General features: G+C 42.5%; 8 protein-coding genes, 1 long non-coding RNA gene and 1 other non-coding gene across 14 annotated transcripts; 5 read left to right on the top strand and 5 right to left on the bottom strand.

Annotated features, from left to right (window-relative positions):
• Positions 1-4,002: 4,002 nt before the first annotated feature.
• Positions 4,003-6,681, bottom strand: LOC127763780 (uncharacterized). Its single transcript, XM_052288575.1, has 5 exons — positions 6,424-6,681; positions 6,191-6,240; positions 5,874-5,997; positions 5,618-5,725; positions 4,003-4,917 (listed from the first exon to the last, which is right to left on the bottom strand). Exons 1-5 carry the CDS (start codon positions 6,620-6,622, stop codon positions 4,262-4,264), a joined length of 1,137 nt encoding a protein of 378 aa, XP_052144535.1. The 5' UTR covers positions 6,623-6,681; the 3' UTR covers positions 4,003-4,261.
• Positions 6,682-8,402: 1,721 nt separating this feature from the next.
• LOC127761016 (uncharacterized) lies at positions 8,403-13,182 on the bottom strand. 3 transcript variants are annotated; one of them, XM_052285222.1, is made up of 3 exons: positions 13,087-13,182; positions 10,783-11,001; positions 8,403-10,660 (listed from the first exon to the last, which is right to left on the bottom strand). In XM_052285222.1, the coding sequence occupies exon 3, from the start codon at positions 10,643-10,645 to the stop codon at positions 8,663-8,665; it is 1,983 nt and encodes a 660-aa protein (XP_052141182.1). In that variant the 5' UTR covers positions 10,646-10,660; positions 10,783-11,001; positions 13,087-13,182; the 3' UTR covers positions 8,403-8,662. The 3 variants fall into 3 exon arrangements, with proteins under 3 accessions (XP_052141182.1, XP_052141181.1, XP_052141183.1); XM_052285221.1 differs by having other exon boundaries at positions 8,403-11,001; XM_052285223.1 differs by having other exon boundaries at positions 8,403-11,001; positions 12,963-13,093.
• A 4,414-nt stretch (positions 13,183-17,596) lies between these two features.
• On the top strand, positions 17,597-21,298 carry LOC127764700 (uncharacterized). Of its 3 annotated transcripts, XR_008015937.1 has the most exons (5): positions 17,597-17,910; positions 18,094-18,152; positions 18,262-18,361; positions 18,605-18,667; positions 21,212-21,298. It is a non-coding gene; the product is annotated as an uncharacterized LOC127764700 (long non-coding RNA). The 3 variants fall into 3 exon arrangements; XR_008015936.1 differs by lacking the exon at positions 21,212-21,298 and having other exon boundaries at positions 18,614-18,769; XR_008015935.1 differs by lacking the exon at positions 21,212-21,298 and having other exon boundaries at positions 18,605-18,769.
• Positions 21,299-24,089: 2,791 nt separating this feature from the next.
• LOC127762590 (protein ACTIVITY OF BC1 COMPLEX KINASE 8, chloroplastic) lies at positions 24,090-31,802 on the bottom strand. The gene is made up of 20 exons (XM_052287080.1): positions 31,074-31,802; positions 29,875-30,010; positions 29,193-29,359; positions 28,951-29,071; positions 28,758-28,858; positions 28,512-28,610; positions 27,896-28,006; positions 27,730-27,809; positions 27,569-27,638; positions 26,552-26,625; positions 26,351-26,420; positions 26,179-26,267; positions 25,945-26,069; positions 25,751-25,831; positions 25,609-25,669; positions 25,461-25,515; positions 25,244-25,342; positions 25,035-25,124; positions 24,539-24,598; positions 24,090-24,443 (listed from the first exon to the last, which is right to left on the bottom strand). The coding sequence occupies exons 1-20, from the start codon at positions 31,800-31,802 to the stop codon at positions 24,327-24,329; spliced, it is 2,535 nt and encodes an 844-aa protein (XP_052143040.1). The 3' UTR covers positions 24,090-24,326.
• A 643-nt stretch (positions 31,803-32,445) lies between these two features.
• Positions 32,446-32,517, top strand: TRNAW-CCA (transfer RNA tryptophan (anticodon CCA)). Its single transcript has one exon. It is a non-coding gene; the product is annotated as a tRNA-Trp (tRNA).
• A 5,897-nt stretch (positions 32,518-38,414) lies between these two features.
• On the top strand, positions 38,415-41,145 carry LOC127763177 (phosphopantothenate--cysteine ligase 1). The gene is made up of 9 exons (XM_052287807.1): positions 38,415-38,898; positions 39,003-39,132; positions 39,463-39,507; positions 39,692-39,777; positions 39,857-39,909; positions 39,984-40,043; positions 40,127-40,228; positions 40,387-40,506; positions 40,620-41,145. Exons 1-9 carry the CDS (start codon positions 38,721-38,723, stop codon positions 40,872-40,874), a joined length of 1,029 nt encoding a protein of 342 aa, XP_052143767.1. The 5' UTR covers positions 38,415-38,720; the 3' UTR covers positions 40,875-41,145.
• Positions 41,146-43,465: 2,320 nt separating this feature from the next.
• On the top strand, positions 43,466-44,108 carry LOC127763179 (uncharacterized). Its single transcript, XM_052287808.1, has one exon. The coding sequence runs from the start codon at positions 43,570-43,572 to the stop codon at positions 43,834-43,836; it is 267 nt and encodes an 88-aa protein (XP_052143768.1). The 5' UTR covers positions 43,466-43,569; the 3' UTR covers positions 43,837-44,108.
• A 1,651-nt stretch (positions 44,109-45,759) lies between these two features.
• On the bottom strand, positions 45,760-48,287 carry LOC127763176 (F-box/kelch-repeat protein At1g22040-like). The gene is made up of 2 exons (XM_052287806.1): positions 48,072-48,287; positions 45,760-47,489 (listed from the first exon to the last, which is right to left on the bottom strand). The coding sequence occupies exon 2, from the start codon at positions 47,412-47,414 to the stop codon at positions 46,032-46,034; it is 1,383 nt and encodes a 460-aa protein (XP_052143766.1). The 5' UTR covers positions 47,415-47,489; positions 48,072-48,287; the 3' UTR covers positions 45,760-46,031.
• Positions 48,288-50,204: 1,917 nt separating this feature from the next.
• LOC127762589 (putative ETHYLENE INSENSITIVE 3-like 4 protein) lies at positions 50,205-53,089 on the bottom strand. Its single transcript, XM_052287078.1, has 2 exons — positions 53,075-53,089; positions 50,205-52,132 (listed from the first exon to the last, which is right to left on the bottom strand). Exons 1-2 carry the CDS (start codon positions 53,087-53,089, stop codon positions 50,588-50,590), a joined length of 1,560 nt encoding a protein of 519 aa, XP_052143038.1. The 3' UTR covers positions 50,205-50,587.
• A 12,031-nt stretch (positions 53,090-65,120) lies between these two features.
• LOC127761301 (uncharacterized) lies at positions 65,121-68,206 on the top strand. Its single transcript, XM_052285573.1, has 5 exons — positions 65,121-65,319; positions 65,429-65,502; positions 66,544-66,679; positions 66,999-67,310; positions 67,678-68,206. Exons 1-5 carry the CDS (start codon positions 65,182-65,184, stop codon positions 67,948-67,950), a joined length of 933 nt encoding a protein of 310 aa, XP_052141533.1. The 5' UTR covers positions 65,121-65,181; the 3' UTR covers positions 67,951-68,206.
• Positions 68,207-69,313: the final 1,107 nt, after the last annotated feature.

The following is a 69,313-nucleotide window of genomic DNA, read 5'->3' as shown; positions in this document are numbered from 1 at the left end:
AAGAAATTGTTAGAAATTCTAAACAAAAAGATTTCGTTAGATCTATCTTCGAAAAAAGTAGTCCGAAACCTTCATCTCTGTTCGGTGTGCGCACGCATGTTAGCCATCCCTCCCTCCCTTCTGTTGATTTTTTCTCTCTCCTATGGTAGTTAAGTTAGTTAAGGTAAAAGACATCCAATGTTTTTATGGCCATGCATGCATATTAATTTATTGGTTTCGGTAGTTCTATAAATAGATAAACAATCTTTTAAATAGTTGTAACTTTTATATTATATTTCAATTTATGACCTATTTGTACCATTGTATTTTTTAATTAAATCAATAATTAAGATCCAAATAGACTATGATGTAACGCTACAAAATTATTACTGCTGAACTCACATTCATCTTGAGGCCTCTAAGAAAATATGCCACCCTAATTTTTTACTCATACACTGTTAGATATCTAACAACTTTGTGCAGACTTAAGTAACTTCTGTCAACATCTACATGAATTGGTCGATAAATAAGATGATCGATCATAGCATCTAACTTATAGATATGATCTAATAAATTAAGAAATTCGACCATCAATTTTCATTAAATCAGTGGACCCATTGTTTTAGACTGTTAGACCTATTTTATCAAAACAAAAAAGAACACATTCAGATCAATTTTTATCTAAGTTGGTGGACCCAGTAATTGCTTTATATCATTAGATCTCTGTAAAATAACCACATCCGGAACCTCCACGTCCAGTGCGAACATACGTACGTAAATCAAAATTATCTTTACAGGTTAAAAGAACACACAATAGACCTCCACGTACTAGGCTAGCGGCTCTCAAACTGTCACTTAGAATATCCTACGGTGCTATTAAATTAGAGAAAATACTATTAAATTAGGGAAAATAATAGAAAAACAGACAAAGAAAAGAAAGCATCTGAATATAGGTTTCTATTTAAATTAATGGGTACATTGTTTCTGGTTGCAGAATTTTTTCATAAAAAACATTTCAAACCTCTCTCCTCCCTACCCTCCCTGTGCGGTGTTAATGCCCATTAACATCGCATAAACGCTTCTAAGCCATTCTTAAATTAGAGAAAATCATAGGAATTTTGAAAAAAGGACACATCTAACCATTGGTTTTGACTTAAATCGTTGGACACATTATTTTGAATCGATTGACACACTATTTTTGGTCATTGGATCTATTTTTATAAAAGAAACACCCCAAACATCCTTCCCTCCCTCCCGCTCCTTTGCGGCATGCGGTGCTAAAAGTCCATTATACATCTTATAAACACTCTTTAAGCTGTTACATTGCTCTTTTAAGTGAGACAATATCCTCCAAATTCTGACAAGAAAAGAAAACTTCCAACCATCGATTTCGACTTAAACATATGACAAATCATTTAGGTCGTTAGATTAATCATTTAGAAAAACATACCAAACCTTCCTCCCTCCCTGCCCGTGTGTGGCATGCACCATTCCTTTACTCTCTGTTTTTTTTATCTCCCTGACAATTAAAATTGAAATTATCTATATGGCAAAGAAAAACCACAAATGGATCTCCACCTATTACTTATATCCTGTTAGACATCTAACGACTTTCTACCAACTTAATTAATTTCTCTTAACATTGTCCATGTTTTTCTTTTTGGTAAAACTTGCTATAGTATATTGTAAATTCTTGACATTTAACGTAGAACAATCTAGAAATCTCTATTTGTTATAAGAGACTTCAGTTTAGTGACGTAGAACAATCTAGAAATCTTTATAACAAGACTTCAGTTTAGTGAGAATTCGCTAAAAATACTATGAATCTATGATCATTACTTCAATACACGAGAGAAAATTTAAACATATGCCTTTACCCTGTGCAAGGTTATATGCACTTCTATTTTCATCCCAATTTGCAAGATCAAAGCATATCAAGGATGATTCATAAAACATAAATCTCAAAAAAAAAGGACATGAAATAAATTGAAAAATGTTGTTGGATTTAAAACTCATTCTAAATAGAAAAATTCAAACATTTTAGGAGGATTGTTAGAATGAAAATAGATATAAAAATTAACTACAGCAATAAATGACATTATTGGACTATTTTGGGGGGTGTGGGCGGGAGGGGGTGCAAGATATCTTTCAGGGCAGTCAAAATATATAAAAAATTTTCTCATGGGAACCACATACATTGTTTCGACACAACTGCACGATCTCAAGTAATTTTATTTTAGAATTTATATATAGTGATGGTGCCAACGTTCAAAGCAAAATAAGTAAGTTTAATTTAGTTTAGAATATAATAAAAGCATTATTATTAAAAGTCACCCATACATAAATATTCATAAGAAAATTTCACCACATTAAGTAAGGTGCCCGCGCATGTGCGCGGGCTACCTTCCTAGTTTGACTAAAGGCTAAAGGGAAAAATATGGTCCATAATTAATGGATGCGACTACACAGCACGTGGTCGCGCGATAGTCTAAATGAGTGACCTATTTCTTTCCGTAATTAGTATCGTTCGGCCGCGCATCTCTTTCTAAAAATAACACACCGCTGTCTAGCGCGTCTTTCGGATAAGAAACAACATGTGTTTACGTGCTTCCCGTTGAGTCAACTTGCGGCCCAAAACAAATCCAACGACTCCTTTGCTTGGGCCCGCCTGCAGGTCTAAAATAATCCCCAATCTATCAATCTCGGTGGATATGGTGCCCCCAATCTATCCATCCCGCGCGCTTCGCATCGCCGCCGTGACCGAAGAGGCGCCAGGCCGTCGGGCTCGCCGCGAGTGGGGAGGGCACCGGGCGGCCACCACACAAGGCGCCCGCGCTCGCCTCGCCCGCGTCCAGCCATCGCCGTGGGCCAGCTAGGAGGCTCGCCGCCGCCGTGACCGAAGGGGACTGGGTGACCGCCGCGCGAGGCCGGGGCCGAGGCCCTGCCATGCGTCGACGTCGTTGTCATACATGGTCATCAACTGGGTGAGGCATCTCTGGCCGTCGACGGGGAGGTTAAAGTCGAAGCCACTGATGAGAATGCTAGGTCCCGATCTTCCAATAGATATTAATAACTCTTGATTTGATGGAAACTTGACACACACGATCCGGCTTCCGATCAACATGATCCGAACCCAGCAATCGTAGCAGCACGTCTCCTCTGGTTATCAACCGTGCACTGCCCGGTTGACCTCGTTGAGAAGGCTAATCCCTGCATGCGAATCGAAGAACACAAGCAAGAACAAGATATATTGCAACACAGTTGCATATGAATAATTAAACACTCGAATTTGGGGTTCCACAAACCGATCTAGCAGCGAAATTGCATGGCAAAAATAATATAAGCAAAACCGGACTCAAAACAATGACGACTATTGAATAAATATGACTAGGGTCTAGAGACGTCATAGGGTTTCCCTAGGATGTACACCCCCTTGGTTGACCTTGGAAGATTAGATAGAGAGGCCATTGTTGTTGCGAAGAAGATGATTGTGATCCGATAATAATGTGCCATATGTAAAGCTTAATCTATTTTCTGTGGTTTGGCGCCTTAATTTTTATTTGGTACCTTCTATTTAGCGCTTTTGTTTCCTTGGAGGTCCACGCTAATTAGGAGTAATCGCTAACTATGTAATTTGGCGACAGATGGAGAGAATAATCTTATAAGTTGTAATCTCCGTTTATAGTGGGGCCCCACAAAAAAGAATTGACAAACCGATGGCCTCTACGGAACACAGAAGGAAACACATCAACGAAACAGTGAAGCCGTAGCCTTGCAGACAAGCTGAGATTCTTTTGAGACTACTTTTTTTTTTTTGGAACTTTCGAGACAACTAATTGTACTTAATTATTGTATCGTATAATTTTAGTGAAACAATATGTTGGTGAATATAAGATTTTTGAGGAATCTTAAAATTCTAAGAAGCAATTGGTTGATAACCAGCTTATAAAAATTTAAAGATATTTTTTAGTTTTTAGTCTAACTACATTTTCTCAGTTGTCACGATGTGAACGAAAATCTGGGTTATTTGGAAGAGGTTGTGATTAAAGAACTGCAACAAACTCCCCACACAGCTAGCAGTTCCGACTTCCGACTTCCGATACTGAAGTCACCGTCGACCCTTCACTGGTTGACCAAAGTCAAGGATGGAGCAAAGAAACAAGCGCACGCCATTATTCCTTTTCAGTACAGGACTACAGGTCTCAACGTGACAGTACACATCCGACCAGCCGCACGCATGCACGGATCGGATGCTGCTACGTACGGTCCGCCCAAGTGCGCACTAGAAGGTGAACTTGAACACCATGTTGTGCTCGTACACCTGCCCCGGCCGGACGATCTGCGACGGGAAGCTCGGGTGGTTCACGGCGTCGGGGAACCCCTGCGTCTCCAAGCACAGCGCGCCGTACCGGCCGTACACCTTCCCGCCCTTGCCGCGCACGCCGGCGAGCCCGTTGCTCGTGTAGAACTGCACCCCCGGCTGGTCCGCCCACACCTCCATCGCCCGCCCCGTCGCGCCGTCGCGGACCTCCGCCACCGGCCGGAGCCGCCGCCGCTCGCCGTCGGCTGCGGCGCCGTCCACGGCGTAGTTGGTGTCGTAACCGGAGACGGCGCCGCGGGGAACGGCGGCGCCGACGATGCGCGCGCCCACCGGGGCGCCGGCGAGGAAGTCGTAGGGCGTGCCGGCCACGGGCGCGACCCGCCCCGTCGGGATGAGCGTCGCGGCGTCCACGGGCGTGTACCGCGACGCGTGGATCCGCACCGTCTCGGCGAGGACGCTGGCGGCGCCGCTGCCCTCGCCGGCGAGGTTCCAGTAGGCGTGGTGGGCGAGGTTCACCGGCGTGGCCTTGCCCCGCGCCGTCGCGTTCATGCGCACGGCCAGCACGTAGGGGCGGGGCAGCTCGTACGTCACGTACACGTCCAGGTCGCCCGGAAAACCTGGTTAACCAAAAAAGGTACTAAAAAAGGGAGACGATGTTGGATAACATTTCATAGCAGCAGTTCATCGCAATCTTGGACAAATTTCAGCATATGCTTTTGGCCTTTTGGGTTTATAGATTAATTCTCTCGCATTCGTACTGCTATGGTTCGAGTTAAAATGTGCAGAATGTTTGATGACATTGTGCTCTACACTGCTAGTACTAATATTTCAAGATTTTTGTCGATAGAGCACTTGATAGGTTCTCTCAATAAAAATGAGTTGCATGCATATGCACTATATGCAAATTGCAGTAGTGCTCTGCTGCCTTTTTGCCTTCCCTTTTCTTTTTTATCCTCCTGAAATGTTTGCCATAATGTCTTTAGTAGTATAGTGTGCGCATGAGGCTCGCTGTGCTGCAACACATCGTGGAAGTACAGCAAGCTTTTCCATGATGAGAAAGGATGAGAAAAGCACATTGCATATGCAGGAAAAACGCCCACTTCCCCCTCAAAATGTGAATATATATGTGATAGAAGTGGACCGCAGGATGCCGTTGGCAGTGCTTGCTACTTTGCTAGTGCCAAAGTTAAATATGCATCCAGTTTGCTCAGGTGTTTCTTAAAGCAAAAAATGTTATCGCAGGAAGAAACAGAACATAATATATGCAATTCATCATTAGCCAATTAGGCTAGCACGAGATCATCGATCAGTTACTACCTTGCTCCCCGTCGAAGCTGTGGTAGTACAGCGTGATGCGCGGCGAGTCGCCGCCGGCGACGTGCTCCTTCACCGTCCATATGACCTTGCTGAATCCACGGTGACCACCTAAGCAAAGCAAGAGCAAGAGCAAAGACGATGAAGCATGAACAATGAGTTAGTGACAGCTAGACTGACAGATCACTGAAAGAGTTTAGCCAGCCGGCGATCCGGCACAGGGGATGAGATCACACTGTACACATGCGGCCTGTGTTACCGTGGAGCGAGTTGTTGCCGTCGTTGCGGAACAGCCGGTAGGTCTTCCCGTCCAGCGTGAACCGCGCGTTGGCGATCCTGTTGGCTACGCGGCCGATCAGTCCTCCGAAGTAGGCCGTCCCGTTCTGAATTAATGTGCACGCCACATTCATTCACAAGCCAACTTTGATTCAGAAAAGAAAATTTATTTGGGCCACTTAATTTGAGAGTGAACAATTTGTTTGAGATCTGTTTATCTATATATACTGTAGTAATACATCAGTGATCAGCAAGAAGGGAAGAGGATGAAGAAACAGAGGGGATTATGTATGATCTTACAACGTATTCAGCAACTGTATCGTAGCCAAGGACTACATCAGCCAAATTCCCTACAGGGAAAAGAAAACCAAAACGTATGAATTCACAAATGCTCTGAAGGTACAAAAAACAAGGATTATGCACCACAAAACGTATGAAGTCGCAATGTGCTAAATAAAAGCACCTATAAAAATAAAGAGGATATGCACCACAATTCCACAAACTCAACTGCAAAATTCAGAAGAACCATATACCTTTGGAATCGGGAAGAATCACAGACATGAGAGTAGCTCCCCAGTTGGTGACCCTGATGGAGAAATCCCCCTTCTTCAGCTCATACACCCCAACCATCTTCCTCCCCGCCGTTGCATTGGCATTGGCTCTGCCGGACAAGCCGAGGGCCACAAGGCACAAGAAGGCAAGAACAGTCAGTGTAAGCACAGCTTTTGCCATGTTGACAACAAAGCCTAGCTTCTTCTCGCTATGCAGCCTGCACAGTGGCCACCTGCTACTTTATATGCAGATGCAAAGGCAATGGCGATGTCTAGTGGATTTAAAGTGATCTCCATCTTGGTTTGTGTGAGACCTTCCGTTCTCGAGGTTTTCAGTGAGAGGATACGGTGGTCCAGCGCCTCATGCTGTGCCGCAGTTTCGCCGTCTGCTTTGCTTCCATCTCCTGTGCATAATCAGCTAAAATGGCTGCACATTTGCCTGATCTGCTGTAGTGCTTTGCGCTGTTGCGCATCTGTGTAGTTGTGTCGTGAAGATTTCTGGCTACGGCTTGTGCACTTATTGCTACCAACCAACACCTGTTGCTAGTTGCTACTACTACGTGCAACAGAGTTGGATGCTGCATTGCTGCAATTGCAATGTATGGGCGTAGTTGTTTCAACATTACAACGCAATTCGGCTGTGCAAAAATAGTGATTCGACGAACATTATATTGCAACTCTGATCAGCGACAAAGCCACCGTCGTAGAGAAGCATAGGGAAAGCTATTTAAGCTCTCAAGGGCATGCAAACTACCCTACGTCCCACTCATTTATTACGGGTGTGTTTGGTTACCGGCCATACTGTGCTACAACTAACGTTAGGTAAGTTGTGACAGCCACAAAAGTATGGTGGACAAATTGCTAGCCACAAAGTGTGGTAAAGTTGACAAAAAAATTGAGCCTATAACATATAGAACATGCTATTGAAAAAGTGTGGCAAGCCACAACTGTGGCAGTGAACCAAACACATGTCTAACAAACTGTGGCAGCCAAAAGTGTGGTGTGACAAAGTGTGGCCATGAACCAAACACCCCCTACATGTCAATCAAATTATTATATTTAAAATAACTGATAAAAAAGATTAATATGTAATAGATCACTCTACAAACATACGAGTTTAAATTTAACTTCTACAAATTATAACAAAATTAACAAATTAAACTTTTACTTGTATGCTTATATTCACAACCAAATTTGTAGTTGTAACAAAAATAGCAAATTAAACTCTATATATTCACAGATAAATTTGTTTTTTACAACTTGTAAAATTCGTATGTTTGCAGAGTGATATATTATGTATTAATCTATCTTATTATTATTTTGAAAAAAAATCATAATCATTTCGTTAATATGTGGTAATAAACGAGTGGACATATATCCACACGAGTGATTAAAAGAGTTTCTCATTTTCACCGTGCGGTTAGATCAAATGTAGCTTTGTATGTTTATATAAGGATATGTAATACAACAACATGTGTTGTCTAATTGTTTAAGAATTTTTCACAACTATTCAGGCAGCGTTTAAGAAACGATAACACATTTAGGGCTTGTTTGGTCCGTGACAAATTTACCCAAGCCAAAAAATGGTAATGTCAATATATTTGTCATGCATTTGGCGTTTGTAGCTTAAAAAAAAAGCATGCTAAATTATTTGGTTTAGTTGAATTGGGCCAAAATACAACTTTGGTAGCAAACCGAACAAAATGCCAGCCAATTTTTGCCAAAATATTTGGCAGTGATCAATTTTGTCATTGGCAAAATGGTGGCAAGGTTGGCAAGGTCAGAAATGTCAAAGAACCAAATATTCGTCTTGAATTTCTGAGAATCATCGACTAGATGATTCTATATTGTAGCAGAAAGAAATGTCTGATTATTACATATACATTTCATTCACAAGAACCGCAGCTTAATGCCTTTTCCACCCGAAAAACCCCCTGACAAGTTCATGTCGACGTCGAAACTTATGAAATCCCCTGACAAGTTCATGTCTACTACATTTTATTCACAACGAACTCAAAACATTTGAAATCCCCTGACAAGTTCATGCCCTGAGACTTGAATCTTGACACGATAATAACATCAAAACAATCTATGAAGTTTCATACCAGCCTAACATCTATATGAGCTATAGAATCTCTTTCTTTTTTTCTCTTCGTTTTTTTTCCTCCGTTTTTTGAGATGCAGAAACTGACACTGATTTTCTCACACGAGCGCTGCTGCTTCAGAGCTCGTCGACGTCGACGTTCCTGAAGCTCCCGCCGAGCAACGACAGGAGGCCGCCACCGTGCACCCTCCCCTCGGGGACGACGAGCCCTCCTCCCTCTCTGCCCCTGCCCATCGACGACGGCGGCGGCAGCGGCGGCGGCGCCGACGAGCACGACGACTTCATGGAGTTCGGGACCAGCACCTGAGGAGGTATCAGCTCTTGCCTCCTCGCCGCGCCGTCGCAGGCGTCGGAGTACTCCGACGCCGTGCTGACGCCGGAGGACGAGTAGCCGTTGTTCATGGCGCCGATGAGGCCGTGGAAGAGCCCTGGACCGATCATGCTCCCGCCGCCGCCGGCGCGACGCTGCTGTGAGGCCATGAGCGTGCCGTGCGCGGCGCAGAGGCCGCTCCGCCCGCGGGCGAACTTCTCGCAGCCGGTGGCCCAGGTGCAGCGCTTGCCGCCGCCGTGGGCCTTGCAGAACTCCGTGCTCCCCTGCGCGCTCTTGGCGCAGCCGTCGACCCTGCACCGCTTGCCGCCGCCGTGCTTGACGCAGCAGTCCGTGCGGCCGCGGGCGCTCTTGCCGCACCCGGGCACCGTGCACCGCTTCCCGCCGCCGTGCGCCACGCAGAAGCTGGTGCCGCCGTGGACGCTCTTGGGGCAGAGCCCGCCGCCCTCGAACATGCACCGCTTCCCGCCGCCGTGCGCCTTGCACAGCGGCGTGCTCCCCTCCGCGCCCTTGAGGCACCCGTCGAACACGCACCGCTTGCCGCCGCCGTGCGCCTTGCAGTACAGCGTGCTCCCCTGCGCGCCCTTGCGGCAGTCCGGGTACTGGCACCGCCGCCCGCCGCCGTGGGAGATGCAGAGCCCGACCCTCCCCTCCGCGCTCCGGATGCAGCCCTCGACCGAACACCTCTTCCCTCCGCCATGCTTGATGCACCGCCCGGACTTCCCCCGCGCGGCCTTCGGGCAGCCCTGGTGCCCGCACCGGCGACCGCCGCCGTGGGCGATGCAGTGATCCGTCTTCCCCTCGGCGCTCTTGGTGCAGCCGAGCTGCATGCACCGGCGGCCACCGCCATGCGCCTTGCAGTAGGCCGTGCGGCTCTCGGCGCCCTTGTGGCACCCGGGCTTCTGGCACCTCTGCCCGCCGCCATGGGCGATGCACAGCCCCGACGCGCCTCGCGCTCCTTTGGAGCACCCCTTGAACCTGCACTTCTTCGGATGCCGGCGTTGCGACTGCGCCGCCGCCGCCGCCGGCTGCGTCGTCACAGGATTGGTCACCTCCGTGACCACGTCGGAGCTCACACCGAACGAGGTCTCCGTCATGGTCGCCGAAGGCTCAGGCTCAGGCTCAGGGCTGAGCTGACGAACGACGCGACGCCGCGCATGGCCATGGCGCGCGCCACCACCACTCACGGTGTTGTCCGTGTGATCCGCCACGACATCATGACGAGCCTCTTCAGGAGCCGACGCGTTGGGCCGAGGCGCGAAGAGCAGCGACGGCATGTACCCACCGGAGCTCCTCCTCGCCGACGTCGAGCCCTCATCGACGGCGGCGGCGAAGGAGATGATGTTCCCAGCAGGCGCTTCTTCCAGATGCTGAATCGTCGCGCCACCATGATCTCCCCGATGAAGCCCAAGGCTGAGCACCCCTGGCTCGGTGAAGGAGAAGCTCCTCTGGCTGAACAATGTCGCCGGCGCCGGCGCTTTCGACCTGCGCGCCGCGGAGGAGCCCATCTCCGGCGATGGACCCAATCCAAGAACCAACCCGCAGCCGTCATCTTGCGCAGACACACCATGACCCGACCTCCGGTTGTTACCTCTCTTGTAATGGATACTACTGTTCTCCATTGATGAACCCAGGTGGTCTAGGCAAGAAGAGCTCCGTCCATGGCTGTCCATGGTGTAGCTTGCCACAGAGTGTCCCATTATCACAACTGCGGAATTATCCATCAGATGTGGGTTTCCGCGGCGAATGATTTCCGCAAAACCGTTATTCATCTAGGCTAAGTAATCCTGCAATGTACAGAAGGTGGAAGAAACAACGAGACAAAGATAGATCAGGTGCTTCTTGATCTTGTTCTATATGTGCACTGGAGAGTAGACGAAGTGGAAGAAAATCAGCAGCAGCGAAGTACCGATGAGTCCACCACTGACAAAACCCGATGTGTCCGCCCTGTCCATGAACTTACTGTCTGGATTTCAGGAAAATTTTGATCCAGACTGTACTTCAACTCTGACGGGCTAGACCATCTGAGATAGTGATGTTAATTCTCTGGTAGTTGAGCATCAAGAAGCAGCAGGTTGTAGCCAGATAATTTCTGTCTGATGGAAAAAATTTACCAGACTGAAAAGTCCTGCAATAGGATGGAAATGGTAAGTCAGCTCAAGATCATGCCACAAACGACTGTAGGATTGGTAGCATCATCAAATGCATAATTAGAAAAGGACAGTCTAGACTTCTTTGCACAGGGATCTTCAGGAAGAACAAACAATCAAGTCTTGGGAATGACTTTGAATTGCTGAAACTGAAGACTTTTAGGAGCTACAGGTTTTTTGTGCTTCTAATTTCATTTTCTGTAACAGTGCTCGTACAATCTCTGTTTCTCTGACTGATTACATGGTTCCACTAAAATTTTAATTGCTGTCTTCCCAACAGGAGTTCAAGATCAAGCTTAATTGCAGTGAGGAAGTCAGCTACTCCTGACCATTAATTCATTGATCACAACAGCTACAACACACCACGAAACTATCATCGAAGGAAACTTTATCTCGGTAGAATGACTAATGTTTCGGTAGAGTGAATGTTTACAAGAAATACATTTTAATATTTTGCACGTTATAAAATTTTAAACTTTGTTTTCGTAGGCAAACTAGTTATTCCATTTATCAAGAGGGGAGTTAAACAGAATTAGTCAGATACAGGAATTCAAGCTAAACCCAAGGTCTCACCTAATAAATAATCACGAAATGTTTATTAGACCAAATTTTAGTTTGAACTCATAATTACATATACCTTCTAAATATTTAAGAAATATAAAGGCGTGTCCAGTACATAATAAAAGTCAAAACTTCCGCACATCCACATATCAACAGAGTCCCCCCATCATTTTTTCTTGACAAAAATGGGTTGGCTAGCAACTTGACTGAAATTTTTAGCAATTCTAATTAGAACCCCAGCACGTCATGCTAACTATGTTGACAATTAAGCAGATGAACTGAATCACATAAATCTCATGCTGCATAACTAAGAACGGATCAGTGCAATTAATCGCCACTTTCTCATAGAATTACTGCTTAATTTAGCATGTTCATGTCGTACCTAACAGAGCAAACATGCCAGATCGTTTCTTCACCGTACAAACCGCATATTCAGCTTAATAACCATGAACATACACATATTTTTTTAGGACAATTGGAATCTCTGATTCAGTTGACTACACGATCGGTAACCGACGAAAAGAGAACATCACTAGCATGAGATGCTACCTGTGCATGTGATGTTCTATTGGATTCAAAACAAGATTCATACGTATGACCAAGCGAACAGCTAACTAAACAACCCTGACCACAAACGTAGGTGTCACCTTGAGCCTTGGCTTGCATGAGACAAGCTGAATAGCTTGGTGGTATTCTAGTAGGACCCATGGCTGTGAAAACCATTTCAGATTTACGTGGGAAAAATACCTGAAACTACCTAAACCGCAGCAACTCCGATACAAATCCGTACCATACTAAGAGAGTATATTCATGTCCTGGACTAAAAGAATTAACTACGTTTATAGGGTGTGGCTGTTTGCTAAGGTGTTCTATGAGGAACAAATCAAGCGAAATTCTTCCGTTTTTTATATGGAAAACTGTTTCAGTTTATGCAGCAAGCTTCAAGGTGGAAGAGAAAATAATCACATATATGAGCTTCCCTACAACTTTGTCCAATATCTGTCACAATTTGTAAACAGTACCTCGATATCTGGTTTTGAAGAGAGAAAAGCTAAATCTAAAGAGAAAATATCAGCAAATTCGCTCACACTTCCTACCGCACAAGCTTCGAGAAACCCAGCAAAACAAACAAAAAATCTTGTGAATTCCCACAAACCAACCAAACAAACAAAGCAGGGCACACGCGACAGATCTAACTAAAATCGCGCAAACAATTCCCTAACCGAAGCCCATCCATGGACATCAACCTGAAGAGAGAGACTCGAATCGCTACAGGGAAATCAAGAACTCACCCGCAGAAGAAATTTTTTTAAAAAAAATAACTAACACACATGCAGACCTAACCGAATATTCTTGCGACTCTACTACCCATACATACCAGGAAGCAGACATAGATCGATCAGAGCAAAGGTAGAAACAACCAAAAGATTAATTTCGCCCAGGGAATTGAACAAGAGGGCGTGGATTTGGGAGGAGAGGAAAAAACCAGAGGAGGGAATCACCTATAGCTAGTAGAATCTCGGAATCTCAAACGGAGGAGACGAGACGAGACGAAACGACTCCGGTGGCTGGCTGAGAGAGAGAGAGAGAGAGAGAGAGAGAGAGATTTGATTAGAGTGAGAAGAGAGCGTATTTATGGCCGTCAAGCTGATGGTGGCGTCTTCCGGTGGCTCGGCTCGTTGGCGGCTCGCTGCCGCGCCGACGTCAAGATGACGCGGCTGCTGCCGCTGCGCGCACGAGCACTGTATCGGCTCGGCTCAAGCCGACGAGAGCCGCGGCGTGTGTGGTGCAGGTTTGGTTTTCCTCTCGCTCTCGTTTGGTTGTGGTGGTCTACATTTTCGGATGGTGGACTTTTCTTCCTCTGCTGCGAGTGGTCACCTTGGTTACTTTTGTTCAACCGTGACAGCATTATTTCCGAACGGAATTTCGATGGTGATGTTTTCAGCACCTCGCTGTTGTCACAAATTTGCAGAGTAAAAAAAGGATTAGTCTTACTTTCTGTATCATCTATCGACGATGTAAATGTGGTATATATAGAAAGAATCGTGTGGGTTAAGAGGTTTGTGGTATGAAACTTACGTGTGTACGTAAAAGAAAAAGGACAAAAAAAGTGGTTCCGCGAGAAAAGTATTAATGCTATTTGGTTGCTTGAGATATCAATTCTTCATGACAACAATGGAGTATTGCACTAACTCGAAAGAGTTCGATCGCCATGTCTCTTAGAGCTTTAAAACAACAGTTATTCGAGACACGGCTCCTGTCAAACAAATGTGCTGAATGTGTAAGGAGGACAAATACTAGTATGATCTTAATTTTTTTCCTTCTACATACCACATATCAAAGCAAGTACAATAATGGGCTAATAGCTTGCGTGCATAAGATTTTAACATATTTGGCAGAGAGATAAAAGCTGAGAGAGAAAAGCGAACGACTAAATTGTCACCGGCTCAAGCGTCGATGCCTAGATACTTTTTCTGACACAGCCTTGTGCAAGTGAGGAGGCAGCCGTGAAAAGTCAATAGAAAAATAGAACATGAGCTTACTCTCTCTATTCTTTAAAAAAAAAGACAACCTAGTACTATGACAACGAATCTGGATATAAAGTATATATATTTGTTGTACTATGATGTGTCACATCCTAATACTAGTTTGCTTTTTTTTAAGGACAGAGGGAGTAAAACACAGCCAAGGTCCTGAAATGAATGCATTAGGTAAAGCAAGACTATAGCCAGTTACTGTATTTAGTGTGATTTAGTACTATTAGATGATGTGGTAGATTTTAGAACTAACAGTTGATGGTACTATTAAACTTGCTCTCAATGGTACATGTTTGAATAAACAGCCAAAGGAAGATAAACGGCACAAGCTATGCAGGGCAAATTCAGGTGAGAATGCTGGGAAAAAGAACCCCACATGAGGTCTCTGGACCTCAGGCACAGGCAGTCACTCGTTCGTGCCGTCTCTTTCAGCAAAAAGTAGATCGGGGCCACGGCGAAAAGTCCTCTGCAGCGACGCGACGATGCGCGATTGGCCGTGCCATTACGTGCACAGGCTGCATCTCCCAGGGCCTCTCATTGGGTTTTGGATCTTTTCTACAACAGACCAAGGAGAGAGGAGCCGATCGATCAGTGAATTGGTCCGGTTGGTAGCCCGGATTCTTGCTTGAGTAGTGGACCATCCCCAATTATTGTTGCCCGGTGTGTGTGACCACTTGCATTTATATTGTTGGTGTTTAGATGTGTTCGAGTCTCTTCGTTGCAAAATATAAGGAGTTTTAGTTAGATGGGATACATCCTGTTGTGAAACAAATCTTTAGGAGATAAGTTTCTTGTGGGCCAATCCGAACCAGAGTAGAGATGAGGTCTATCTCCTCCGAAGACCCCTATATATACAGGGCAGGGTGTGACATCTATGGCTAATGGCTAGCTTGTATTCCAGATGAGATCTATAATGAAGAGAGAGAGCTCCACCCTATATTTGTGTTCATTGTCTACTTCTGCAATGTTCTTGAGGGCAAAGGGAAGGGTGCGGTTGTTCTACATCATCTCACGCCTCTACTGCTGTGGGAGGGACAGGGAACGGATCCGGTGATCCGCTAATAGGCGCGTTGGTTTACAACACATCCTAATTCTACGAATCTAGATGGATGTGTCCCATCCAACCAAAACTCCTTATATTTTGGGACGAAAGGAGTAGGAGTTATACTACTACTATTGTGTTATGTTATGTGACTGCTACTAATTTTATGTATACACCCCCGCAAAAGAAAATTATGTATTCACATTTGGACCATTGTATGCTTATTATAGTTGAATGTTGATTTTAAATGGGATGTGAATTGCAGTTGGCTTGGGTCAATCTGCTATATATGATATGTGAATGAGCTAGGTTGGTGGATGCATCATGGATGTGAATTTTAGTACATGCATGATTTGGATTCACTAGGTTGCTGGATGGTATGTGATCATATATATTCTTCCATGACCACGACATCTAGCGAAATTTGTTAACTAGTGGGTTAAATTTTAAAGTTATTTTAATGACAACAAATCTATCCAATCGTATCAAAGGCAAAGTCCAACTAAACAACGAGAACATTGGCCTTTGTGATTTCCCATGATGTTCCCTTTCCTCAGTGCTTTTAATAGTTTATTTGTATTAGCTAGGGTAGCCATTTGTTTTAAGAGAGTCGAGTACGAGGGACTAGATTGTCCTCTCTTAAAATAGAGAAGAGAAGGAAAGTATCGTGTGCAAACCCTGTTAATAAGACTAGCCATCAACCCATATGTTACATGGATTATTAATATTGATATTATAAATATTAAAGTCTAATCATATGCTAGATATATCGGTTAGTCCTCGAACTATAGAATCTTAGATATAAAGAAGAGTACACACTAGATACAACTTTCTATAGTTAATTTTAAGTTTAAATAAATGAAAATACTGTTTTTGAAACCAAGATAGTTACAACTTCATATTTATTACTAGCTCCCCAAAATAACTTCAATTTTCATTGAGCCCACATACACCAATACAAAAGCACAAATAATACAATATCCTACACTTTATCAAATTCCACTACAGATTTCCCCACTTTATCTTTTCTATATCTCTCACTTTCATATACTCCAGTGCGATGATTGCTGAAACATTAAGTTATTTTGGGATAATAAGATGCTGCAAAATGAAATTATCTTGCGAAGGAGGAGTATTTCTAAATTTCACAATTACTAAATCTTGGAAAAGCTAAAACTAAAGTCTATGGTATTTCCAATTGTAGGTTTAATCTAATATGAAATATTGTTATAATCTATGGTCACGATAATACGATCTACGTAAGTAGCAAATATTTTTTTTTCCTAGTTAACACGGAGCTTCCTTAGAATGGCCAATTAGTATAGTTATATATATATATATATATATTCTTTTGCAAGGTTACAAATAAGAACTTAAAGCTTTGTTTGGTAATATGGTGAATTATGATAATATTTTTTAGTGACATTTCTATTTCTTTTTTCCTAATCATAGTTTGATTCCTCAAAGCCAAAATTTTATCATTCATGTGTTTCCAAAGCAATTTAAAGTGACTAAGTGAGAATAGCTCAACTATTTATGTTCTTTTTAGTGAAACATGTTCACTTGGTTTAAGTTCTAATCTTGATACGGGTGTTTGGATATACGGCTAACTATTATTTTAGTGATAAGCATCTATAATGACTTTATCAATATCAACATATACTGATGGTGCTCATAGAAGTATGGTGTATATGCGTGCACGTTTGTAGGGATAATTACGTGTTCAGAGCGTATCCGTTTGTACTGTGCGTGTTTTGAAAAAAGAACTGCTAAGGTGAGTTGAGCATAATAATTCCAAATTTGTATTGGATGATTGCAGGAAGATAAAATATCCATCCAAACTAAATAAAAAGGAGCATAATAGATTCTCTTCATGCCATGATCCCTTAGGACCCTTACAAAAGCTACTTTTCCTAGGATTAACTCCATTTATGTCCAAACATGCACCCTTTCTCTCAAAGATGTCTAAGACATTTCAACACAAAAATTTGTTTATGCTTCCATCCCATTTATATATCGAATAGAATCCTGATTGGTGACTACTGACATAGTGTCGCCCACTGCCCCCCATAATTTCTCCCAAATCATGGTGGTGCCGCAAATAATTGCCTTGCGTCGCTTCTTCTTTCCACTGATGGATTGATGTGCTCCTGGCAGGATGAGCCGCGGCTCATCGGCTGTACAGCTCGGCTCAGTGTGGGGGAGCGGCTCGGCTCGGCTCCGGCCCCACCGGCTCTGGACGTGCCGTTCACGCGCCCGAGGCGCGCGCCCCGTTAAAAAGAAAAACATAGGGCCTCCCCACCCACCGGAGCACCCCTACCACCACACGCGCGGCCCACCGACAGGGGTGGCCCACGCCGTGCCATGCCCCACTTGTCAGTGACCGTATAGGAATCTCTTGCACTAGGATTCCAAGGTGACGCCCCTGTGGGCCCCACGCCCACCACAACTGGGCGGAAGGCGACGAAAGCGGGCCTCTCGCCGGCCGCCGCGTGGAGCGCCGCCACTCGCCGCCGGTGGGGCCCACCCACGGCGGCCTCTCGCGCGCTCTTGACTTGATCGACCGATGGATCCCGGCCATGCCGGGCAGTACGGCCGTGGAGAGGGGGGTGGGGTTGGTGGTGGAGGTGACGTTAGCGGTGGCGGGACTCGTCGTCGTCGTCGCCGGCGGCCGGTGGGACGGGCGGAGACGCGGCCGCCGCCGGTCGCTTTCGGGGGCTCTCTCCCTCCCTCGCCGGAAAATGCAAGTAAGATAGGTTTTCTTTTTCCCTTCCCTTTTCACCACCAAATTAAAATGTTTTTGGAATGTTTTTTTCTAAAATTTTTTGCCCTTAATTTCAAGGGTTAGCAGTTCTTGCCATCTACTCCTTTGGTCCCAAAAAGAACTAATTTTTTGCTATGAATATGGACATGCAAAATTGATTTTTTAGGGACGGAGGGAGTAGCTTGATGCTCTTCTCGATCTGACCGTACGTCCAATCGGAGCGAGGTAAGTTGCTCGGGTCAACACGTAATTAGGCCCGGAAAAAAAATGAAAAATACAAGGGCTAAATGCTGCTAAATTAAACCGGCGCTAATGATTGGTTCTTGCTTGTCAGGGTTCAGCGAGGTTTGGTGATCGATAACGAAGCCGTTTACTTGTGCGAGAGAGCAGCAACGAATTCAAAGGTCACCGATCGAAGCTGCATTGCACATCAGGTGAAAATTAATCTTTTAATTTCACGTGTTTTTGTGGTTTTTACCAGCGTGAAAAGTGGAATACCCTCGGCCAATGAGATCAAGATCCGGTACGCATACGGAAGGTTGACGGAGTATTGTTCTTTCTTTACGATAGTTATTATTGACATCATCTATTTTGCTATAATGTTTGTCACGTAATCACGTTTGACGTTTCATGTTAAAAAAAATTCACCAGGATTTTCACTCTGTTTGTAATGAAAGCTCCTGTAGGCGAGAAGGCGAGAGCTCGAATGGATGAAGAAAGAAGCATAATCGTCTTGTGAGGTAAAATGTTTGAATACAGCACATCTGTGAATTGTCACTGCCTTTATATATAATCTTAAAAACACCTACTCCCTCCATCCCCAAAAAGTAAATCTAGAACTAGATGTGACATATTCTAGTACAACTAATATAGACAAATGTATGTCTAAATTCGTTGTAATAGGTTGTGTCACACCCAGTACTATGTTGGTTTTTTATGGGACAGAAAAAATATCTTCTATTTCACATTTGAGTACACCACTTAACTATCTATGACAGGAGCCGTTTTGCGTTAGCATGAGCATCCGTTTTCTTACTCATTGCGCATTAGCACATCATTCAACAGTAAAAAGGAGCTGAGAGCTGAACTATTCGGCAAAAAAAATACAAAAGTTAGCAGCATCTCTTTTTCTGACGTAACATAGTATCATTGAGAGAAGAAGAGGTGAATAAGGAAATATAAGAGGTAGAAAGAATTTACCAAATAGGGCACTACTAGCAATTTCACTAGCAGCCATGAAAATAGTGTGGTAGCCTGTTAGGTATTGGTTGCTGATTGTAGCCACTAATCCAGATTAAAATGCTGGTGCTTTACCAATAAATACCTGTAACTGACGTGATGCCACTAGGCCACAGGGTGCAAAAGCCAAAAGGTATGCCATTTTCTGATGCACTGAACCCTGATCTAGACCCTGCCGGACTTCCATCATCCTAGATCCTTTCCTTAATTTACTACTAGTAGTGTTGGCTGTACGCCTACCAGATGTCTGCACCAAAAGAAACCCGCTTGTGCAAAGTGGACACTTGATTCAGAGTATTATTGTTTACACCTGCTTGATCTGCTTGTTTCACAGTTGTATAGATGCAGAGCTACCCTGTTGATTTTCTATAATGCCAAGTGTTCAACTTGAGTTGCCAATAACTGAAAATGCCAAATTTTGAATTAAGTTCTTGACAAACAAAGAAATTTGAGTTCAGGAAAACATACTAACTCCGTCAAAAAAAGACTTTATTTCTGGATACTTACATCTAGATAAGTACTTGTTGATGTACATAACTATAGATCAAACCATAATAGAATTGTGCAATTTCCTCCATATTTTCTACAGTACAAAAGCTCAGTGCCAGACACTCAATCAGGGGGTACCATTTTTCCTCGAAGCTTCAATAGAAGCTAGAGACATGATGCTAAATGGGTTGTTAAGGCGACGACAATATGTAATAAATTAATTAGTTACTGTAATTAATTAGTTAGTGCTACTCCGATTAAGAAACGGATGCAGTGTCATCATGATCTTTTGGACTGCACCATTGGGAGCTAGGAAGGATTCTTCCATCCAGATTCAAAAGGACAAGTTTGCTTCTCCACATATGCCTTTTAAAAAAACCCCGGGAGCAATTAAGAATAAACCACCCTACTTGCGAGTCTGTGACGCAAGCAACAGCAAATTGGCCCGGCACAAAGGTTTCTCTGAATATATAAGCTCCTTGCTCAACTATCAACGCCTGCAACTGCATCTCTAATAATTAAGCATCCAAAATGCTCCACGTACATCAAGCACAAGCTCATACAAGTTAGCTAGCTGCCAAAGTTAATTAGCATCACCGGCATAGTGACATGTTAGGTGTAACAGATTCCGTATATCCCTGTGGCCCACATGTCAGAAGGGTACTTAAGTTCTTGTTCGGAAGGCTTGAGATTCTGGGGTGGGTAGCCACTGGTAAGCATCAGGAAAAAAAATAGATTTTCAGCTTCCGGCTTTAATTTATTTTCTAAACTTTATAACTTCAATTCTTAGGATCTTCATAAAAATCTAAACTGTTAAGGAGGGCTGAAAATTCTTTAGAAAAAAGTTGCAGTTGTCAAAAGCTTCTAAACAGGACCTAAGATTGATTAGATGACACATGACAACTTAACTTGTAAGCATGGCAATTAGCATGGAGCTACTACAATATAATGTACTACTTCCTCTATCTACTTTTGATAGCATATTTCATCTTGACACACAGACAAAGGATAAGTAATTCTACTTATCATTCTATTAAACATACTACTAGTCATTCCTCGTAAACAAGCGATTCATTAATATTTACATTTATCAATGCCCACGTAGCCAATCATGTGTGGAAGAATAGAGAGTCATGCATTAAATCCGAGAAAATCATTAAGATAATAGGTTGTTGAATTAAAATATGCCTATCAAAAATGAATTTTTCAGATTTAAAAATATAAGTATCAAAAGTAGATGGAGGGATTAGTATATAACAACATTAGCTACGGTCCAAGATGTTTGCATTGGTGGGGGGGGGGGGGGGGGGGGGTTGCAGCGAGATGTGCGATTACACGCACACCTAGATTAATTAGCTGCCTAAATCCTAATCATACATGGGGCATGTTACCCAGCGGGAAACCATCGGAATCGGCGGTTTCGGTGGCGAGAGATAAACAATTCATCGGCGAGTGATGGAGTGACGTAGGGTTGGTAGTACTAGTACATATTGTGACTAATTAATCGCCATTGTAATTTGTACAACTAAACAAGTTGCCGTCCACGTAATTAACAGGTCATGCATGCATTGCTCGAGGAAAACGGGAGACGATTAAAGCTCCAGCTAGACTGCACGTAATGAAGCTATTTAATTAAGTTGGCGATTAATTAATTAGTATGTAATCTCTCCTTTCGGATGAACGATTAGTGTATAATTAATCTCTCATTACGTAAGTTTGATTAAACCAGTAAGGTTTATTTTGTGTGTACATCGCCGGGGACAGCGGAAAGGCGCGGCGAGCGCCAGATTTTTTGCCTTTTGGTGATAAGCAAAAGGGTAGAAACGGTGCGCTGCGTATGAGAGCTTTTGCTTGGATTTGGTCTGGTTTGATTAGCCCAATTTTTATTTTGGGAGAGAGTGGCTTATCACAGTGCTTATGAGACAACACGTTATATTTTCCTAGTCGATTAAATCGTGCAACAGCAGGGTGCTATAGCGACATCCAATCATGGAGATTAATTTAGGATTTTTGTGTGTCCTTTCTTAACTTATTTAGGCGAAACTTTGCGAGCTGACGGTGACAAATTTCTCATCTGGCCATTACTTCGATAGGGTGAGCAAATTGTTATTTACGATTCTGTGGGCAAAATAACTCTTCAAGTTTCGGAAAGAGTAGTTTCGCCCGGTTGTTTTTCTGCGGAGAGTTGGTTCGAAAGCTCTGTATAATTTTTGGTGCGTAGCGTGTGCATTGTTCAACTAATTGTTTTATTATTATCTTGAAAACGAGAGATTAGTTTCTGTTTGGCATAGGTTGAACTTCTCGTCGGAAACAAAAAAAAATAAACAAAGGTAGGTGAAGTAATCAATCTCGTCCTAATTAAAGAAAACAATACAGGCATTGTATTTTTTTTTCACACCGGTGAAACTCTATATCACCGTATCCTATCTTAATGTAAAGTTACTGAATACTAAACCTTAACATGCAAAAATATCATATCATCATTCACTAACAATTGCTATATCTTAAAGATCATGCAAACATGCTATATTATATATAAGTCTCTAATTTATCAAATTTTAAAGCTTTAAAATACAAGTATGTTAAATCATCATCCCACATAATTCACATTATAAAGTTACAACCCACTAAATTTTAAAGCTCAACATGCAAAGATGCCACATAATTATCTACTAACAATTATGACATCTTAAAACATCATGCAAGCACGCTATATTATCTATAATCTATAATTTATTAAACTTTACAGCTTTAGAATACAAGTATGTTATAAATCATCATCCCATATAATTTACATAATATTTCAATATCCCTCCCCATCATTTTTTATGATATCCTATATACCTATATAATTTATCCTCACTTAGGGAATGTTATTTCTCTCTTAAATCATTAAACCATATCACATCAATTATTTGTAACCCTTAGATGATTAATCTATTGTTCAAATTATCTCCCTTCTTCTCTTCTCTCATTAAGTCATATCATCTTAATTATTTTTAACCCTTACATAATTAATCTATGGTCTAAATTATCTCACTCATTTTCTTCTCTCATAAAGCCACATCACTTTACTTTTACATTTGAATCATCAATATATATACTATTTAAATTATTGTAGACCACATCAACTTATGCTGTCTAGCTATCTTACACATTATTTTTACTTATTGTTATCACATGAAACTCTTGGAGCAATACGTGGGAAAACTGGGGGTTTCACCTAAGTATATAGCAGGTTCATGACCTTGATATATTTTTTAAAGAGTTAATGATCTTGCATGGCACATAAATATTTACCAGAAATTTTGGTGGTTTTTACTCATAATATTTTATGACCCGAATTATTACTAGAAACGTTCTTTACCAATATTTTCTGAGTTTTACTATTAATAGAAAAATGATTCTACTATGGTTGTTGATGCAGTAATATAGATATAGATATGATAGATGAGAAAAAAAGTCAATATTGATTTTACCACTAGTAGAATTGAAGCCACTATAGAATTTGTCTTACCCAAAAAAGTTCATTTGCCTCGTACAGTACGAAGACAGGTCATTACCCAAAAATGTTGATCTGGTTGTGTAATAATCTAGATTGGCTTCTTTTGTTTTGTTGGTTGTGATCTCTGGGCTCCAATAGTTGAAGATACATGTTGACTTGCCGTTAAAACGATAAGATCAACAGCTACACAAAACTTGCTCTAGATGTGCAGCACACAGAAGAGCATGGTACAAGTAACCATGAAACACGGTGCATGGCCAGGAAACAAACCTACTACGTCACCTGCCGTAGTTTGCTGCAATAAAAAATATGTCCAAGATCACAGGTGCATGTATCGGTATGAATTGATTAATATTGGAAGTAGCCAATAATAGTGAACACCGGGTCAAATCTAGTTTAGTATAGAGCTGAAGATTCCTCCCCGTCGACTAGAATCCAGCTCCTCTAATTAACTATTCTTGCAACCGAGACTCCTCCCTTTTTTTTTCAGGACATCACATCATTAACTCAGGAAATGTGATTAAAGCTAGCTAGCTAAGCTAGCATTTTTAGTTCAGGTTGCAGCATCTGATTATGAGAGCAGAAACAAATGACTTTGGGCCGGAACGAACGTGCCTCATTTGGGCTTGGGCCACAAATTTGATGTGTGAAATTCAATAGAGGACATGTACGGGTCAATTTTGTTTGAAGTCGATCAAATTGTGCCCTTATTACTGACACTTTGAATAGTACTTTTGATAATGTTTGATTTGCTATCGGAATATACCGATAACATACACAATCAGACAAGATGTTGGCACTACAAAAACTTGTTTAGGTTTTGACATCACTAACATTTTGACATGGTAGCAAACCAAACAAACCCGTATTGCATCGCATCTATTACTTCCTCTAGTCCATTCATCTCATTTCATCTGAGAGATTTAAGATTGAATTGCAACCACAAAAGCACCTTAACACCTCAGTGAATGTCTATTGTACACTATGTACATTTTCATCTATTCACCGCATCTACATATACAGTTATCGTACACCGATGGCTATGCTACAACGTGTAGGGGATCTAAAATTTGGACAGAAAGAAACAAAAAACGGGGAAGATATATAGCCGCTGTGGATGACACCAAAAAAATCACGGGTCAGCTCTCACCAGTTTATGCCCGGACTCAAGCAGTGCCGGTTATCAGTCTCTCCTGTTGATCCAACTTCTTGACCTTCAAAAGGCCGACAAGGACTTGTAGGCCGAAGAACGCGCAGAGAGAGTATGCTATGGTCGCTGGCAACTGCAGTGGATGATTGAAGGTGCAGTGAAACAGCTGTGCAAGAGTAATCTGATGAAAAAGATGAACATGGCTTGTTTGGAAACTTGGTAACTTACCCGGATTGAATTGAGGTAGAGAACGGTGGCGAGGTTTACCAAACTACCTGCGGCAACTCCCTGCGTGATGCGCAAGCAGATTTCACCATTTCAAAACAAACCATAAGACGGTGATGTGCATTACTCAAAACACTTAAGACGGTTTTATTCAAGAAACTAGGATCCTCTTAATAGAGAAGGCAGAGCTCATGACAACTTTTTTGAGTTTTTTTATACGAAAAACGAAACAAGGATTGACACTCATTTATTGGAAGTGAGTACTTGTAAATGGTATTTCTTGGATTTTCTCATAATTTAAAGGCTGTTCTACCCAACCAAACATTTTTCCCCTTTAAACAGAAGCACCCTAGGTTAATCTCTAAAGATGTTTCGGCACAAAATTTATTATCTGCACCAGTTCCAACTAACTCGGTCCAAGAAAAACCTTGCATTTTTTTCCTGTACTAGCATAGTGAAATACAAAAAGTAAACCATTCATCAACAATTCTGAACTCACATATCCAATTGTTTTCTGTGCAGCTGCAACTCTTTGGAATGCTCTTTCTGACTCCAATGTTCTGACACGAAGCTTGAGATCACCTTGCTCCTGCAAAAGCCAAAAAAAAAAAAGAGAAAAAAAGAAAAAGAAAGAGGCAATTATCTACGACAGTTCTACAAACAAAACCAGCAAACTGCAGAAAATAATGGAGAAAACGTGTTTTTTACCAAACGCTCAATGATTTGCGCAAGCTTTTCAACTCTGTCGGGCTGGCGAAATAAATTGTAGAATGCACGGGACTGCCTTTCCCATCTCTTCCTCGCATCCTGAGGTAAAATAAAACCAAGAGCGCTTAAAACTCTCAAGTCTGAACATGCATAGTCATATTAGAAGATGTGCCATCAAATAAGGTATTAAATCTATGGACCAAAGATGAAAACTTGCCTTTACAATAACTTCAACTCCAGCTTCATTAAATCTAAGCAACTCCATAGCATATCTAGCAATTCGTTGGATGTATCAAGTCAGAACCCAAATTGCAACTTGAAACTTAAATAAGAAAACAAAACTCTTGAAGGAGAAAAATACTCACGGTTTAGCAATCTCTGTGATATCAAATCTAGGATCAAGGCCCTTCCCGATACCATCTAGTACTGCACACAGAATGGAGAATGAGGAACCATGGCATTATGTCACAACCACGTTTCTTGTACACAAATTATTGCATATCATACCGGAGAATGCTCTGACCACAAAAGTAAAGGTGGCAGGAAATCGAAATGGTTGATCAGCAGCAATTGACAAAAGATCCTCTCCTGCAAAATTTTGTTTCAAGTAAACAGAAAGCAACCGGTCGAAATACATACACCTTGACACATTTACTTTTATCATGTTCTCTAATAGGCTGCAGAATCTATTGACTCATTACCGATAGCAGCAAGCCTTTGCTTCTTCTTTTCAAACTTCTCCTCCTTAGTTAATTGCTTCTTAAATCCAAGTTCCTCAGTCGCCATCTCTCTTTCTTTCCTTTGTGCTGCTAAACGCTCTTCGAAGCTATACACACAACAAAGTGAAGCCAAGTGTTACAGTAGTTCACCTCACTCAAGAAACTCGAGGTATATAGGTAATTACGAAGAATATCCTCTCAGAACAAAATTATTACCTATCAAGGAAAAATTGAGCTGTTCTTCTGACAGCCGTCATATCTCCAGTAGGAACAAGGACACCCATTTGAATCATTGATTGAAGCACCTGCAGGAATTTATTATTGGATGTTTTGCAGAACTTAAGGTATTTAAGTTATACTTTTGAAGGTTATGCCCAGACAAACATACTTTATCAGGATCTTTTTCATAAACTCCATAGAATGCTTCGAGCAACCCTTCCCGGATATTTGGACTAATGCTGAAAGTAAGAAGAGTGAAGGTCAGATTAAACGTTCTGCAACCCTGTAACTACTCAAGGAAAAACATACTATTGCACAACTTTTAACTGAATGGAAGTTTATGGAAACAAACAAAGATATCAGATGTAACCTTCCCATCATTCCAAAGTCGTAGAAGATAAGCCTCCCACCGTTGACATCATCAACAGCAATATTTCCTGGATGCTGTAAAGAAATCTATATTAGATTTTTTAAAAGTTGTTTATTTTTAAAAAAGTAGCTTCTTAAAAGGAGCATCACAGCTGCATTGAATTGAGAAATTAAAAAGGAGGAAAAGGACAAAAGAATGATTATGTGCCATGAAATTTGTAATGCCGGAGGCAATAGCATATTGCTCATTAAGCCTATGAGATTTGCTCCGGTCCAACAAAAAGTACCTCGAGATACTGGTACCTCACGGTACCGAATTGTTTCCGATAGTTGGATCTAGCTGAGCAGGATGGGAATTGTTAGATCCAACGATTGTAAACGATTTAGTACTATGAGGTACCGGTACCTTGAGGTACTTTTTATTGGACCGGAACAAATCTCTAAGCCTATAGTTCATGCGCATGTAGCTGAAGCATGTACAGCTGAGGTTACAGACTTACAGGGTTACACAACTTTTAACAAATTAAGCATATACCACCTTGCAAAGGCCCAGTAGCAGGGATAGATCTCAGAACTACAATGATATACACCGAACTAACTCTATTCATAAATATTTGACGTTTAGGACAATATTTGGTCAAACTTTTAAAATTCCGACCATCAATTTCGTATTAGCATGAGTTTATAAAATCCAACAACTTAATCATATTATATAGTACTCTTCAAGGTAAGTCTATGTATTACCATTTCTATTTTTTAAAACTAAACATCGAATAAAATATTGCTACTCGAAAATTTGAGTTTGACCAGATCTTGTCTTAAACGCCAAATATTTACGACCGGAGAGAGTAGTTTCTCCCTACGTCAAAAGATGATATAGCTTCTCTCAGTGCAGAATCATCTTCATGATTCATTTGCACAGTCTAGTGCAAGAATAGAATAATGTAAAAGTAAGAAATAACCATAACAGGACAAACAACTACAGCATTGCTTTTGAAAAATATACAGTACAACTGACCGGATCTGCATGGAAAAATCCATGAGATAAGATCTGCTCCAGGTACGACTCAACAGCATACCGACCTAACCTGAGAGGGGTTCAAGGAGGGATAATAAGCAACCAATGTCAATTGGTAAAGCAAACTGAAGCTATGGCTCACCAGCATACAGCACACATACCTTTTCCGATCAACTCCTAACTTATCTAGCTGCTTTATCCTATTTATCTTGATTCCTGGGACGTATTCCATTGTTAAGACCTGCATAGAGGACAGAAATATATAGTGTTATATTCTATTCTATGCTACTCGATATTCTATTTTACAAGTCTCTGGATAGTAGGAACCTGAGGTGTAGTATACTCCCACAAAATCTCTGGAACCTTCACATAATCCATATTTTTGAAGTTTTCAGAAAATTTTTCAGCATTAAATGCTTCCTTTGTATAGTCTATTTCCTGAAAACCACAATTCCATGGGCTGATTAGAACATATGACTTCTTTACCAGCAGAAATACCAAAGGTCAAATGGCTGACTTACAAGAATTTATCTAACATAATCTGACATATATGACGATGTGAATAACTCAGAGTAAGAGAGAGCATGATAAAATGCATTCCCGTACAAAATAATGCCAAATTCAAGAAATCCATATTCTAAGTTCATGCCTGAGCCTCACACTAATATATTGCCAATGGCAGCGGATTAGCAATACACTTTTTTTTTGGTTTTTGAATAATTTATAATTTGCTAAAAAGAGAATCATATTGTAGAGAAAGTGGAATAGATGCCTCAGTCCAAGCGGGGAGGTGATCTCTCATATAAATAGTTGAGTTACAATCAAAGCTAGTGAGTTACACAAGACCAAAGGTCATAGGAGATTAACTATCTAGGAGGTTAAAGGTCTAGGATATAAACAACCTATAGATTAATAAAAAAATCCTAATACATATGATTAGTACCTGATACAAAACAGATGCGCACTCATCATAGATAGCAACCCAGTCTCTCTTGGCACCATCTGACTTAGGGTCCACTTTCTGAAGGTATTCTGCTATTACCTAGAACAGAACAGTTGACTCATCAACAAATGGTATTGAAATAATCATATTTTAATTAAGAATAATAGTATCCCCAGTTTTGCATGTAATTAACAGCAATAGAGTGTTACAATGTTGGAGAAATATGCACGCATTTAAATTACATACCCTTAAGTTTTTCAGATCAATATCAAATAGCTCCTTCAGACCAGGCCTTTGCACTTTGATGACAACTTCTTTGCCATTCAAGCATGCCCGATGAACCTGGCCTGCCAAAAATGGATATATTGTAGTATCAAGTCGCTTACGAAAAATGTTCTAGTTTTAGTTAAATACTCATTATATCATGTTAGCTTATTACCGAGGCTAGCAGCAGCTATTGGTTCAAAGTCAAATCGATCAAAAATCTTATTCACAGATGCCCCTAGCTCTTCCTCAATAATTGACACCGCTGTCTCTGAAGGAAATGGAGGAACTTGGTCCTGCAGAAGAGAAAACGGTTCCAGTATTCCACCAGAAAAAGAGTATAAACATAGATCTGTTGAGAGGCAGGTCTCTATCAAGAAATTGTCTAAGCACATCTACAAGGTTCAACATACAGACCTGTAATTCAGATAACTGGTCGACATATTCCTGTGGAAGAATGTCCACTCTGGTGGAGAACTGCTGCCCAATTTTGATAAATGTGGGACCTAGTCTCAAAATACTCTCCTTAAGCCACTTGGCAAGAACTTTCCTCCTAATTACCCTTTTCTCCTCCGTCATCCCTCCTGAAGAAATTATTCTAAATGTTAATGAAGATACACAATATTGTCATAAACATGTAGGTAATAATTCCATGAGATCAGAGTAATGTACCGTGCACACAATTTTACACTGCACATATAGAAGAATTCAGGACTTCACTGATCATCATTGGGTGAAAAATACATGTTCGGTGCATTGACTAATATGCAACATACACTGATTTATGGGTTGATGAATTTTACTAAACTACATTATGTCTGTGAATTTTCTGAAAATGTCTTATGCTATGATCATAGTAACTAAAGTAAATGCGATTACACTGCACCATGAAAACATTGAGTCGCCTGTTCTTTTCCACAAGTACATAAATACATTCTCTCTTTTCTTTTTCATGAGGAACAAAAACATTATAAACCTTCATCTCTTTAATTTCTTCCCCGAGCACATATTATACTAACATAGAAATCAGGAACCTCAGTTTGGTTATATATAACCATACTATAGGAGTTCATTTTTGTTGTTTTGACAAGTCACTGACCTCGATAAGTGAACTTCTGATTATTGAGCCAAGATCTGAATATAAATTTAAAAACAAAGCCCCATATTTCCAACGTCCTTTGAATCGTCGAATAGGTTTTAAACCGATTCCAGCGACCTCCAGGAGCGACTGACACCTGCACGATTTAGATGTTCAACGCCAAAAGGAAAAGCAATAATAATGACGCAGAGTAACTTTTATTTGCTAAAAAAAGGCGACCAAAGTAGGGAAACTATTTTGATCCCTCGAGGGGATGTCCTCTCGTTGTTTATGCCACTCAAATGGTTATGAAAAAATTTGAGAAGATATATTAACATGTGATATATCACTCCACAAACATGAAAGTTCAAATTCAACTTCTACATCTCGCAACGAAAAAATAAATTAAACTACAGCTAGTTAACCTACATTCGCAGTCAAATTTGTTTTTTTCGTTGCGAGATATAGAAGATGAATTTAAACTTGTATGTTTGTGGAGTGATATATCATATGTTAATACATCTTCTCAATTTTTTCCATAACTATTTGAGTGACATGCAAACAACGAGAGGACATCTCCTCGAGGGACCAAAATCCACTCCCACCAAAGTAACTGTTATTTGCTTCATCTGATTGAAATGAACAGTTGTATTTCTGTCAGAAGATGAAACAAGTACCAATACTAACACAAACAATGGGGGATAACTGGGGGAAAAACTGCAACGAAAGTCTCAAAAGCCAAAAGCAAACAAGTTCCAAAATCTTTTCAATATGGCACAATACACTACCAAGTCGCAAACACCCTTTACCTTTTCTCCCACTAAACATCAACTCTGCCACGCTGCTCAATGTTTTTTGTTTCCTGAAGAAATATAAGGCATTGCCTGCCTTGCTCGTCCCTACAGGCTACAGCTACATTTAACTACATCCAAACTTGAACAAAACCACAAACAAACGACTAAAGTCAATCTGAACTCTTGCTTTAGTCAAGGCAACATCCAACTCCAGCTAATTTTAGTAGGTACTTCACATTTGCCTTGTGCTAAAAATGGCACGAATGCGTGATCATACTCCCTCCTCTTATTCGATCAGGAGCAGCTAAACATTTGCATATCTCAAACACGGCACAGCCCTCTGATCGAACACTAGCTTGGAACTGGAGCTGGCCAACACATGTAGCTGCAGAGCTAAAAGGCAAGAAAACAATAAGAATAGTTCACCTCGGGCTTGGAATCCCCGCCGCTCTGCTTGAACCAAGCGTCCTCCCTGCCGATCTCCTCCACCCGCTCCTTCCTCCTCCTCTCATCATCCCCCGGCCCAGGCCCCGCGGACACCAAGGCGGCGCTGCTCCGTGACTCCGCGGCGGGCTTCACCACCGCCGCCGCACCGTTCCCCCTCCCGTTGCCGTTGGTCCCGAGGTAGGCCTCCACGGCGGCATCGTCGTACCCGACCCCGCTGCTCGGGGCGCTCCCGTTGAGCCCGTACCTCCTCGCCTCCTCATCCGGCGCGGAGGGGGACCGGTCCTCCTGCAGCACGGCGAGCACGAAGCGGCGGCGCTGCCGGAGGGAGCGGGACCGGAGCTGGGGATGCGGCGGCGGCGGGCGCGGGTGGAGGTGGAGGCGGAACCGGCGGAGGCGGAGGTGGTCGGGCACGGAGAGCGAGGCGGAGGAGGCGACGAGGGTGGCCGCCCCGGCCGCGGCCGACATCGCGAGGGCGGCGGCGAGGGAGGGACTAGGGTTTGGGCGCGCCGCGTGTGCGCGGCGGCGGCGGCGAGAAGCGAGACCGCGAGAGGAGGAAGCGGAGGAGGGAGGGAGTGGTGGAGAGGAGAGGCGAAGCCGACGAGGCGAGGAAGCGGGAAGAGGCCAAAGCGAGGGGGAGAGAGGTGGTGGGAGAGGAGACACGTGGGAGGGGCACGGAGGATGAGGCGATCCGACGTGGCTGGTAGGCATTGGGTGCTTAAGAGGTGGGTGGGGCCCACGTGGCGGGGAAAGCTTCTGAGAGCCTCAAGTTTTTTTTGTTTTGTTTTTGTTTGATTTATTCGGATTATTTGTTTAGGCCTTATTCGTTTTGAAGGATTCCTAAAGGAAATCTCAATTCCTTTGGAATAAGCACTATTCATGTATTCGGTTTGTAGGATTCAAAGGAAAATTTTCTATAGGAACACTATTCCAATCCTCTAAAAATCCTCCAAAATGTACTAATTCCATAGGAATGAAAACATCTACTCTATCCTCTTTTGTTTAGCTCGGTGGAGAAAAAATTCCTGTGTTCCAATTCTTTGTTTTGCATGTACATTCCTACATTATTCCTACGTTTTTCCTATTTCTGTGATTTAGAAATCCTGTGAACCGAATAAGCCCTTAGTGTTTCGTTTTCGTCGCTTTTTTGTGAGCTTTTGGTTGGGATTCGTGTTGGCGATGGATTGGGACGGCGTGTTTAGTATTTACTCGTGTGCTGCCCAAGTGCCAAGTGGGGGCTGTGTTGTATTGGCACTATTTGGGAAGTACCGGACGAGTGTCTATAAGTTGGAGTGTTCGGTTTGCACTTTCGCATATAATAAAAAATGTTGATTCGTTACCGGTTAGCACGACCGGATCCGTGGCGCAATGGTAGCGCGTCTGACTCCAGATCAGAAGGTTGCGTGTTCGATTCACGTCGGGTTCAATTCCCCGATCTCTTTTTTTTTTTCCTCTGCCATTCTTTTTTCTAAAGTCGCTTGCGATTTGATTTTTCTTTTCGCTCCTGTCTAAGATAATCAGCATTTCGTTTTGATAACGCGGACAAAATTATATTACCTTCTTTTTAAAATCTTAATGTAAGATGTTGTTAATCTTTATTTTAACTAGAGCTCGAGGCCCCCTTTTCATTAATGGAACGGAATTACGAAGTCATTATAAACAAATAGAAAAAGGAAGAAAAAATGGAGCTAAGAGAGATGTGCCCAACAAAGCTGAGCATCCTACTCTCACAAAAGCCAGTAGGAAGAGCTGGAGAGAAGACTGAGTAAAATTTTATCACTGTCCTAACAGAAACTAGAACGCAGAGAAAACGAGAGTAGTGAGACTGGGAGAGCAGCTCAAGAGGCAACAGATTTTTCAGGCAAAAGCACACAACCAGCAGCTTCATTCCAATCTTCTAGCACAAGGTCGCCAACCATATCTTGGAGCTGAAAACATGGCTTGCCACTTGCTTTACCACCCTGCCCCCAGCTCCAACTTTCTCCGGTTTGCCTCCAATTTTGCAAAATAGCCCAAGATTCGATCAGGTTATAGATCATGAAAATCACCTCAATAGATTCTTTAGGAAGGATATTATCAAAAGCTTTATTTCTAGTCTTTCAAATAGCTTAGATAATAGCCATAACTGCCACCATCAACTTTAAAATGAAGAGAATACTATTACAATAGTGATAAACCAGTGTTGTGAGAAAAAAATAGGTCCATTTTTCTTTTCGTTCCCGTGCCTATTATTTCTCCTGGCCCTGTTTTTCTTTTTCGCTGTTGTTAAGTAGCTTGTCATTTTGTTGTTATGTTAAGGAAGAGCGTACGTTGTTTCGATACGGCAGCAAGAAAGAGGAAAGGATACGCGAGGGGGCAAACACGGCAGACGTTCACTCGCTGTGCCTCCACTTTTAAGCCGAGATTGTTTGACATCCACAAATCTTTACCCCTTAAGGCCCCGTTTGGCCCAGCTCCAACTCCCAACTCCAATTTATATAGAGCTGGAGCTATACTAAACGGTACAAATTCTTTATTTTTTAAACAGAGTTGGCAGAGCAGCTCCACAAATTTGTACTGGGGGTGGAGTTTGGTTTTTCTGCTCCACAGCTCCACTCCACCCCCAAAAGACCCACTACCCTTTAAAATGTTGATGTATTTATACAAAAATACCACTAAACTACCCCTAAACTCCTCCTTCTCCCATTCTATCTCCTCCCATCCGGTGAGATCCGGCGGCAACGGCAGCGTGCGGGCTGGGTGGCAGCGCGCGGCCGGTGGCGGGTGGCGTGCACAGAGGGGCGGCGCGCGGTAGGTGGCACGGCCGGCGGCAGACGGCGCGTGTAGGGGCGGCGCACGGCCGGCAGCGGGGATTCCTTTTTCTTCTTTTTTTTCTTTTTTTTCAGATCTGAAGCTAAAAGATTGCCAAGCACTTTTGATGGGTCTGCAATTCCAATAGGAGCTAGCTCCAACTGGAGTAGGAGTTTGGAGCTGGGAGTTCAAATTTGGAGCCCTATCAAACAGGGCCTAAGTATTTACAACTGTGCAACTTAGGTCCTAAGGCAGTATAAATCCCGACAAAAAAATAAGGGCAGTATAGATCCTACTTTTTCATGTTTTGCTGAGGTGGCAGATGTCCAGGCCCACTAGTCAGTCACGGTTCCCCCTAACGTGACCCCACCTCGCCTCCACCATGGTGGCCACGCACCACCGCTGTCGGAACACCCCTTCGCCCCGCATTGCCGCCGTCACCGCTTCGCCCTTCGCACCACAGCCATCGTCGCCACTTCGCAGGAGTTGAGTAGAGGCGCGTTCATGGAGATTGTGGCGGCCGGGGTCCCAGCACAGGGTCGGGGCGGAAGTGGGAAGAGGACACCGATGAAGGGGGGCTTGGCGGCGCGCAGAGGCGGGCAGCGGAGGCGGCGTAGGCAGCCTCAAATCCCGCCGGCCGGTTCGTCACGGGAGGCCCCTGATGCCCGGCCAGACATATAGCCACATCGGCAGCCTCGGCAGGACGGGGGGCGGAAGTGGAAGGAGGACGCAGGCGAAGGTGGGCTTGGCGTCATCGGCGGTGGAGGCGGTCTCAAATTCGGCCGACCGGTTCATCCGGGTCAGACTTACAGCCGCCTTGGCAACCTCGGCGGGGCCGCTGCGGCGCGCCATCTCCGCCGCCGGTGCCACCAGCTGCGGCGGCGGGTCTCTACAAAGGGGGACGCCGGCGAAGGGGGAGCTTGGCAGGCTGCCACGGCGAAGTGGGAGCCAAGCTCCGACGGCCGTGCGTCGCCTGCGACGAACCTGGCAAGAGGACTGATGTAGATGGGGGAGAGAGTAGGAAGGAGGTGGGGCGCGTGCGAGGATGCGAAGTAGCGGATGGGAGGAGCTTGACGGCGGCGGCTCCACGTCACGTCAATAGCGGCAGCTTCCTCATCATCGCTCTGATGTCTCTTCCCGTCCACGCCTCGAGCACGACGGTGCCTTCTCACCAGCGGCGTGCATGCGAGGAGGCAAAGCGGGGGATACTCCCTGTGTCATATCCCATCCCGTCTACGTCACGAGCGCACGACCGGCCTGCTCGTTGGCGGCGCTCGTGCGAGGAGGCGCACCCGGCATCGTTCGCCTGGCACCCGGCGCCTCTGCTGTACGTCATGCCGCAGATCATCGCGCGCCCATTGCCCAGGTCGGTGTACCTCCTACGTTGCCTCCGTTACCCGTCTACGCCGCCGCCCCCTCGTGGATTCTAGGCTGCCACCTCCACAGGCGCCATTGATCCGTCGCCTTCGCGTGGTTGAGGATAAAAATTGAGAGAAGAGGAAGAAGTGGGCGCTGATATGTCAACCCCACATACTCAAAATTTCATCTCACTTGCAGTTACATGTGGGCTTGTTTGTATTTTATTTTTATTTTTGCTGACTAGGGTTCCACGTCAGCGAAACCAGTGGCTCATACTGCTCTAGGACTGAAGTTGTACGGTTTTGTAAAATTTTGGGGTAAATGTTTCTGATATTAAGGATAAGGGATGTCAACCAAACTCGGTGTAAAATTGAGGGATGGCGAGTGAACTTATTCCGAGGAAGGAGACACATAGAATTGGCCCAGCCAAGCAGAAGGGAAACCATGTTTCTATACTCGGATAAGTCTACAGTCTTACCGTGTGAAAATGGTCGGAATGGATAGCATCTCTTCGAAAATAACACTAGATCAATATATAATTGGTCATATTTATCATTTAAACTAATCGGTGTCAATATTAATACGATAAAAAAATACTTATATATAACAAAAATATAACGGTTGAAAACGGTATCCTTTGTATGAAAACTATGTTTGATCGATCAGGAATTTTCATGATCCATTTCGTCCCTTCTACCCAAGCTGATCCAGCCCGCAATCCAGGGCATCCACAAAAATCCGTACGTCCAGCCTTCCAGCATCCAGCCGAGTCTCCCGCCTCCCGGAGGTTTGGAAAGGTCGCCTGCACAGCTGCACTGCACACGTAGGTAGGCCAACGTATGCCTGCCTGGGGTAGTATTCGGTGCAATCATCTAATTCGGTGCAATAATGTAACTCTCATCCTACACCGTTGGATCGAGAAATGGACGTCCGAGATTCGTCCACGTCACTCATGGTGACCATGAGTTAAAATTTATTCGTCCACGTCACATGAGTTAAAATTTATTCGTCCACGTCACCATGAGTGTGAGTGACGTAGACGAATCTCGGATGTCCATTTCTCGATCCAACGGTGTAGGATGAAAGTTATATTATTGTACCGAATTAGGTGATTGCACCATATACTTTCCTTGCCTGGCAATCACCCAACTGATTAATTGGCGCGTACTCTACACTACACTGGACGCCATCTGAGGGCATCAACCGCAGCAGCAGGGCAGCACGCCGGCACCACACGACATTCTAGAATCTCAACAGGTATACGTACACATAACTGATCATGTTAAACTTTAATTTGCTTTCATGCGTCCTCGGCGAAAAAAAAATCCAGGTGCGATTTTGTGAGAGTTTCAACGGAGACAAAAAAAAAAAATTCCATCCCTAACCTTAGTTACTTCGTAATGCTAAGTGGAAGGGGTAACTACCCCCTATATATCCAAAAATAAATAAAATCTTAATTATAGATCAAATCATATGCTTATATAGATTTAGGTAGAATTTGATTTAATTTTTTTTAATTATTAGACGCAGGCAGTAACTAGCAGGCGCCGCGCAGCACCGGTGGTAAATAAACACCGACGTGCCGCAACGGCAGGCAAGGCAGCTGGAGACAATCCCGATTCGTATCCCGTATCCTAGTATCTTACGATACTACGATCCTAACAAACTGAAACGATACCGATTCACCTAGTATCCTAATTTTCATAGTATCTCGATCCTACTATTCATTACTACACGATCCTACGAAATATTAGGTGGTATCCCGACTCTACTATTCCTACGATACTATAAAATATTATTTAAAATAACATGGTTTAAAAATAATGTAACTAAATATGCTCAAATTTATATAAAAATCAATTAAATATATTAAAACCAACATGGTTTCTCTTGATAAATGTCTCTATTTGCATGACATATATCATTACTATATTTTTTATATAGAATGGCTATATATAATTAATATAAATATTAATTAAACTTAAAAAAAATCTCATGGTATCCCGATACTATAATACGATCTTACGATACGATATTACTTTGAGAAAAAATCAATCCTGAGTTTGAATCTAGATAAACCCAGTGTCCAGATTCAAACATAGAATTAGGTTTTTTTTTTTTTTTGGCGAAGTGAGCACTACCTAGTATCTCAATCTTGAGAAGCTCGGCCGCGTAAGCGCCTGCACGACGCGTGTGCGCCGCCTGATCGGACCCACACGGCGATTCTGGGCTACTCTTCCTCTCCTCAGCTGACGTGCCAGATTCAAGTGAGCATGCACCAAACGGCATTACCCCATGCGAGCAACCCAACTAGAAACGCAGGCGCATGATGACGGATATCATGCACATTTGCAGCCCCACTATTTAAGCTTATACTTACATTTATAAGTTCAAATTTTAACTTTTAAACTTAATTTTAAATTTTGTTTTGTAGTATTTTATTTCAAATCATTTATTTTTAGTCGTTAAAGACATGTATATTAAAGTTTTACTTACAAATTGTTTTTATTTTATAATAAGTGATATTTTTTCCAGTTTTTAATATTTAATGTCATTGACTTTTCGGTACACGTTTTGTCATTCGTCTTATTAAAAAAATTTATGCAATTATCATTAATTTTGTTGTGAGTTGTTTTATCACTTGAAATATTTTAAGCACGATTTATATCTTATATATTTGTATAAAATTTTTAAATAAGATGAATAGTGAAACGTATATCTAAAAGTCAACGACATGATTTAAAAAAAAGTTAACGACATCATCTGTTAAGAAAACAGAGGAAGTACTCCCTTCGTCAAAAATAAACACAGCCATGAGTTTCCGTGTACAACTTTGATCGTCCGTTTTATTTAAAAAAATTTTATGATTAATATTTTTATTGTTATTAGAATATAAAACATGAATGGTACTTTAAGCGTGACTTAAGTTTTTCAGTTTTTTTTTAAAAAATAAATAAGACAATGATTAAGGTTGGATACATGAACTTATGGCTGAGAGAGTACGAAATAAGTATATCCATAAGCGAAATGACGGGGCTATTAGAGTGGCAATACTAGCATAGCAATCTGGTAAATCCAAACGCAACGTACAAAAAAAGGATGCGTCGATTAAATGGCCCCTTTGACCCTACCCCTAAAAGTTCTTCCCGGTAGGGCAGGCCAGTAGCGGAAGCTATGCATGCATGCACGCACGCGATGGCGATCGACTAACCATCGACCCCCTTTCTGACCTTTTCTTCTGTTAACGAGAAATTGTGGGGGAGTTAATGGAGGAGGCATTGGAGTAGTTGAGCTCGATCGATGAGGAAGAAGACTAGAAGAGGAGGAGGGACGGCGGTGGTGAGTGACAAGCGCCAACCGCGATTAATGGCGACGAGGACGTGCGCCGTAATGGCGGCAGTGACCGATCGGAGAGGCTCCAGGTTCTTGGCGGTTGAGGCTGGAGGCGTCGAGGCCAGCCGCGTCATCCACCCCCTTTAAATGCTTCCCGCCCCTTCGTTCTGCTCAATCACTCGCATCCATCCATCCATCGATCGATCGGCGATGGTCGCCGCCGAGGATAACCCGGAGTCCTTCTTCGCGGCGGCGCCGCCGCTGCGGGACGCCGACGCCGTGGCCGCGAGGCTGGGGGAATTCATCGCCCGCAACTCCTCCGCAGGTACGGGGCTCCCCGCCTCCCCGCGCCACCTCTTATCCTGACCACGCACGTTAGGTGCTCGGCGAAATGACTACCGGCCCGCGTGTGTGCGACTGTGCATGCAGCGGGCGCGGGCGGCGGCGGCAGGCGGATCGTGTGCGTGACGTCGGGCGGGACGACGGTGCCGCTGGAGCAGCGCTGCGTGCGGTACATCGACAACTTCAGCTCCGGCCACCGTGGCGCCGCCTCCACCGAGTAATCAATCGAAACGCCCTTATACTACTGTTCTTTCACCTGTATATGCTTCTATTTTCTGCTGCGGATCGTCGCGAGGACCAGAGAGGCAGAGAACATTTCCATCCTGTACATTCCAGCCGTACAAAAGTTTTTCCCTTAGATCACAAGTGCTACATGCATTAATTTGTATAAGTACTCACTACTCAACTGGTTCCATCAAAATGTACGTACGCTAGGGCCATTCATGCAGGCATGCAGCATGTTTCGACATTGTTTAGGATCTTTTTAGAACAGTGAATAGTTGTTTCTGACCTGACATAGGACTAAGGTGCTCTTGTGATGACGCAGGTATTTTTTGAAGGCTGGCTATGCAGTTATCTTCCTCCATCGACGGTAATCGATTAGGAAAATTTCCCACAAATAAACTGAACCTGTTTTTATCCCCCTTTCAGTTTTGTCATTTGTTCTGTTCTACATAGGGTGAAAAGATTGTTAATTCTCAATAAACAGATTGGGGCTATGCCCTCACTGTGAAATAACCTGTATTTTACATTTTACTGCTTCTACATGTGTGCAGAGGAAGCTGCCAGCCTTATTGTAGGTTCCTCCCCGATGATTCATTCCTCAAATTCTTTGATGTCGATGCAGAATCGAAGGTTCAAGGTTGGTAACCCACAATCCTAGTGCACGTAGGAAAGGAAATGCTTCTTTCGTGAAATTTTAACTTTGTATGTTTATACAGTGGCAGAGTGCCACGCGCCAGTGGTCAAGAAAGCAATTGGAGATTATTGCAAGGTATGGAATGAGCTTCTCAACAGCAGTGACATGCTGCTTGTGCAAAATTTAGCTGACAAGTGACTTTCTTGCAGGCAATTGAAGGCGGCTATCTGTTGAAACTCCCATTCACTACAATATTTGAATACCTTCAGGTCTTTTTAAATTTGACGTTTTAACCAGAATTACATGTAAGTCAAAACAAATTTGAAAAGCATGACACTGTATTTGATTACAGCTATTGAAGATGGTTGCTACATCTATAAGTTCGGCTGGGCCACTCGGAATGTTCTATCTTGCTGCGGCTGTGTCTGATTTCTATGTCCCTTGGGATAGCATGGTATGATTTTAAGAGAAGCATGTTATGATTGAGAAATTCATGTGTACTCTTTGTATTAAATGTTAAACATTGGGTAAAGAAACCACTGATCACAATACTGATGCTTTGATGGAAATGCCCTACATGACAAACGGGAACTTCTTTTTACTGTTCTGCAGGCCAAACATAAGATTCAGTCAGGTGGAGGCCCTCTGGATATGAGGCTCAGTCAAGTTCCGAAAATGCTTTCAGTGTTGCGAAACCAATGGGCCCCCTTGGCGTTCTGTATATCATTTAAGGTAAGCTAATTTCCAGGACCACGGAAGAATGAAAGCATTCAACACTCAATAATGCTGCCTTTGTGCACACTCTTGTCACTTTTGTTTAACTACTTGTAAAATAATGGCGGCAGTTGGAGACGGATTCGGACATCCTTATTCAGAAAGCAGATATGGCTCTGAACAAGTACAAGATGAACATCGTTGTGGCCAATTTGCTTGCAACGTACAAAGAGGAAGTCATTATTGTAACAGACAAAGAAAGGAGTACTATCCGAAAGATGAACAAGGATGAGGATCTGGAAATGCAGATAATCAAAATCCTATCACAGAATCACTCGAAGTACATATGCGGAAGCACAAACGGGTGCGTCCAGAGCCCAGATTGAATTGCGGGAATCTGTACTGTACCGTTTCACATTAGAGGTTTTACTTAAATTACTCTACTAAAGAGTTTGATTTGCTTTCTGGGCGTTGAAATGAAAAGAAAGCCCAACTGAATCTGGAATGAGAATTCAGTATACGTGTGTAATCCGTAATGATGCTGATAGGTACACAAACAGCATCACTTTTTTTTCTCTCTTTCAGAATTACAAAAAAGAGAGTGAAGTTAACAGCGACAGCCCCAAATATAAATGGCTTATTTTATTTTAATCAAAATTAATATACCATGTTAATGTATTCATTCTTTAAGTTAAGAAGTTCTTCATGGACGTTGCTTCTATATCAGAGAAGAACTTCTCTTGGACTGTATCTCTCTCTCTCTCTCTCTCTGGGATTTATGCAGTCCAGGATAACAACGAAAAACCCAAGAAAATGGCAGAGCTCTAAGCAACTTTACATGTCTTCAGCCCAAATTCACGAAAAGTTGAACCTGGATATATGGGGGTACAAAGTAGCCAAGTGGCCAACCAAGACTAGTTCAATAGCTGCTGGATCCCGAAAATTTCACAATTTGGCCCTTTTTGAAAACTTATTTCAAATTTGGTCCCTGCCGAAAACTATCACCAGATCTGGACCCCGAGCTCAGCGCCAACCGCATCGGCACTGAGGTCCTGACGGCTGTCTCCAAACGGCGGAGCGAGACGGCCCACGTGGTAAATGTCAGCGCCAACCGCATCGGCGCTGACCTTCGCGACCTTAGCGCCAACAGGACTGGCGCTGAGGTCGCGCCTTATCCCTCGGGGCCGAGCCGGCCCCAGGCCACTCCTTCTTCCTCCTCGCTCCTCTCGGCTGAGAAGGGGCGGCACCCTCCCCTCTCTCTCCTCCCCTCCAAAAATCGAGTAAATATCCACAAAAATCTTCGTATTTTGGAGGGGAAATCGTTGGGGGACATAGTGCCAAGGTATTCTCATTATTTGTCCATTTTTTACTTGGATTTGCTCATTGAGTGATGAACCCTAGAAACACGATTTGGGGTTGATTTTCTCTAATTAGTTTGTTCTCTACGTTGTGGTTGTAGTAGTTGTTGGCAATGCAATGATTAGATGCGCATAGAACCGTTATATGTAGTACTATGGTGTACTTAACACTCTAGGCGGCGTTAGACTTATATCGAACTCTAGATGATGGTTGATGGATGTGATGAACTCTAAATACTGTGATGTGTTAAATAATGTGTGCTATATGCTGTGATGAACTCTATATGCTGTGAATTTCTGTGTGGCTGGCTGTGCTTTTCTAGCCACTGCCAGACATCAGCGCCAAATAGAGTGGCGCTGAGATGCAGCCCCCCGGGGACTCAGCATCCCATGGGAGGCAATCTCAGCGTGGCCGACCTCAGCGCCAAGGTGTTTGGCACGGAGATGCAGCCCCCCCCCACCCGCACCACTTACCATCTCTCGGGGAGGGGGGGTGCGCCAATCAAACTAGCGCTGGAATGGCCCACCTCAGCGCTAATGCATCTGGCGCTAAGGTTGCCCATGTCAGCAGACGCCGGTACATCGAAAGAAACGGCCGTCAGGACCTCAGTGCCGATGAGGCGTTTTATCTCAGCGCCATCGCACCTGGCGCTGAGCCCGGGGTCTAGATCTGGTGATAGTTTTCGGCTGGGACCAAATTTGAAATAAGTTTTCAAAAAGCGCCAAATTGTGAAATTTGGACTGCTGGATCTATCCTGCTCTACTAGTAGTACATCTGTTGGCTGTTGCCGAATGGTAGTGATCATCATCAGCAACAACGAAACTCGTTGTTTTTCCTTCTCACTTTTCAACTGCACGAACGCGCTGATGCACACATCTACTAACCGTGCTATGACCGATCGATTGATGCGGTTCATGATGCAGCAGCTTGTATGAGCTCTGCATCGGAAGCCACTCGTCGATCCATCACACACACGCACGTTTACTTCGTTTGATCACACGCTTTATCAACCTACTCCACACATCTTCCTCAGCATTTCCACCGCTCTTCCACGCACCCTACTCCAAACCCACCAGAACCACCTGCAAATCTGAAAAGCCATCGGAAGGACGCCCAGCCGCCACGTGCACAGCTCATAGCCACAGATCAACGTGTGCACCGCCTCTCCTACCGAGTCAAAACCCCCCGCAGTGGTGAAAAGGTCGTTCTACTTATAAACGATTAATTAGAAAGTTACAGTTTAACTCTTTAATGATAATTACAGTACGGCATACAAGTATTTTTTTTAAAAAAAAATTACAGCCCATGCTACTTTCGCAAAAGCGATGTTCTATCTATCGAAAATTTCCGTGACCGTTTTCACGGCCATAGCCATCGCCGTCAAAGACAGCCACCGGGCGCAAACGCAAACGCAGCAGAGTCACGTACGTCACCCGTGACGCGGTGACATGGCCAAGCTTCCGTGAGAGCCAAGTAGAGTAGTAGAGCGCTCGAGCCGAGCTTGAGCCCCATCTCCTTCCCTTGTCATCTTCCAGGACGTCACCTTCACTTCGCTTCGCCTCTGCTTGCGTGCCAAGTCTAAGACGAGCCTTATAAATAGGGGGCCAATCCTCTCAAACTAGCTTAATTACCAGCTAAAGCAAACCAAGAGACGAGGTATATATCTCGACGACGAGACGAAGCAAAGCAAGCAAGGTGCGATCTGATCCAAGTTTTTGGAGAATGGCGTCCATGATGGGAGGAGACTTCGTGGAGGCGTACGTGCTCAAGAACGCCTACAAGGAGAAGCTCAGGCGCATGGAGGCCGCGGAGGCGGCTGCGGCGGCGGCGGTGGCCGGGAAGAAGGACGTCGCCGCCGCCGCCGATGGCTCTGCGGGGCAGAAGAAGGCGGCTGCGGGCGGCGGGATGTTTGGGTTCATGAAGAAGAAGGTGCACCCCAGAGCGGCGGAGACGGCGCCGGCGCCGGCCATGGAAACCAGTAGCGCTTGATCGATCAAGAGCTGGCCTTCTTCCTCCCCTCCTCCTGTTGATTCCGCTCTTTTGCTACTAGTTGAGCTTGTTCCTGGGTTTAATTATATTATTACTAGTAGTAATCTCCAGCTGTGGCTGTTCGATAGGATGATGAAGATTGTGTAGTGTGTTCTTTACTTGTTTCTCTTCTTTTGAAGAGGTGTGTGTAACTCACTCCATGTAAATGTTGGTTCATTTGTTGCTTTCTTTACTTGAAATGGGAGTAAAAGAAAAGTAATTAAGTAAAAGAGGACTCATCTGTTCTCCATCAATTTTTGTGTCTGCTCAAATCACCATCAGTTTTACACTTTTACTCCATTCTTATGGGGACAGATGGCCTGTATGTCATTCGGTTCCTCGCATTCTTTTTTTTTTCTAAGTTACTCCTTTGGCTATAAAAATTTGATGTTTAGGATAAAATCTTGGTCAAACCCTTTTTAAAGTTTAGACTTTAATTATTAATTTATATTGGAATAAACTTAGAAAATATAAAAAGTTTATAATAGTATGGTAGTATTTTTTAAGACAAATCTAGGCATAACATTTTTTTCGCTTTTTAAATTACACATTAAGAAAATACAAATGGTCGAAGTTTTAAAAGTTTGATCAAATCATATCATAAACGTCAAAATATAGTTTATTATTTATCAGAGCTGGTATTTCACTTCAGCCAGAAGTTGGTTCACTATCTGAATTGCTATATGCGGCTATGCCCTTGCTGTTGGAATAAAGTCATATAAATGACCAAAAGCTCTACAGCAAATTTTATCAAGCAAACCAGGAAAAGTAACCATATGTACAGTTCCCATTTGGAATGAACGGATCTTTAATCTATCCATGATGAGTTGATGACAGCGGCGTTAATATAAACATAGACAAAATAATGCAGTTGTCAGTTGGGGCTTATCAGTTCTGCTCCATAAAAATATAGGACTACGTACTGTTATATCATTGTCAGATTACAACTAAAGTCTTCTCTAAATAAAAGAAGAATCACCTAAAGTCAGCTGAAGATTAAAGAAAATTAAGCATTCACAGTTATATTTTTGGGGTTTGACAAACATGCAAATGATGCCAAAGTTGTGGATTACATTGATCTTCTTTCATTTCTTATTATAAACCAAAGTCATCTCCCGCACGCATTCCATCTCGAACGATCGTCATGCATGACATTTGACACTGCGCAATCCAATAAAAAAAAAGTTGACGATTGAGAGTTTGAGACATCTGTTTCAACCCATAAAATGTGATCAATGAGGGAATATCTCCTGTTCCGCCACATCAACAAACTATGTAGTGCACCGTGTACGTGTGGACATCAATTGGAATGCAGTAGCAGTAGCAGTAGCTAATAAGTATATTGCATTTTAAGCAGGCAAGCTAACAAGTATAATTAGCACATGTCAATATATGATTCTTTCTTTGAGAGAGACGCTGATGGAGAAGAAAGAAAGCATGGGGACAAAACCCGGACCTGTACGCCATGCCTCCATGCCTGCCTACTTCCTTGACCTTTCCCTGAACATTGCATTGCCCATTGACATCACTGGAGTTTGGTAGTTGCAAACCAATTGTAAGGCCACACAGGAGGATGCTTGTCTCACATGCTTAAGATGTGGGTCCTCATATAGATTCATCACAGAAAAAAAAGGCTCAAGCAGACAGGAATAAAATCCATCACTGTTCATATCCGGCTTCGTTTATGGCAGGGCAGAGCCGCAAGGGATACGGCTCCTCTTTGCACGGCGATGACAGTCAGCATAATGGGAATGAGCTGTTCCTTTCCTTCATCACCATCTCCAGAGTTTCAGCATCAAACAACTGATGGGAGCATGAGCATCTATTTGCCACCAAATATGTGGGACAAGAGGCATCAGAATCATGCAGAGAAGATCAAAAGGATCACAACAAATTCATGGTGTACAGTTGATAGCAGAATGGATAAGGTTCAACAGCTGGAAATCTCTCCATGTGTACAAGAACACTAACTATACAGTAATCATGTATACTTATGGCCTATATAACAGTGTTTGGGCAAGAATCAACTTATACAAATCTAAATACCTGTAATCTATATATCTATCTCTCCCCTTGTCAAATTTTATAGATCCAATCAGTCAAAAAGATAGTTGAACCACGGGATGCCAACATCAGTAACTGAATTTATCCCACATTTAAACATCAAGAACTTGACAACTAACAAGCTCAGCAGACCCAAAGTTCTTTGAAGCCAGTATGTTCCATATGATGTTTTCTTCAGATGGACTGTTCTCAATGTTATTCTGCAATACAGCTTGAATAACTTGAAGATTGTTGTTTGCCTCTTTTGTAATAACGTGGACCTTTCCATGAAGGCCAGCAAGTAAAAAAGGAGCCTCTGCATCGGTGAAATCATGAACAGGAACCTGTGGTACAATAGTTTTCCAGGTGTCTTGTTCAGAATCATACCTTTTTATCTGGCCACTGTCCAAGGAGCTAGAAGGCTCCAACGTATAAAGTTCCTCGTTCACCACAATACCTAATTTTGTGCCTGCCTGCCTTGCTGGCCATCCATCACCAAGACCATCTGCCATTGTTTCCCAAGAATTCAATTCCGGGTCATAAATTTCACCTCCAATGTCAAAAAAGAATGGCCATGAGTACAAACTTTGAGGAACATACAGCTTTCCCTTGTAGGACGCCATTCCAGTGGCGATAGGCTTCAGAACATCAGCCAAGAAAGCTGTTGGTAATACCTGTGCTTTCATGAAAGGCATTTCAGGCAACTCACTCCATATACCAGTTTTGGGATCAAAAACTTCACCTGACCGTAGAGGAAGCAAGCCATTCCGACCCCTGCTAACTCCACCGACAACATATAGCTTACTCTGCAGTAATGCTGCCTTAGAAAAAGCTCGACCTGAGATCATCGGGCTCACTTCCTGCCACACATTGAGGCAAGGGTTATATCTAAATACACAGTTGAGGGCAACAGCTCTGGAAAATCCTCCAAAGACATACAAGCAACCATCAGCAACTCCAACGGAGCAACCACAAAATGGCATCTGGTCCAAACCATATCGGCGACGAAACCATCCCTTTATAAAGTCAGCAATCCTTATACTTGAGCCCACAACATTCCACATCTGGAACCAAGAAGACTGCGTCCTCCCAGTGGATTCCTCCTCACTGACAAAAGATGGCATCGGTGGCAACCTTTGCCATTTGCGGAACAATGGATCAAGAGCATAACAATCGAGTTTGTTTCGCTCAAGTTTGGTCAGTACATACAACCACTCTTCAGTTAAGCCAAGCTCTCTTCTCAGCTGGGAAAGCTCACTGCTGGTGATTGCCACCTTCCAAGCTTGGCTGACCAACTTCAACTTTAGGTAATACAACCGTGGTAACCTGGCTAGAATTTGAAACGAGAGTTCATCGGGAAGAGTTGGAATTATCCTCTGAAACGAATCGCACTCATATGTGGAGATCTTGACCCTCTTATTAGAACCAAATCCAGATTTTTCATGCCGGTCCATAGATCGGGCATTAATCTTTGCAGAACTTACAACAGAGCCCATCAGATCCTCCTTATCTTCAGACTCAACAAGAAATATACAGTTTCACGCCTCTAATTCCATCAGATGGCACCAAATCTGGTTTGAGAAATAGTAATTGTATGATATTCACACCAAGTTGAAACAGATACTCGCAGTGAAAAAATCCGACACTATGATTAACATGCCGTATGAATTTTTAATTAAACACTACCAGGATCAATCCAACTATATTATGAGTGTCTCTAAGAAGAACACAGTGGTCAATTTAATTCGAGAATCGTCGCCAAATTTTGAGCCTAGGACAACAACAATACAGTCGCATAAACCCCAAATACGACCCAAATTTCGTCTATGATCCAAAATAACAAGCACACGGGTCACACCTCGACCAAATATCATTACCCTGCAGTCAGCAGTCAGTTCTCTAGAGCCTTAAATTCCACCCAAATCCAAACAGACAGACCGAAACCTAAACCCGACGGGGGCAATCCATGAACCAATTCCCACCAGAAGCGCCCCCCCCCCCCCCCCCCAAACCCCACCCCCACCCAACCGGGGAAGCCCTCGCAGGATGAGGAGGCCCCACTGACCGCAGAGACGAGCTACCCCCCGGGATCGGGGGCGAGTTCGCGTGAATCAGGCAAAGGGAATCGGGATACCAAGGCGGTCGAGGCTTACCGCGGGAGACGACGGGGAGATCCCGTGTCCGAAGTCCGGACGAGCTCGGGGGCAGTGGCCGGCGGCGGCCGGTGGGGCTCCGGCGGAGGCGCCGCCGGGAAGGGATGGAATCAGGCGGTGGGGGTGAGGCGGGGACAGGTGTGCGCGCGCCTTTGCGTGCGAATCCGGGGACGGTGCCACGACTTTGTGCGGCCCGCACAGTTCCGGACGAGGTCTGGACGGACTCGTCTCGTGTGGTGGGCTACGGAAGCTGCCGGCGACCAAGTCCAATACTGTACAGCACCGCACTGGGCTATCCGCTAGCTCTGCTCGACTACTCTACTCTCCCAATATAATCCCTCCGTTTCAAAATATTTGACACTGTTGACTTTTTATTACGTGTTTGACCATTCATCTTATTTAAAAAATTTAAATAATTATTTATTCTTTTCATATTATTTATTCTTTTTACATATTTCACAAATTATTTTGAATAAGACGAACGGTCAAACATGTGCTAAAAAGTCAACGGTGTCAAACATTTTAAAACAGAGTAACTTTTTTCTTAAGTAGAGACACCCACAACACATGCACACACGCATCTCTATAAACGCATACCGTAAACCCTATCCTTATTAATACGTCCGAAGGATTGGATCAACATATCCTAAGATAATCAATTGAGCTACGCTCAGTTCGTTGTGATGAATATTTGGAATCTTAAACAATCTTAAATTAAAAAATATGTTAACTACAAAATTGTAAATCTTCTTGAACTCTACAATTTTGATAAAAAACAATTTTATTTCATCTAGATTAATATGATATTAACAACCTTGCCGTCCTCTGGAACGGATATTTTTTTCAAAAAATTATACTCCTACTTTTGCAAATATTCGTAGGAGGTTGTTGACCGGAATTTCTCTCAAGTATTTTTACAAGCGCGTATCCATTAAATCCAACGAAAAAAAAGTGGTTCTATGAAAAATGGTTTTTTTTTTATAGTGATATACCATAAGAGCTTCAATATGGGCACTGCTCCGCAAGTGTGAAGCAATGTGAGTGTTCCAACTTTGAGTGATCACATCGTTTTCTTCTATGCATGACTATCTGTCCATTAGTCGACAAATTTTCTATCAAATATAAATACAATATATTCGTAATGTATTTATATTGTAACTTGTGTATAGATAAATACAATTTGTATGTAAGTTTCAAAGGTCCCACGGTAACTAGTTATTTTCATGAAGTGAAGGTCGCGAGATCCCATGCGCACACTATGGATTTTTTCCCCAACTTATACAAATCTTGAAGTAAATCTAATGGTTTAAAATTATGTGGAAGTTACATGTAAGATAAAATATAATTACAATATAATTATATGTACTTATAGGGTGTGTTTGGATAATGGGAAATGGGGGTGGGATTGGGATTGGGAAATGAATGAAGGGTTAGGATTAAATGAAAGAGGGAGAATGAATGGTTAGGATTTAAAGATGCTTTTTGGTGGGTGGGAAATCATTTCTATTTCTCATTAACTAAACATTGCCATATTTGTCAAACTCTTTAAAAAAGATCGATAAATATATAGCACAATCGATTCTATTTACACAAATATCTTGTCCGCATCGATGATTGTGCCAAATTTAGAGTACAATGCCCACAGTGAGCGCGCACAGGAATGTAATCGTCTGGGTACGCGTCCATCCGGGCGAATAGCACCATCACCAGACACCAGGATAGGATGGTCCGGGCACGGGGCACCCGGGTTGGCCGTGACCACGAGGCTCTCCGGTAAGGCATTTCGTCGAACACCCTGCGCGCGGACAGGGATTCGAGAGGGAAACAGCCTCGTGTACGCGTTGAGGAAGTGGTTGGAGAGCCGCGCGTGTCCGCATCACATCGTGGCCAGATCCGACGGCGGCGCGTGGACAACCAGGATCTGATGGCGTCACGGTGAAGAGTCACACCACTCACCAGCCTACGAGGTGCCATGGTGGTGCCACAAGGCACAGCACGAGATGGTCACTCCCAAATCTTCGGCAACCTTTTTGACTTCAAAAGCTTCCTCTCCAACACAAATTCTCAAGCTCACCCAAACAAGCAAAGCATTATGGTTTCGCATTCACGATTCACAACAAATTTCCCTGGGAGGCGAAACACACGTAACAAATCCCATAATGCTTATGCTATTTTGTTTTACCATCGGCGGCATCCACACGCCTCGATTCGTGGCGTCGTCTCTATCATGCGACTCTCCTCTGTCAAGTCTAAAACCTCTAAACAATACTTTTACCCAGCTTACAAACTCCGTTATCCACCTTTCTCTCCTCCATAACCACAGAACCAAAAAATAGAGAACGAATTTAGCAACACAGTAGCAGCACATGCTTAATTAACTTAGTTTAACCAGTACTACTAGCTAGTAGCAGCACTAGAGCGCCAGCAAATGCAGCATCAACCTGCCTATAGCTTCTCCCGCCCAAACCCGGACAATCGCGCGGCGACACGTGGTGGGGCCCAAGGGCGCCACGTCGTCACTCGTCCATGAAGTGCAACACGTCGTCCACTTCCGGATAGCTCCCGATGAGGTCGAACAGGACGTCCTGCGCCACCTCATCCACGCCGGCCAGCACCTCCGGCGGAACGGCCAGCGCCGCCGCCGCCACGTCGCACCCCTCGCCGCCCGCCTCGCCGCCGTCGGCCGCCCCCTCCTCCTGCTGCAGGCAGCTGTAGTACAGCTTCATCAGCTCGTTGATCGGGCTCCGCCCTTCCTGATCCGCCGCCGCCGCGAGCTCCGGTAGCATGACGGCCAGCTGATGATGATCGGCGCCGCCGCTCCCCCCACGGGGGAACTTCCCGCCGCCGGAGTTGCCGCTGCTGCTCCCGCTACCGCTTCTGGTGTACTCGCGCTTGCGCTTGTCCTGCGCCGCGGCGCCGCGCACCACGTCCTCCAGGCCGTCGCTGTCGTCCTCCTCGCCGCCGTCGGCGTCGAGCGGGGTGATGTGCAGCGAGGTCTTGAGGCGGCGGTCGAGGGCCTCCTCCTGGCGGATGACCTTGGACCACGTGTCGGACTCCTTGGCGCTCATCTTCTGCTGCAGCCGCTTGGACTGCCACACGAGCTTGCGCATCTGGTCGAAGCGGGGGCTCATGTGCTTGATGACGGCGCTGAGGAGGGAGACCTTCCACGCCTTCTTGAGGTCGTGCGGCTTCCGGTACGGCGGCGCGCCCTGGTGCGCCTGCGTCTCGCCCTGGGTGCCCCACCACGGCTCCTCCCCGGTCGGCCACCACGGCGGCGCCAGCCCGCGCTCCAGCGGGAAGCTGCGCTGCGGCGGCTCGCAGTGCTGGATCAGCGCCGAGAGCACGGACCCCAGCGTGCTGTCCTGGATGTCCTGCAGCCGGTGGAGGCCGCCGCCGCCCGCCTGGGGGCTGTCGCCGGCGGCGGCGGGGCCGATGAGCGCCATGGGGCCCGCGCGGTCGAAGCTGACGTTGTCCTTCCACCACCCGCGGAGGCTGTCGGAGGAGCCGGACATGGGCTCGCCGGCCTCGTCGATCACGCCGTACACGAACCCGCGCGCGTTGCAGGCCTCCATCATCTTGAGCATGTGCCGGAGGACGCCGTCCTGCGCCCGGAGCATCGCCTTCCGCCGGCACCGCGCCTCCGGCGTCTCCTCCTCCAGCTGGCCCTCCGACGACGTCCCGGCCCCCGCCGCCGCCAACCCTCCGCCGCCCCTGCCGCCGCCGCCGCCGGGGCGACCACCCTCGAGCTTCATCAGCAGCATCTGGTCCTTCCACATCCGCTTCTTGAGGTCGGAGATCTCGATCGACTCGGCAACCGACTCGGAGTCGCTCAGCTCCTCCTGCTCCAGCTCCGGCTGCTCCGCCTCGGGCTCCGCCGCGTCGTCGCGCTCGCCGCCGCCACGGCCATGCTCGTGCTCCTCCGCGTGCTCCATGCTCCACTCGTCGGAGGAATGATGGTGCCTCTTGCCGCGAGCACCACGTACGCGATCTTCCGAGCTGATCTGTTTGTTGGTCGGCGACCGCGAGGCCATGGAAGTTTGTACATGACGGGAGGCAGAATGCTTTGCACCGGCCAGAGATTTTATAGGGCGCTTTTTGTGCAGGAGATTTGGGGAGATATTTTGGTCAGTGGACTCGGGTCGCCGTCGCCGTCGCCGTCGCCGGCCGGGATGGTGATTGCGTGGCTAGGTCTGGGGCCCCATGGGTGTAGCCAAAGGTCATCTGGGAAGTCGAGCGTGTGTGTATTGCAGCTCAATACTACTATCGTGACCGTATACTATCTACTAAGCTAGCTAGGCAGCCGGCTATCTCTAGCTTTCCTGTAGAAGTGGAGAATTGGATGGTTTGCACTATGCATATTGCGGATGTCAGCCCTGACGATATGAGAGTGACCAGTGATAATCTATAAATCTAGTTACAACTTAGACTATGTTTAGTTCACACTGAAGTTTAGAAGTTTGGTTAAAATTAGAATGATGTGACTGAAAAGTTGTGTGTATGAAAGGTTTGATGTGATGAAAAGTTAGAAGTTTGAAAAAAAAATTTGTAACCTTAATTTGTTACTTCTTCTGTCTCATAAAATCCATAGGCGATCGGTCCTTTTACATTTTATTAGTTATAAGATCAAACTAATTGACACGATCTGATCCTAATTTTAGGATCTACATTAGAGTTAAAAATATTTCTCGGAACTTTATGTGTTGCATCAAATTTTGATTCAACTATCATATATATATATATATGCTACTACTCTTTTTTGTTTGTGTAAGCTAGAATAAGAATGTAATCCCAATTAGTTGCGTTTGTGGATGAGCATGTGTCTAATGTGACTTAGCACACAAAGCGCATAGTAAGTTTCATGCTCGATGCCATGCCGTTGCTTTGCCCCTTTCAAGTAGATCCTCATTAACTTCAACTCGCCAGCGGACAAATCATGATGACCACATATGGGTACAGATTAGTAGTAGAATGTATCGGATGTATACCAAGGGTTAAAAGTATACTGTTGGGAGAGGCATCGTGGCATGTCTATATACTGCTATATGATAGGGAAAAATCTGTAGAGACGAAGTGCAACCATGCAATCTCCTCAACTCTGCCCCGGCTGAATCTGTGTGGACAACCTAGGGATTCAACGGCTTGCTTGGCTCGACTCTGGGCACACAGACATGAGTGTGCCTTCCAGGCCTCCCCTCGAGGATTCTACGTATACGATCCCCGATTTAATAACACAAATAGGGATGGCAATTTGTCGAGTCGGTACAGAAAAACAGAAACATATGACTTGAGACTTAGACATCTCTTGTTTAGCTCACGCCCAATAGTACGTCTTGACGAGCAGAAATTAGTATTCACCTTAATATAACTCGTAGATATTACAATTTATTCGTTTAGAATATATAAATATTGTACATGTTATTTTATCATATTACTTTTCTAGTATATGCATGTGAGATGGAAAAAAAAGAATCAAGCGACGGTAATTACGGTGGTATTTGTGATATTTCTATTTTGAGAAATCTTTTATAACATATTAAACTAAGATTAACATAATTTGGACAATGATTTTAATGCCTATTTTTAATCACTAAAGCAATAGAAACTTAGTTGTACATGTCAAGCAACTAAGCAAGCATACATCATACTAGCTATTGGAGCCCCATCTTACATAGCTGATCTATTCTTATATTATGATCGATAACATAATTAAAGTTAAAGAAAAGAATTAGATCTAAAAAATAAAAGCAATAGAAATTTTGCACGTAATTGGCATGCCAGCTTGTATAAACCATATTTATAGTAATTGCACGTAATATTTATTATTTATTTGTAAAATATTTATATTTTCAATAGATCTTTAAAATATGCTATATTTATTATTTGTTATGCAAAGAATAATCTTAACTATATATATAAACTTTAAGGCTAATTATATGGAAGAAATTAATTGAATCAAATATTTTTCGTTATATTAATTAAGCCAAAGGGCTAAAATGAAAAAAGATGAACCCTTATCCTCTCAACCCATCACCCTATGATTTGATTCTATCCACTTAGCTCACTCAACGTGATGGAGAACAACAGCGATGGAGGCGACGCTCGAGGGCGGGGGCGTGGTCCTTGGCGTTGGCGGGGAGGCAGAGGCGAGAAAGAGGCGGTGGGGGCAGGAGCTGGAGAGCGGTTGGCAAGGGAGGGCGTGCTGCCCCGTCGGCCTAGAGGAGGCGCAGTGCGCGCGGTCATCTCATGCTCCTCCTATGCACGCCTAGCTTCGGGAGGCGGCAAGCTGGAGGGGAGGCACCTGCTGCTGTCCGGCCTCGTGTCTTCCTTCGCACTTGTCCTCCTGGTTTTAAGTGAGTGGAATCGATGAGCTGTTCATGTGCCTTTGGTCTTTCCTTTTGGCTATCGACCGTGAGTAAAATTGTGGGCAGGTTTAATCTCGGCTAATTTGTACATGATTGATCTGTCAAAGTATGGAAATTATAAGATTTGTCATTTCCAGTTTTTCAGAGTGATATTGTGGGTTGTATTTTTGTTTTGAAAGAAAAATTGTGAGTTGTATTATCCTTTCCTAAAACTGAACTTTTTAGAATACTCTCTCCCATTGCACATATCCAATGAGGCGAGCTGGGAGGCAAGGGCTGGAAGAGTGGGAGCGGCGGGAGGGCGCGGAAGATGGACATCACCGATGTCGGCGTGGACGGCGTGGAGCGCAATGATGGGGTCGTCGGGTGGGGCCGGAAGTGGAGAGGAAGGGAAGCAAAGGCCGCGGCGCAACGAGTTGATTTTTCTTTTTGATTGGCGCAAAGAACAATCTTGAGGTTGCTAGCCTTTTTTTTCATTTTCTTTTCGTCCGAAGGATGTGTTTGAGGTTTGCTAGATATGTGGCGTGATTTCACTAGATGCAAACTTGCTCCAGGTTTAGCCACGTGGTCCAATGAGCTATTAAGGTTTGTACCCTGAATTCGTATATTAAGACATCCATGTCGGGCCAACATTGGTCATAACCCGATAGGTACCAAGTGAACTTTTTTTCTAAACATAACTAATATCTTCATATATAAATAAATAATTTAACAAAGAGCAACACAAGTAACAGGCTAGCAATCCAATTAGACAAATGTCTGTCCCCATCGGACTCATGAGTACCCGCAGGTACCCATATCCATGGGTAGGATTGCGATCCAACATGTTCACCTGAACCTGAAGTCATTTGAGATGACCTACAACTTAGAGTAAGACTAATAGCAAAGCCAAGTATTAACTAGCTATTATCATATCATTTATAGCAATCTAATAGCATACCTATACGATAGTTACCTATCCTACGTATTACACCATTAATGTTTGGTCCTATCTTACTAAAACAAAGCAACACATTTTCTTATAATTAATTAAATATTTACTAATTTGTTTTGAAAAATAGATTAATATGATTTTTAAAACAACTTTTGTATAGATTTTTTTTAAATACACACCGGCCATTTAACAGTTTGAAAAGCTTGCGCGTAAAAAAGAGGGAAGTGAGTTGGGAAAATTGGGGGGAAAAACTCAGCCAATGTTATCTCACAATGCTTCTTGGAGTACAGGTTGTAGCTCCTTTCTTCTCTGCTTTAACTAAATACAAATCTGAGGTATCAATTAGCCTACTTACACAATATTGTTGTACCTGAACGTTCTTATTACAGACAGTACGTACCTAATCACATCAATTGTTTCTTTTTAGTTTAGAACTGGCTGTAGTGATAACAACAAGGACCAGTAATATCACACTGCATTTTGGATTTCCGCCGTAGACGACGTTGCATTATGGTGTGATTTGGTTTGACGCCTACCATCATCTCATTTGTGCCAAAATTCATTACTTAGTACATGCCTGTTGCTTCACTTCTTTGTGCTTCCTTGTTAGCCTTCTTTCATAATTGAAAAATCACATTATGCCGTTGTAGTCTTACATTTACGCTACCTTGTTAATGGCCTTTTCAAATACTTCATTTTCCGTTTGTCTCCACTTCGTCAATATCCTTTTCAAACATACCATTTTCCAGCTGGCAGTATTCTGTTAACAGCCTATTCGAATAGGTCATTTTCATTACCCATTTAACTATTAGGAATTGGAAAAAAGAAACAAAAAAGTAAGACAACTCTAAAAATATCCATTCATTTGGCAAAAAATTTTTATGTGGGGATCTGTCAAAAAAATGCTAGGAAAATTTATAAAATAACAAACCATGAAAATTTATAAATAATATAAATAACTGTAGGAACAAATATATATCTATTGTTTCCAGGATATACATGGATGCGCTAAAAAGCACACATGGTACAGAATAACTGAAACAACTTCTTACTCAGTAAGGATATTTGGTGATAATTGATCCTACAAAAGTTTTATCAAGTTGGGCACATTTTAGCTACACCATATTTGGGTGTGTTATACCTCTGTTTTTAATAGATGACACCGTTGACTTTTTATCATATTTTGACCATTCATATTTATATCATACATATTTATATAAATTTTTTGAATAAGATAAATGATCAAATATTAAAAAAACGGAGGGACTAATCGATAAGAGTACTACCATAGACTCTGTTCGGAAACCGTTTACTGCGGCTGGCTGCAGCATATTGAACAATATTTTTGTTGTTGATTCAGTTGTTGCAGACTTATGGTACAACACTGTGGCTGCCCTGCAATCGCTGCGGAACACAGCCATATATCTTTCCCCATTAAGACAAATCCATTTATCTAGAAGCTTCTCTTCGAGCATATGCACGGTTCCATCCAAACATTCGAGTGCAAAGAGATATACACAATATGAACGTCGATCACATGGTCATTGGATTTTTATTGAAGACTTCCATGTGAACATGCATGCATGCGTACGTATAGGTGTCCTATGAAAATTGGAAAGACATAGGGTCTGTCTGGTTCACGCTAAAATTAGAAATTTGGTTGAAATTGGAGCGATGTAACGGAAAAATCGGAAGTTTGTGTGTAGGAAAGTTTGATGTGATAAAAAAGTTGAAAGTTTGAAGAAAAAATTTGGAGCTAAACTCGGCCTAATTCATTTTTTTTTTCTTCTGCCTACACGGAAGTCGGAACCTCTGGTCCCCATCGGTTGCCCACTTCTTATTATAAGCCATAACAACTTATTAGCGATTAAAAAATGATATGTGAGTAAAACTTTTGTATATATCTTCTTAGTGATTGAAAAACCAAAGTTGAAAAAAAAACTATGGTGAAAAAACATTAAAATCAAATTCAAAATCAAGTTTTAAAATTTAAATTTTAACTTTAGCTTATAAGCTACTGGGCAGCCGATGAGGCTCTCTACCTACCGTGTTTTATGAGAGTCAGCACGAGCGATCGATATAGGAGTACTACTTTATTGTTAATTAATTACTATCTGCCCCATATAAATATATAATCTAATATAAATATACAAGATATATTTTAAAACTATGAATCTGAATATTTATCTGTGCTAGAATATGTTATGTCTGTTTGTATTTATACTGAAACAGATAGAGTATACGAAACGAGAGACTGCCAACGACAATTTTCGCAGTTCTAGCTAGGGCTTGACATCCAGTGTTGGCGCCTGGCCGGTGACCTTGTTAATGTGCCCCTTCTACGAGTCAAAGAAAAAATGGAGTACCTAGAAATAGAAGATAGCCAAGCATAAAAGTATATTATGGCCAGCCGATTTGATCTTGGAATTGTCAAAGTTTAGATAAGGACTGACACGTACTCGATTCTTTTATGGGATAGTTTGTGACATTAAGGTCGGTTGGAGACAAACATTGAGTTATGCCCCATTCGATCTCCAGTCCTGGTGTTAAATTTTTGCGGTATGCAAAACGAAAAATCTTATTAGCATATAATTAATTAACTATTAACTATTATAAATTTAAAAAATATATTTATTTGCTTTTTTAAGAACAACTTCTATAAAGAAACTTAAAAAAAACCATTTAATTATTTAAAAAGCATGCTAACGAAAAGCGAGAAAGTTAAATTTTAGAATTGAAGAATAGAACGGTGCCTTAGGATGATGAAGTTATGGGTACATTTGCCGGTGTTTGAATGCTGATGCCATAATTATGTGTACGATTGGTGTGTTTTAAATCTAATGATGATATTCTCGGATTTATTGTTGGGCCTCTGTGTCTTAAAGATGATGGTGTTCTTTTTTCATGTATAACAGTGTAAGTGCAATGTAGTCATGCACAACTGTATGTGATATTGCGTCTTTCATGTAATTAATTAGTTGTATAAAAATACGTTTTGCTTGATGCCAAATCTATAGATATGTGAAACGGATGGAGAAACATAAAAAATTTGGTGGAGTAAACATTTTAAGACTTCAAATTTTGATTTGCTATTGCATAATAATATTCTGATGAGAAACACTTAGGGGTCTTCTAGCTTCCTCTACAAGATGATGGGCTAGCCGACCTGGGTTTAAAGCCTCAATCCTTACGATTATTTGATATTGGGTCATTCCCTAATATTTGTATTTGTTTATAATAATATTCTGATATAAATAATTTTTTAATAGAGTAGTGATCCAAACAGGTTGGAAGACTATATATGTCATCGATATATGACGACAGTAGTATAATTATAATATATATTGGGCCATGTTGACTTAACCTCTTTCCCAGCATATGTCGTTATGGTGCAAATTAAATAAGATTTTTAGGTAGTTTCGATAAGGGAGTTCGGCGAAGGGTGGTCGGCAGATTGGTCTTCAAGATCTCCTCGGTTCGGATGGCTCATATACGGCTCTAGTTTTGCTTGGCTTGGATTGCTTGAGTTTTAATCACTCGTCCTCTCGCAGCCATGTACTCCCTCCTTTTTAAACTAATAATTAGCAAAAATCCAATGACAATATACATTTTTCATGCATAACCATATTAATGATAATGTTGTATGGATTGTTGTAACTAACACAATTAGAAAATTGGAATATGTTCAATATAATGACCCAATCTCGACGATGGCAACCTTATCGATGTTTGCTTTACCTAAAATAATTGGATTATTCATGTGATAGCATGCATATAATGTAAAATAGTCTTTCAATATCATTCTTACAACCATTAATAGGATTAATCAAATCCTACACTTATGGTCAAGTCTACATAAAATGATCACCGTACACTCTTCTCTAAATAACAACTAAAAATATGTTTATTTTTAAATATTATTTTCATATAATATTTTATCAAGAATAGTAGCTATACTTAACAAATTAAAAAAATAGTTTGATAACTGCATACAGAGATGTGCAGAGTCTCCAATACAGGAGAATAGATGAGGAAACAAAAGCCGTGTAGGAGATGAAAAAAAATCGATGGATCCTATCCAACCCAAGCGACCATCAATTTTATCTCTCATTGAGTCAGACGGTTTTCCGGAGCGGTTCTTTTTATAAACGGTGATTCTTTTTTCTCGTGTTGAGTCGCATGATTTTCTCTAACCTTTTTTAGAAATGGTGATTTTATTTCTCGAGCGTTTTTTGGAAACTGTTTTTTCTCTCGCACATTTTTTCTGTTTTAAAGGACGATGGAAACTTGTCTTTTTAAGTAGTTGGATTAGATAGATATATTCGATTAGAGATAAAGAGATATATACAGTCGGCAGAAACATATAGAGATCGGATTATTTTGCCGTGCTTTTTTTTGGCCCCTTTTACTATATAACCGGACTTATTTTTTCGCTATTTCTTTTATTATACTAGAAAAATACCCGTGCGTTGCAACAGGAGAAAACATGAGAAATTTAAGAAAAGGTTAAGAAAAATTTACATTATGTAATTATTTAAAATATAAAATCACAACTATACATATATATGATGTTGAAGAAAAGAAAGTCTCATAAAAATCAAGGTAAATGTGGAAAAATAAAATTTTCCAAATAAACTATGGCTGGATTTATTTTTTATTAAATTTCCCATGATTAATTACACTATGTGAAATTTTTCCGGTATTTTCAGAGCACCATTGCTAATTTTTTAATAATACAAACATCATTTTAGTATTTATTTAAATGGAAATCTAAATGAAAAACCTCCTTTCTCCCTGGGCCATTTTGAGCCCATTCTTTCTTTAGCCCGTAGTCGAGCCGGCCCATTAATCTCACTTCTCCTCCCTTCCACCTCGGCCTGCAAGCGCGCATCCGGCCCATCAAGCAACCACAAAGTCTAATCAGCATCCCTTCTCCTCCTCTCTCTGTCGCGTGGGTTCCAGTGCTACAGGGTCGTCCCCTACCTCCGTTCGACTCCGCAGCTTCCCAACACCGCCGGAAACCGCCCCCTCCATAAAATCCGTCCGCATCCACGGAAATAATACAAAATTAATTGAGGGGTTTTGATCCTTATATCTTTCTCTTTCCGTTTTTCCAAGAATTAGAGCTAAATCGCATCATATCGACCTCGGAATCAAGCCATATAGTAAACCACCTAGAGTTGTCCGTTTCGCGTACGGGGAGAGAATCTGACTGAGCGCCTCCAGGGACGACGTACGAAAAAAAGTTGGCAAAAACATCTTAAATTTTTATAATTGGTAAAGATAAAGATACGAACAACATAAACATTTTTAACTTTTTAAGTAGTATATATATATATATATATATATATATATATATATATATATATATATTACTTCACATTGAATCAAACTTTTTTTCCCTTCTTTATGTTTTTTTCGCCCTTTTTTAGGGTTTTTAACGGACTTTTTTTTTCCTTAGATCACATTAATAAATTTACGTTTTTTTTCTTTCTCGCAGTTTTTTGAAGGGCTTTTTTTGGTTGCGTACAATCGTACGTTTCTTCGTCTTTTTTACGGGCACGTCTTTCTGTTTTTGCTGGCTTTTTTATTACGGACAGCATTTTTTTTTCCCCGTGGTGTAGAAATCGGATGTTTTTTTTCGCATTATTTGGGCTCTTTTTTTTCTTTTTTTATTGTTTTGCATTGCCTACCATTGAGACTTTTTTTAGCTGTTTTTTATTTTCCGGCATTGTTTTATTTTTTGTTTGCTTTTTTGTCGCCATTTTTTTTTTGCATTGATTAGGAATCAGACTTCTTTTTCGCTATTTTTTTGATGGCATTTTTATCGGCCTTTTTTTTTTTCAGATGGCGTATTCTTCCTCGCTTGACTTTTTTTCCGCACGAATTGGACTTCTTTTTCGCTATTATTTTTGGGCGGAGTTTTTTCTGGGCTTTTTTCGGCCTTTTTTTTCAGATGCCGTCTTTTTTTCGCGTGACTTTTTTTTCGCACGGACAACGGAAATATTTTAGACTTAGTAGAGACTAACGTCAGTACATAAATAAAGGAGGGACATAGGGAGTATATCTATATCTCGGGTCTCCTTATTTTGCTGGGACTTAATTAAAGAGATAATCTTGATGTATATCCTCCTGGGTAGTTTAGGTCAAGTTTGAGTAGGTCTATGCAGTAGATACCGTGAAGTCAGTCATGATTCATATTGATATATGTTGTAATTTCTAACGTATTATTTCCCCCTATTATTATAACCAGAATGCACCATCGTCAGCGCTCTCCCCTACCTACGGGCGACCAACAAGTTAAGAAATTTTTTTGCTGGCAATTGCTTTAGTTTGGCCACTAATATCTTCAAGATTGTTTGATTACGATGAGCATATTGATATATTTATATTTATCATATAACATACTCCAATAATATGAATAAATATATGATGGAAACTCACTTCGATAAAAACTCGTGTAAACCATGACAAAAATGTTGCGTAAAATCACACAAAAAAAATCTCACATGTAGATGAGATGACGGTGCACAACCATGTAAATTAAAAGAACTTGTCCAAATTCAACTTTGTTTGTGAGATTTACTTGAATTTTGTTATTTTCATGCCTCACAAATGAAGTTAAATTTGGATAAGATTTTCTACGTGGTGTTCATTACACTCTCATCTACGCGTGAGATTTTTTTTTTTGATGATTTTTTTATCATGGTTTATACGAGTTCTCATCTAAGTGAGGGTTTCTATGGTATATTCAATAATATGGTACTTTTTTAATACTTATAAGTTTTATTTATAAAACATAAATCGTCAAATAAAATAATGCCAAATTGTATGGACCAAGTAATATGAAACAGAAGAAGAGTGAGTATAAAATTGAGATAATGTATTCTATACCTTACTCTTACTCTAGTTCAATGATTTACTATCGACTTTCTCTCTCTATACAATACGCCATCAACCTTATTAATATGTCACTGGGGTGAATACTTAAAAAAATACCTTAAATGCCCTTCAAGCCGTACAATGATTGCCAATTGATTGACTCATTAGAAGTTTTGAATACATATGAAAGTTTTTCTTAGCCTTACATAATATAGAAGTTTAGAGACAATCCATTCTATGTCATTTACAAAGCATGATTTCTATAATGTACCATCGAGAAAACTCAGTTCAAATTTATCCTAGTTGTGAAATAGCAATTTTTTCTCTCTTAGTGGCGTTTGATTAACGACGATGGCATATAAGGAAGAAAATGAGTTGTTCGATGGTATATTCTAAATTGAGTTTTGTCAGTGGGAACACATGCATTGCCGATGGCATAGAATGAATTGGCTCTATATTTTAAGATTTTTCTTCTATGTTTTTGTTAAAAGAACTATTTTTATGTGGCATATGAAAGAGGAATCTCTCACACACAAAAGATAGTAGGATCAGAAAAATAAAGATGATTTACATAAAAGAACATCCAACACAAGAATATTCTATTAGCATATGAAACATAAATTATATTTTCAAAAAAAATTAATGCACGCAAATTGAAAATCTTGAAATACACACTTATATTTATATATGGGGGCTATGTAAATTTGTTATATTTTTCGATACTTCTAGTGGTCAATCATTTATCAACCCTTTGATATATAACCAGCTATACACATAATCTAAATGAGAAACTTGATAGGGTCATTTCATGGTCTGATAGTTAGATTTGAAGGACAAAAATTAAAGCTCCGCTTTTTCTTGATTGTAGATTTTGGTTTTTGTTTGCACAAATTTTAAGCTTTGAACGATATGCTTCATGTACAAAAGAATCTTGAAATACTTTTTAAAGCAATTTTTCTAGTAGTTAACTTCGTTTATACTCTCAAATAACTAAAAAAATCAAATTGTCTATCCATCCATCAATTAGCTATCTCAAATGGTGACTAAATCACATGAGAGCATCTCTATCGTGAATGCAAAATCAATTTAAGGCAGAAAAAAAAAGAACCATGCACGCAGACGACACATAATGTCAGACAAAAAGAAAAATCAAACTCTAAGTTGAGATAGAACTCAGGGAGTATTAAAAAAAATTGTTATGCATGCATGCATGCATGCATAGATGGCAGACACTGATTGGTTGGTTGATTCTTTCTATGGACCTCATAAATTGATTTTATACTGTATATATCGAGTTCATGTTTTATTCAGCTTTCATCGGCACAATGGTCGAACCAAATACTTAGAGTTTTTCTTAATAAGTGTTGTTTCAATTGTTCCTTTCAGATCTCTGACTACACCCACATCCCCTGTTTGCTCCTACGCTCGGGAGATTCCGTACCCGTGCAACGTGAACGACAAAGAGATGATGCAAATCTGGACCATTTTGCTTCTTTTTTTTTTTTCTGTAGGATAAAGTGTTGGTTGAGCAAGTAGAGGCTTGAGTAAAATCACAAAGCATTTGCTGCGCAGACTTGGCTTAAAAACGAGCAGGCCACATGCTAGCCGTCGCAAAATGTCCTGGCTGTAAGCAACCGCTGTCAGTCACTCTGCTCTGCGTGCACATGTGCGATCGATCTACTCCTCCTCTTATACATACAACTTTACAAGTTGCACTCGTGTCGTGCATGCTTGGTTTAATGGTTTCGCATAGCTTAGCTGGGCTTTGGATAGAATGGTTAGAACAGGTTACAGTAGCAGACTATAAGTCAGTTATAAATATTTTTTAAGAAAATAAAAGAGAAGAGAGAATATTAACATGCTATACATTTGTAGCCAGCTACAGCATAGACTTTAAGATATATGTGTGTATGACATATAGGACCAAGTATGAATTGCGTAGTATATATTAGAGCAAGGCTAATAATACATACAACTGCTTGCTGTAGAGATCTTTATAGCCTATCTCTCACTTCACTCATATAGTGGTTAACTCTTCACTATAAATATATGGTCCACCTGTCTGTCTCACATATTTTCTTGGTTCCTGTGTCTAAGCCGGCTGTAAACTTACAGTCCGCTTCTCATCTCTCTACTCTCCACTTTCATCCATCTCAGCATTTAACTATTTTATAGTCTTGTATTATACTTGCTCTTATAGGTATCTATTATATGATATTATATGAGTTGGTTACTAAATTGATTATAGATAATTTAGAGCCAGTAGTTAGCTATACTATTAAACTTCTCTTAGAAACACTTCCTGATCTGAAGTTCTCAACTAAACTAGTGGAGTACTGGAGTAGTAAAGAAAGCATCTCACGGTGGGATGGGATGGATCAGCGGTGCGCGCTGACTCCTGGGGCCCACATGTCATCGTGACTATAGAGGCTAGAGCCATCATCTTCTTCGCCGGTTTGTTTCTTCCTCTTCTTTTTCCTCGACAAGATTTTCATGTGGCGTGGAGCGACAGAGATGAACTGGACCTAATCAACCAGTAATCACTGGACAGAAAAGAGAACCAAGCACGTGGGCCCCAGTTGTCAGTAATAATCAAGAAAACATAATTAATCACCGAAGAAAAATTCATGACGTCAATCGAATCATCTCCTGATAGAATTCCAACTTGATACTATCACCCCACGCGCGGCGACCCTGGCTAACCTCACTGCCACGCGTGCCCCACCCCAGTGGGACACACCTGTCAGTCGCAGCGAGCTACTAGACGCTCGAGCACCTGCGAAAACTTTGTACAAATTGTCCTGTAAAAATAAACAAGATTAAAGCATGCAGGAGGGCGCCTATTAAAATGGACGGTGGGTGGCCACGCCGAGGCCGCAAGGGCGCAACCGCATTTCAAAACTTGAAACGAGGGAGACGAAGTGAGAGAGAGATGGAGAGGGCGGTGCCGGTGCGGAAGACGCACGCCTCGACGGCCGGCCTGCTCAGCTGGTCGGAGTCGCCGGGCCCCGACAATGCCGCGGCGGCGGCGGGCGCCGCCGCGCCGCCTTCCTCGCGGCCCAGCCTCAAGGTAGAACAAATCGATCGCTAGCTCGCTCGCCCCCAAAGTCGTACTCGTAGCTGAGTACTAGCTGACATTGATATCGCCTTCACTTTGCTGTTTGTTGTGTTGCTTTTAGCCGGCCGGTGGGATCACGCCGGCGATGTTCGGAGCGCCGGTGACCGACCTGGAGGCCGAGGATCTGACCAAGAGGTGAGGGATTATTCGCGCCCTGATCCGCTCGATCCGCGCCTTTGCCCGTTGCCGTGCCGTGTATGCTCGTGCACTCTGCGCGCGCCGGGTGATTGATTTCCTGCACAGATTGTAGTAGTAGTATTTGGTCACTGTGATTCCAAATGATATACTGTTACAGGTAGTGTAGATTTTATGAATCTCTATCGAGAATGAGTACAGAAGGAAAGATGAATTAACTGAGAAGCGTTTGACTTAACAAATTTTTTTAATTCTGTTCTCTTGGTTTAGTAGTTAATACCTTCACATGCTAGTAGCTGGAGACTGATTTGTTTTTTTTTTTCTTTTTACGCTGTTATTGCACACTCGTGCTAGTATGGATAGAGTAGAAATGTTACTTGCTACTAGGTTCCAAGTGTGCAGTGCTGTACGCATGGCATTCCATGCGCAAAACGCCGTGATTTTTCGTACTGGGAAATGATGTGCCGAAGGGTCTCGGGGGTTGCAAACGTCCATCTTAAACATTTGGGTGGTTGTGGTTTCGTCGTCCTTGATGTGCCTGCCAACTTGTACTCACGAGATGCCATGGGTGCTACCTCTTTGTGACCCTGATGTTCTAAGGGGTAACTAGATGTTGTACTGCTTTGTTATTTTCAGATTTTATCTTTACTTGCTTTGTTGCTGGAGTCTGGACTCTGGAGAATGTTGCTGACATTGGGGGAAATATTTGACAGAGGTGTACGAGCCTGTTAAAATGATTTTCAAGCAGGAAATATGATTTTCAAATGTAAAAGATTGTAGTTTACTAGTTCTTACCAAAGCAACTTGCTACATGTTGGTCATGCTAGTAATCCTGTATTTGTCAGAAAAGATTACAAGAGAGTTTGAGCATGGAAAGTATATACAGATTGTCCATGTTTTCTGTCCGAGCTTTAGCTTTCACGCTTTTCTAGCATAAAAGAAGAATCCTGCACAATGCATACGATTAACATTTATGAAGGTGTTAAGATTGTTGTATTTTTAAATATTTATTGGCATCTTCTTATTTATCTCTGGTGGCAGGAAAATGTGCTCGGGCTCAAAGATGAAGGAAATGACCGGGAGTGGAATATTTTCTGCACAGGGTGCAAATGGAGATTCTGAAACTGGCTCCGGTGACTCTAATCCTCCCAGCAAGACATCATTAAGGATGTATCAGGTATCTTAATTCTTGATTCCTTGCTTACTACAAATAATTAGTACATGTACATGTGTCACTCTTTTGGTGCTTTTGGTATGTGTACATTTGTCTGTAATCTGAACCGAGTACTTTGTTTGAGATACAACTATCCTCTAGTTATGAGTACCAAATGTCCAAACCATCAGCCCTGTCTAAACTCTAAATGAAGTGTATTTTGCCAGTTTTTCTTGATCTTTTTCCTTATAGAGTAATATTGTGTTGTTGGTGGATCTCATTGAGAAAGTTTGATATTTTTAAACGTTTTTTGTGCATCTTTGTGCTTTTTTTTTCATGGCAGCAAACTGTAACTGGCATAAGTCAGATATCATTTAGTGCTGAGGGGAGCGTGTCTCCGAAGAAGCCTTCCTCATTGCCTGAGGTGGCGAAGCAGCGAGAGTTGAGTGGTACACTGGAGAGTGAAGCTGATGCTAAATTGAAGAAGCAGAACTCGGAAGCAAAAAGCAAGGAGCTCAGCGGGAGTGATATATTTGGCCCACCTCCTGAGGTTCCTGCTAGACCCTTAGCTGCTCGTAACCTGGAGCTGCAGGGAAATTTAGATTTTGCGCTTCCACAACCAAGAAGCATTCACACTTCAGTTAAAGTATCCAATGTAAGTGAAATGAAATATATTTTGCCACTCAATGCAATATCTTTGCTAAGATTAAAAAATGTTCTATTAATTTGAAATTGAGAGTAATCTTCAAGTAATAGTGATTGTCAACTGAATTTTAGTCTCTTTGCTTAGGAGAGTGCTCATTTCAGGCTTAATGTTTCCTAAATAATAAACCACATGTTAATGTTATAGTTGTTCAGATGAGATTGTTGTTAGTATTTTTTTTAAAAAAACTAAAATGCATTAACTGCTATGGAACATAAGGTGCTGTAGTGCTTTTTTATAATAGCAAATAGCCAAATGCAGTTCTGCATCTGGTGTATATTAACCTCATAATTCAATTTGATAATTGATACATGTGTAGCCTGCCGGAGGTCCGAGCAATATCATGTTTGGGGAGGAGCCGGCGGTCAAGACCGCCAAGAAAATCCATAACCAGAAGTTCCATGAGTTGACGGGCAACAACATCTTCAAGGAAGAAGCTCCCCCAGGCTCGGCCGAGAAGTCCCTGAGCACGGCGAAGCTCAAGGAGATGAGTGGCAGCAACATCTTCGCCGATGGGAAGGTGGCCTCCCGGGACTACTTCGGAGGCGTCAGGAAGCCTCCTGGCGGCGGGAGCAGCATCGCGCTGGTCTGACGACTCGCCGGAAGAGTTCTGAATATGTAGTTTGTGGCCAGTCTGTGTTTGTTGGCTGTTGTTTATCCATCATTCGAGCGAGATTTGTTAGTTGTTGCATACTCACCTGGACTGTAATGTTCTGTCTTAGCTTAATTATGGCCTGTGTAAGTCAGGAAAATCTGACCCGGATCGTGCGTGCATTTGTGTAGACTGAAAAACATTTTGGTGCTGTGTTGCTAATGCTATTCCTGGGATAGTTGTTGGTTACGTACCAGTCAATGGTCATTCAAGCGATGCTTGTTAGTAGTTCTGAATTATCACGTGAACTGTAATATGGTATCTTAGCTTATGGCCGGTGTAAATCAGAAAAATCAGGTTCGGATCTTGCGTAAGGCCGTATTTAGATTCAAAATTTTTCATCAAACTTTCAACTTTTCCGTCACATAAGTATTTGGACACATATATGGAGTATTAAATGTGGACGAAAAAAAACTAATTGCATAATTTGCATGTAAATCACGAGACGGATTTTTGAGACTAATTACGCCATGATTTGACAATGTGATGCTACAGTAAACATTTACTAATGACGGATTAATTAGGCTTAATAAATTCATCTCGCAGTTTACAGGTGGAATCTGTAATTTGTTTTGTTATTAATCTACGTTTAATACTTTCAAATGTGTGTTCGTATATTTTTAAAAAAATGGCACACGAACTAAAACTGAAGAATGTTTTTGTACTGTGTTGCTAACTAATGTCATTATGGCTTAGTTGTTTTTTTTTTTTTTTTGAGAACAGGCTTAGTTGTTGGTTACCTATTTTTTGAAAGGAAAAGGTATAGTTTACATTCCAAAACTTTCACAAAGCTATATCCGTAAACCATAAAGGGCTGGTCATTGTTCATCTCCGAACTTCAAATACCATTCACTTCTCATCATCTTCTGCTCTGACTCGCTGATGTTGCCGTCGTTAAGAGGGAAATCAAGCGAACTTGCGTGTGCCTATCTAGTTAGTAGATTTGTTTACGTCCGGTAGTTGTTGTTGGGTTTGAACAAAGTTCGTGTTAGCAGTAAAGCCATACGGTCGATTTCTTCAATCTGAGTCTATCTTAATGGAATGGATATTCTTCACTCCCACTTCCAAAAAGAATCTTCTCAACTTGAGCTTGAGCTGGTATGTCACGTTGTTTGATTGGCATTTCCATCCACCTTTACTAGTGCTATTGATTTTGCCGAACTGAAATAGGGACGTGTATGCTATTTAGCGGGCTTGGCCCCAACAAAATCAATTCAAGCCCATCCCTTAACATCGCCGAGGCAGCCGTAGTTGCTGACTTGCTGCCTTTCCCATGGCTGCAGTGAGCAAGCTATGGCAACCT

The sequence above is a fragment of the Oryza glaberrima genome, chromosome 2, assembly GCF_000147395.1.
Source record: "Oryza glaberrima chromosome 2, OglaRS2, whole genome shotgun sequence".
Taxonomy (NCBI): domain Eukaryota; kingdom Viridiplantae; phylum Streptophyta; class Magnoliopsida; order Poales; family Poaceae; genus Oryza; species Oryza glaberrima.
The sequence above is the reverse complement of the archived record's forward strand: the minus strand, read 5'-3'. Positions and strand labels throughout refer to the sequence as shown.

Excerpts from the sequence above, each read along its gene's own strand:
- LOC127763179 (XM_052287808.1), top strand. The coding sequence starts at position 43,570 with ATGGCGTCCATGATGGGAGGAGACTTCGTGGAGGCGTACGTGCTCAAG.
- LOC127761301 (XM_052285573.1), top strand. The coding sequence starts at position 65,182 with ATGGAGAGGGCGGTGCCGGTGCGGAAGACGCACGCCTCGACGGCCGGC. Across the intron at positions 65,320-65,428 it reads CCTCGCGGCCCAGCCTCAAG|CCGGCCGGTGGGATCACGCC; the intron begins GTAGAACAAATC and ends TGTTGCTTTTAG. Across the intron at positions 66,680-66,998 it reads CATCATTAAGGATGTATCAG|CAAACTGTAACTGGCATAAG; the intron begins GTATCTTAATTC and ends TTTTCATGGCAG.
- LOC127763176 (XM_052287806.1), bottom strand. The coding sequence starts at position 47,414 with ATGGGCTCTGTTGTAAGTTCTGCAAAGATTAATGCCCGATCTATGGAC.
- LOC127763177 (XM_052287807.1), top strand. The coding sequence starts at position 38,721 with ATGCTTCCCGCCCCTTCGTTCTGCTCAATCACTCGCATCCATCCATCC. Across the intron at positions 40,229-40,386 it reads ATGTCCCTTGGGATAGCATG|GCCAAACATAAGATTCAGTC; the intron begins GTATGATTTTAA and ends ACTGTTCTGCAG. Across the intron at positions 40,507-40,619 it reads CGTTCTGTATATCATTTAAG|TTGGAGACGGATTCGGACAT; the intron begins GTAAGCTAATTT and ends TAATGGCGGCAG.
- LOC127761016 (XM_052285221.1), bottom strand. The coding sequence starts at position 10,645 with ATGAATAACGGTTTTGCGGAAATCATTCGCCGCGGAAACCCACATCTG.
- LOC127763780 (XM_052288575.1), bottom strand. The coding sequence starts at position 6,622 with ATGGCAAAAGCTGTGCTTACACTGACTGTTCTTGCCTTCTTGTGCCTT. Across the intron at positions 6,241-6,423 it reads GATTCTTCCCGATTCCAAAG|GGAATTTGGCTGATGTAGTC; the intron begins GTATATGGTTCT and ends TTTTCCCTGTAG. Across the intron at positions 4,918-5,617 it reads CAGCTTCGACGGGGAGCAAG|GTTTTCCGGGCGACCTGGAC; the intron begins GTAGTAACTGAT and ends TTGGTTAACCAG.
- LOC127762590 (XM_052287080.1), bottom strand. The coding sequence starts at position 31,802 with ATGCCTACCAGCCACGTCGGATCGCCTCATCCTCCGTGCCCCTCCCAC. Across the intron at positions 27,810-27,895 it reads GGGAGTATACTACACCTCAG|GTCTTAACAATGGAATACGT; the intron begins GTTCCTACTATC and ends TCCTCTATGCAG. Across the intron at positions 25,516-25,608 it reads ATCACAGAGATTGCTAAACC|ATATGCTATGGAGTTGCTTA; the intron begins GTGAGTATTTTT and ends ACGAATTGCTAG.